Source organism: Eschscholzia californica, unplaced genomic scaffold, assembly GCF_041429995.1.
Source record: "Eschscholzia californica isolate CP2 unplaced genomic scaffold, dmEscCali1.0.p SCAF_4, whole genome shotgun sequence".
Classification (NCBI taxonomy): domain Eukaryota; kingdom Viridiplantae; phylum Streptophyta; class Magnoliopsida; order Ranunculales; family Papaveraceae; genus Eschscholzia; species Eschscholzia californica.
The window spans coordinates 39,198,887-39,270,975 of NW_028238461.1; the positions used below are offsets into that span (position 1 = coordinate 39,198,887).

The following is a 72,089-nucleotide window of genomic DNA, read 5'->3' on the forward strand; positions in this document are numbered from 1 at the left end:
CGATCTCATCCATATATTTCTCGGCCAATTCCTCTACATCACATTCTCTCTCTCTCTCTCTAAATCAGAAAGTTTCTTACTCTTAGAATAAAAATATCTTTGCCAACCGAGATTAATCTTTGTCTCTAAAATAAATGATGAATTTGAACCGAAATCCTTCTTCCAATCAGCACCTAAATCAAATTTCTAAAATATGTATCTCAATCTGTTCATCAATCTTTCCATCACTAAAATAAATCAATCTGACCCAATCAAGAACTTCCCAAAACCGAGCTCTTTCTCTCTACTGTCAAGAGAAAACCAGATTTCTCACTCAAGAATCATTTCTCCAAAACTTTCTCTGGAGACGAGAAAGAGAACAGGAAAGAATGAGATATTGTTCCCATTATTTGGGCAACTCCAGAGAAGATTTTGAATTCCAACAATTACCTTCCCTGTTTAAAGCTTTCTCAAATCTCTCCTAAATTCTCTCTAAACTTGTTACATATTTGTATTATATCCTTCCAAAATAAGGTCTTTGGTAAAGGGACCTGTCTCAACTTTATTGGGACACGATTAGTAAAAGGACATTAGTCCTTTTGGTAAGTAGACATTTTTCTCTTAAAAACAAATAAATCATCATATATTTACTTTCAAATGACAATATTAATATTACTTTAATATTTAAAACTAATCACAAAAAGATTAAATTTTTTAATAAAAAAAAATTTATTTTTGTATCGAAAAACACGGAACAAATCGTGAAATAAAATTTAACAGGAAAATTTCGGACGAAGTAATCGAAATATGTCCAAAATTTCGACTGATATGGTCGAAATATGCGCAAAATTTCGACCATTATTGTCGAAATATGAATATTGGTCGAAATTTTGGGCATATTTCGACCACAGTGGCCGAAATTCTGGCTACAAAAAAAAGTGATCACTGTAGCCGAAATGTAAGTTAAATCCACTTCCTGTTAATGAAATCATTAATCACATTACGTGAAGAATAAAAAGACTGATTGAATATTTTCACTAAAAAATAAATACAAACTCCTCAATAAATAATGGGAAAAATACAAATACGAAAAGAACAACAAATTCCTCGTAATTCTTTTGAATGGCCTTGGAGCTGGCTACGATGTTCGTCCAGTTTGAACAAAGAATCATGTACATGTGGAAAATGAGAAAAATGAAAAATATAAGTAAAGGAAAAGACAATATAAACATGGCAACAAATAACTCTAGTTCAATAAACTGGTCTAAGCCACATCAGTACCACATCAGTACCATACCAGAACCAATTGAATCCATGAGCCACATCAAATGTTCTGGTCGAAATGGTCTCGAACACGAGGAAGATATTGATAAAGAAAAAAATTATTGTCACAAGTTACCTCGAATCGCAAACATAAAACAATACCTTTTGGATTTGTAAACCTCCTGGATATTTTTTGTTTTAGGTATACTAAAACCAAAGAAAAGGAATATCACTAACTCTTTGATCGTGGATAGAAAATTGCATCTTTAAATTTTTGATTGTCATTCCTCAGCTAATTTCATACACAAATGGCATCATTGTGTATAACTTGTTAGTCAGTTTTTGCAGGTCTCACAGGCTCCTAAATATTGCTCAAATCTGTAAACCTGAGTGAACCCAAACAAACGATCTCAATATAATACTCTTAATGACCACAATTTTCTAACAAAATATATTTGAAACTCAGAACTAAATACGGACTATTATTGCTTGATTGACTCAAACAAATTATTGCTTGGTTGACCCAAACAAACCACTCTATCACATTAATAACATGTTATATTCTCCGCCGAAGGTTGTGTTAAAGATAGACTAAGATCTAAATCATAATAGTGAAATATTAACATATTCGTGATATAAAATTAAAAGAAGAATTTTAAGAAGAATGAAAACATAACCAACAGATTATCAAGCATACATGTCGTTCGTCTTGCCCCTAAATAGTTTGTCATGACACGCTTTGATTCGTCTTCTCAACAATTTTTTTGAGAAATAGCAAGACTCCGATCATTTTAAAATGAGAAACATTTTTGGTATGTCTTCTTCCCATTTTTGGATTTTTGTATGAGATGGCATATCTAAGATCTCATATTCTTTTAAAATGATAAACGTGCAATTATTTGAAATTTACTCTTCTGCAAGATCGAAGTTCTCAGAGTACTTGGATCACAAATGAAGTAGAGTCTATTGAACGCTCAAGGGTTTTATACAATTCAGTATGTTCTCTAAATTGCTTCACATCTTGTTCCGAAGTTCATGGGAACTGTATGGCTACATGTAGTTTTAGTAGTTTATGATGTGAATAATCATGCCAATGGAAGTGAAATAGTGTTACCATCTCCCTTTCATCAAATCTATATATTTTGTGCATTATTCGTATCCATGAATCTCAAAATACAACTGTGGATAATTCTCTCATACCTACAAGGAACAAAACAGTCAAAATATTTATGCTACAAAAGAGATTTAAGTATAAAAAGATTGACCGAGATAGTAGGAAATAGTAGAAATTTTACGAAAAAATACACTGTTGTGATCTTTGTAAAAAGTACCTAATTCTGTTGTTATTTTGGTTTGTCTTTCTTCTTCTAGAGACAACTGGTACCATGGGGAACATACATTTCTATGAAACACCATACATATTATAGCATGTACTCTCAAATTTTAAACTAATATAGTCAACTGCCAACCCATGGTTACAAAACATCTTCTAATTTCATCTGAATTTTTAATAACTATAACCATCTGCAGAAAAGAGTGGCCTCAAATTCATGTTCAATGGCTTGCTAGTTTTATGTGGAAGTGTTACTTGCATTAGAGTTTGACCAACACAGATCCAGGGCATCACTTCTGTGGCCATGAAAGTCTTGTATATGTGACTCTTTTATACTGAAAGAAGATGTCGCTGACTCTGTGCAGCTAACTCATTAGTGAACTCAATTCTTATTGGTCAAATTAAAAACATAATCGATTTTTCATAAAAAAAAAATCATGAAGAAATTTACTATGTAACACAATGTGAAGTTCACATTCAAATTTGTTCAAACACTTTTCTAAGAAAATATATTAGAGAAAAGTAGAAAACAATTTAACTAATTAACAAACTTAGGTCAAAGGATAATTGGAAATTGTTTACCTTTGAGAAGCCAACAGAACAAATAGAGAATGTTGATAGTTGCAGCCAACCTGAAATGTAAAAGAAGAATTACCACGAATTCCTTCGAGAATGGAAGAAGAAGAGTGGTGTCTATGTTTAAAATATATAACCATTTATGCTCACGACTCTTCAAAGTTGACTACATATGTAGACTAACAGGAACCTCAACTTTGCGTAACATATTTGCTCAACTTTAGAGAACATATATACTCTTATCCGAGCACCATTACAACACCTGCCAATAACTAAAACAGATTTTAGGTAAGGTTAGTTCAAAATATGAAATTTTCTCTTTAGTTATGAAGTAATCGTTTTTGCACTTCAGAGTATACACTTTTACTTCGATTTATACCAAATTGTTGTAGCTTTAATGAAATAGAGAACTGATCAGTGAGCATGACCCGTTACAAGGTAACCATCACTTCTATAAATGTTCAAATGAGAACCAAGATCCAGCCCCTAAAGTGATTGTGATAAGGTAGATTTCAGAAAATATTTGATAAAATCAACCTTAAATCAAATTGACCAGATAAGAATGAATCCGTAGTAGTTGGTCTTAATCTAGGTATTAGATTTTTGAAGAATGAACCAATTAGGTTTCAGAAGGTAGTAGATGAACCATGCACTGTTGATGTGAATACTACATTAGACATGGATGTGAAAACAAAATTATAACAAGTTAGCAGACAATTGTAAGGATAGAACCCCTTACCTCTTCCATTTTACTTAACTTGGATGATTCAAGTCCCGGACGATCACCCAACACATGTCGGATTTGAATAGAAGCAGGAGTACAGGACCACAGGATGCTTGTGTGAAGGCATGAAAGCATAAATTTTGATATACCAAACAAATAACAACGTCCCAATCTGTTACAACTATTGGTTTATAACCTTAAATCAAGAAGATGTCCATGAATAGCCACAACTCATTTGGTTTCAGTATAGATAGCCATGAGAAATTGCCGAAACATATAAATAGAGAGAGGGAGAGAACATATATTGGACTTACACAAATTATAATCCAACTTGGAATTGATTCTTCAACATGGCGAGTCCTTAAAACTAATCTTAAGAGCCATACAGTTGTTAAAAAATCCCCGTCCAAAGTTTTATCCTACAAGAACATTATCAAGAAAGTGATGAAAAAATAATGTCTAGTGACTCGAGTCAGAGACAAATTTTGCAAATAAAGTGCAAGGGTAAAACTGAATAAATTATTGAGCCAGAAGTTCGATTGGAATAACTCTATCCACACATAACTAATTGTGTACAAACAAAACATAATGGATATATACTTACTCAAAGATCACTTTAGTATTACCTCGTCATATATCAGCAAAAGAAACTAAAACCTGTCTCGATATTCAATTTGGAAACTTCGTCGACCATTGTTCATGAAAGTTTGTAAAATGGTGCAACTTCATTCATAAAAAATCGGTGGCAAACAAATATGCAGATCAACATTTATATTAGAAATCCATTTGTATTGCAATAGCAAGAAATTCATGTGGTAAAAACCTACCACATCAAAAATAGCATCAAATTTTATTTAGGGTAGGAAGAAAGAATAAAATAAGTTGAGTTCTTGAAAAAATATGACTTTTGAATTGATAGATGATTTTCATCGAACAACCTCACACAACAACTAAATTTCTGAAATACAAAATAAAATCGCACAAACAAAATAACGGGACCTAAGACGACATGAAATTCCTTCATCGACATGGGCAATGGGAGAGAGTAAGCAAACATAAAATGCGAGTCACAGTATGAAGGGAGAAGATTTACTTACTTCAGTGAATTAAGAAGAAAAATTGAAGACAAAAAATAACTTACTTTAAAGCATGGACCTTGGAAGTGATCGAGGACGAAGGGTGTAGGAGACGAAGCCGCTGAAAATCAAAAGGTAGATAGATTATTTCAGGCAATAAGTATGAACGAAAACATTAAGACATCAAGTACAAACTGAATGAAATCAACAAATTCAGAGGAAAATGTCAGAGCTAAATTAGTTTTACCTTGAAATTAAAATGTCTTACCTTGAAATTTATTTTTCTTTCAGGCAGAGATTATATTTCCGACAAATCCTTATTCTTTTTCAAACTATCTCTAAAGCAAAAAAAGGAAAAACACACAGGGAAGGAGAAGTAAACAACACAAGACGAAATATCCGTTTCCACTTCGTATGTTTTAAAACCATAATTCCTCCATTTATCATAGAGTGATGCAGGGCGCAGTAATCAACGATTGTGAACGAGGAGATCGCGGTGATAGATTCCTATCCATAGAATTTTACACAAATTTTCACAATGAGGGAACAGAAAGAAATACATGCAACTTCCATAAGTTGGTCTTGCTTTCAACATAAACAAAAGGAAAACTAATGAAAATTTCAAATTATCATAATAGATGATAAAAAAACCAATATGTAGGTGTAATTAGGGTCGATGTGAACTCACTTCTACAAAGTACACGAGCGAAGAAGAATCATACGTTGATCATTCCCAATATTTATAAACTATTGAAATGGCTAATTTGAAACCAATCTAAAATGATCTCGACTTGACTGTTCGATAATTTCGTCTTCCATTTCAAGAAACCTGTTCATTAGAAACTTCCAAAAACCACCAAATACACAAAAATATTTCAAAGAGATAGTGATTCAAATTAGGTTGCACAAATTAAATTGCTCAATGGACAAAGTGGTTTGAGTGAGAGGAGTTTAAGAGATTTAATGTAACAACAATCAGCCCCAATGAAGCAAGTAGGCGGCACATCTAAAACTCTTATACTACAGAAATTTTGGAGAGAGAAAGGGTTTTTACCTCTACCAGACTACCACCATTAGATAACTATCAAACCATTTTATACTACAGAAATTTTGGAGAGAGAAAAAGAAATAAATTAGGAATTGGGTTAGGGTTTCTACTTCTTCCACTTTGAAAAACTACCAAACAATCATTTGTAAAATAGAAATTTTAGAAAGAGGAAGAGGGTATAACAGAAATCTAAATGAAAATTTTAAATCTTTTCATACTCATATGAAGATCATCAATCATTTAAGCGAAAGAAATAAAGAGGAAATTTAAAATTTTCGATGTTGACCTTGAGAATTTTTGTGTGATTCTTTTTTTGCAGAAGATCTGGGCAAGTGATGGCTTTGGTTATTTCTTCTGCTATGAAGATTTGGGAAAGAAGAAGATTTCCTAACAACCAGAGACCTAAGAAAATTTTTTGGTTTTGATATTGATAAGGAAGAGATTTTATGCTTTAAGATTGTAACGCATCGGGCGCGAAGGGAGATGAGGGGTTTTGGCATTCGTTTCAGCTCATATGCAGAAAGCGCGGCAGTAGGTGGCGTTGGATTACATCAAAGATTAGGATCCACCTTAGATTAGAGGGTAGCCTCCTCCTCATTTACTTCATCCTAGTAAGATGTCCACATGGTTGTCCAAGTAAGCACAATGGTGCATTTATTTTGTCCTAATCATCAAAACCCACTCTGTTTTGTTATATAGATGTTCATCAACATTATACACTAATAGGATTAAATAATAAATGTGTTACATAGGAAAGAGAGAGATGGGAACAACTTAAATGTAAATAAGAATGAAGTGTTTATAAGTGATGGTTGATTTATACAATATGTTGTCTATAGGTGATCGTTGTTTTTAGGTTAAAAAAATGATTTTGTTTTAAGATATGTAGATCTAAGGAAGGACATGAAAATAAAAGAAAACTTCGATATTTGTATTACTTTAATCTTAGTTTTTATCCAAATAAACATTAATTTATTCGATTTAAATATCTAAAAATAATGTCTATTTTCTAATTGGTAAAGGGACCTCGAATCTTAAAATATGATATTCTGCCATGTCCCTATACTAAATCCCCAAAATAAGTATGAGATTGAGAAGATAAGGGAGAAAGAGAAAAGATGCGTGAATTGATGATGAATGCTGGCACTTAAAGGATAATTATTCAGTGCATCGCAAAAGAGTTACCATTGTTACAAAGCAACCCCAGATAGTCTCACGTGTGCTTGAAAAAGAATCAGCCGCTGGATCTTACTCGGAAACATCGATTTTATGATGCCCGCACATACCGAATCACCTCTTCGGGAAAAACCCTAGCGCCATCCAGAAGTCCCGATGTTATCCCGCGCATAACCATTTTCGTCCGATATCCGTGCTAGCTGTGCCCAACAATGTACAGAATATTTGATTTCGCCGTCAGATTTGCGCCACATGTTGATGAGTTAGTATATATTGACCTGGTCACTTGATTTTGACTCGATACTTTGACTTGCTCTAATTTGCTCCCCTAGACTCCGGTTTGACTTCTGTTTTCGCCTACGGATTCGTCTTGAACTCTATTTTTCAATCGAGTACTAAAATTTCTAGAACGTCCTAAACTCCAAATGACCAAAATGCCGTCAAATGTGTAGTTCTCTTGATTTTATATGTTTTCTGCGCTTAACCACGTAAAGACACCTGAAAAAGAAACAGTAGCAATTTATCAGAGTAACGGCTCGATATGGACTAACTAGCTCCAGTTAAGAGATTCATATGGGATATTTTCATGTCTCATCATGAGACAGTGCTGGTATGCGAAGCAGGGCTCTGAGGCAGACCTGATTTCTGAGACAGAGTTCGAATGCGGAGCTAGGCTTATGTTGGTTATTAGTCTTAGCATATCCATGTGTATTTCGGATTTAGAAAGAGATAGTCGATGAGTCGGTGGGATGAGGGTTTTTTAGTGGCTATATAAACTAAAACCATTGGACATATCCGTAGTCTAATTCTCACGACTCTCTTGTGTAACTTGTTTTACTTATCATAGTGGAAATCATCGTACCATTGTCGCCGTAGAGTAGGTGTCACCATCCTAACCACGTAAATCTCTCGTGTGATTGTTCTTTATTTCCTATTGATTCTGCTTGATTATTTGATTTCGGTCATATTAAACCCAATTGTCATAACGGACTGGTATCAGAGCTAAGGTTTGATGTTTCTGTGATGGCGAAATACCAAATGGAGAAGTTCGATAGAAGTAACGATTTTAATCTTGGGAAGATTAAGATGAGAGCAGTATTAGTTCAACAGGGTTTGCTGAAAACATTGAATGGGAAGGCTGCACTCGCTGAATCATTATCAGAAGCAGAAAAGGAAGATCTCATGGATAGAGCTCATGGACAGATTCCGTTGTGTTTGAGCAATGAGGTCCTTGCAGGAAGTCTTGCAGGAAGTAGCAACGAAAACTACAACCAGTGGGCTATGGAGTAAGCTGGAGGCAAGGTATACGACGAAATCTCTAACTAATCGTTTGTATCTAAAGAAGAAATTATTTAGTTTACAGATGTTAGAAGGGGAATCGTTGAAAGACCATATGGATGAACTCAACCGAGTATTCTTAGATTTGGCAAATATAGATGTCAAATTCGAAGATGAAGATAACGCAGTACAATTGCTTGCATCCCTGCTACAATTGTATAAAAGCTTTGTTGATTCTTTTATGTCTGGTAAAACAACTACAACCTTTGAGGATGTTAAAGAAGCATTGAACAATAAGGGGTTGAGACGATGATCAATGGAAGAAATCACGTTAGGAGATGGTTTAGTTGTAAGGGGAAGGACGCAGCATCTAGGCGATGGGAAGGGCCGGTCTAGGTCTAAATCGAAACCTAAGAAGTACAGATGTTTTAATTATAAGAAGGAGGGACACTTCAAGAAGAATTATCCTGAGCTTAGAAAGAAACCAGATAAGGCAACAATCGTTGAAGAAGAAGATGATGGTAGTGTCTTGGTGACCAGTGAAGGATGTGATAAAGCTATGGTTTTGGCAATCAATGCCTGCTTCTCTGAAGATAGGTGGATTTTGGATACTGGGTTGCACATTCCATGTATGTCCTCATAGGAATTGGTTTTCCATTTACAAGGCCATTAATGGCAGTAAGCTTTTAATGGGAACCAACGTTCCCTGTAAGGTGGTAGGAATGGGTACAATTTAGATCAAGATGCACGATGGTGTTGTGAGGACTATAACAAACATCAAACATGTTCTAGATTTGAAGATGAATATAATCTCTTTGGGAACTCTGGTTGATAATGGTTGCAAGTATACTGGTGAAGGTGGTGTGCTTCGGATTTCTAAGGGGGGTCTTACAGTTATGAAGGGATTGAAGAAGAATGATCTATATGTGCTACTGGGTAACACAGTTATCGGATATGTAGCTGTATCATCAACGACAAGGAAGTTGAGACTACCAAGCTATGGCACATGCAGCTATGGCATATGAGTGAAAGGGGATGGTTATACTAAGCAAGTGGGGGTTACTATGTGGACAAAAGGTTGGAAAACTGGAATTCTATGAACATTGCGTCTCCGAGAAGCAATGTCGGGTAAAGTTCAGTACATTTCATACTACCAAAGGAACTCTGGACTACATCCATTCAGATCTTTGGGGTCCCTCCCGGGTTAGCTCACATGGCAGGGGTAGATACATGTTAAACTTGATAGATGATTTTTCTAGGAAAGTATGGGTATACATACTGAAAAGCGAAAATGAAGCATTCGTCAAGTTTAAAAGGTTATGTGTTGACCAAGGGATTGTGAGACACCATACGGTCAGAAAGACACCACAGTAGAACGGTGTGGCAGAACGTATGAACAGAACTCAATCCCGTCGTAAGTGAGGCCGATGCCTTACACCCTAAACTAGGAAAGCAAAAGCGCGCCAAGCTTACCGTCTCAATCCCGGAATCTCCTCTGAGATCTTAATCGGTTACGGATCTTAAGTGTTTAAGCAAGTCTGGGCATCGAGAATCCCACGGAAGGAAACATCTCCCTAAAGATCTATCACCTCGGCAGGATATCTACGAAGGATCCTTAAACTTAGGAACTTCTCTTTACCCTAGATACGAGATAACTACAAGGAAAACCCTAACCACGAACAGTGGAAACTTCCCCCAAAGGGCGGATCATCGCCGCCTAATTTGGACCGTCTAAATCATAGTCGGTCTAACTAAGCATATAAAAGGGCCCCCCCCCCCCCCCCCCCCCGTCGTCCTCTACAAGAAACGAGCTATCTTCTTACCAAATAAGCTTACTTAACTCACGATCTCTCAAATAGATAGATCTCCCATCAATACAGAGTTCCCATAACTCGAATCTCATATTTTTTTATAGTTAACACTAGGTTGCCCAGACCTCAAGCCAAAACTCATAATGAACTAGATACACAAGAGAATTACCGTAATTCTCTTTCCCTTAGACTAACTGATTGTTTTTCTTGAAGATCAAGAACTCCACTTGTGCAGCTCCTCTACTTCTGACACCCGAGTAATCTACTTGATATTTCATTCTTTAGGTTAGCCAGAACCGAGTCCTAGACCCTTCTTGATCCTTCTTTAGAAGTGAAGATGAATAACTCATTCTTCTTTAGACTCAATAGGTAGCTTGGGAATTATTCTCCTTCTCTATCTTCTGCTTTATGTAGCCAGAGATAGAAAAGTTATGAGAATTCTCCACACTTATTTCTGCTATAATGAGGTCCTTTTATAAATACTTCTAAAGTTTGAGTCCTATTCGAAATATAATTCCTAAAAGGAACATAAATATATTTTATCTGAATTGTTAATCTGATCGGGGTTTTGATAGGCCTAAAATAGGTATATTCCCGCAAGTATACGGGGTCAAGTTATAGTATGTTAGTAAATTCGTGAATCGTCCCAAGGAATAGGTAGGTAACTTCGGATATTGAATGCGGGTTTAACCCAATAATCAAGATGTCAATAGCTAACTTAGACTAAAACACACACACACGCCATTTGATAATTGATTTGCAAGAAATAAGAAAATAAATAAAACTATCTAAACTATCTAAGTGAGAGGTAAGAGGATATCTAAGGTAATAAAATCCACCGCATAATTTCACTTTATAAAACAAACACTTAATTACTTAAATCTCTTTTGTATTTACTCGGGATCCAATATAATGAACTATTTGGATTCCGGATGATGTTCTAGATAAAACAATTTTATAATTACTAATTCTAATTGTCTTCCTTATAGAGATTCGAATCACTTAACTATTATTCATCATCTAAAAAGCATACTCCATCTAACAACTTAACGAAAGTATGAAATATCTAATTAAATGAAAATACTAAGAAATTAACATTCATTGACATTGTAAAATAAATGAAAATACTAAGAAATTAATGGAAAGAAATCACCAAGAATGTTCAAATTCCATATCTCCATGTATCTCCAATTTGTTCAAGATTTGCTCCATTTGTGCTCAAGAATTTTACTCCAAGAAATCCAAGTAATAGCTATTTTATTGCACCTAAATAAGAAAAAGAAGGAAAAGGAGGAAATTAGATGTAGAAAGAAGTTAGAAAGAAGAGATGAAGGGGGTAAAAATGATAGAAGAATATGGAAGAAAGAAGGAGAAGACTATTAATGGAAGAAAGAATAGTGGTAGATAAGTAGTAGTAGAGAAAGATGGAAAAAAAATGGAAAAGATGGATTTGGTAGTAGAGAAGAGAGAAAGAAATAGGTAAGAGGAGGATAGGTAAGAGGAGGTTGAGAGGGTTTTCAAGTCTAAGTTTTAATGGAGGAGCAAGTGCTATTAAATAGAGTTAGGGTTTTTGTTGAGGTTAAAATGGTAGAAGGTTGGAAATGGAGGGCTACTTTGGGAATTCTAGGGGTTTAAAATATAAAAAACCCTAAATCACACAAGTATGGTCGGCTGTGTTTAACAAATGTGAAAGGGAGGAGGACATGTGGCGGCTGGGTTAGGGTTTGGAAGTTCGGATGTTAAGGTGCACCGCGGCTAATGAGACGGAGTGCGGCAGCAAACAGGGAGCGTCGGATAAAGGAAAGCCCGCATCTGGATGGTCAAGATAAGGCCACGTGGTCGGAAGCACAGAAGCTAAGCAGCTTCGAGTGCACGGGATAAGCAATGAAGGACGGGATGCACAGGAGCTGTTGGATTTTGAAGACGCGGAGGGTAACGGCCACGATTAAAACGTGGGAGTGGGAGTACAGAAGCAAGTTACCGCGCGCCATACTAGATCAGGCTTATAAGGGCCATTTCGATGTTCAGCGGAAACACGGGAATTAGATATACCGTCCTCCAAAGCGCGCCATGATGAGACATGGAAATGTCCCATCTGAGTCTCTTAATTTAGACGAGTTAGTCTCTCTAGAGCAGTTACTCTCACGAATTACTCTCTTTTATGTTCAGGTACCTTTTTACAGAGTTATGCGTGTAAAACGGATAAAGTCGGAAAGAATACAGACTAGTGGCATTTTGGTCATTTGTTGATTCTGACTTCTTGGTCAAGATTAGTGTTCGGATGGAAAGTAGAGTCCAAGACGAGCCCGTAGGCGAAAGCAGAAGTCAGATCGGAGTCCGGATGACAAAGTTAGACCAGGTCAAAGTCACGGTCAAAACAAGTTGACCAGAAGTCAACAATGAGCATCCAAAGACACGTGGAGGAGATCTGTGACTCGGAATAGAATCACGCGGGATCTTGTCGGGCCGCGCGGTACAGAAATCGGGATGCAATTTGGTGTAAGATTCAGTGCATCGCAATGCAACTATCTCACGTACTCCCGATCCCGTCCAACATCCAGATCCGTACTTTCGGTAATCGGACGGCCAATGTTTTGTTCCACATTAAGTGGAATCATATTCTCTCTCTCTCTTATCAGTGCTAGAAACAGACCCGAGAGAGAGATATAGAAATGGAAGATTTTCGAGAGATTTTCTCTTCTCTCTCTCTCTCTAAAGCTATATGAAACAGAGAAAGAATTAGAGAGGAGGAGTTAACCGAATCGAAACAGAAAGAAGATAATACCGACATACCTGGAGAAGGATCGAAATCTTTAAAGATTGGGCGAGTGGTCTTACTTCTTTCTCTCTGATCCGAGAAACGGTTTTAGAGAGAGGGAAAAACCGAAGCTGGGCTAAGGTGGAACAAGTGATTTGAATTGATCTTTTGGGGGTCTATATAAGAACAAGGGCGGATCTACATGGAGGCTAACCCTGGCTGCAGTCAGGGTTAGTTTCCGAAAATCTACACTAGCAGGCCGTATTTGTTGAAGGAACAGCCAGGGTTAGTTTTCTAATATCTACAGTGGAAGGTAGCATTTGACAAAGAAAGATGATCGGCTCAGTTGGTGCTGTGGTTGAGTGTGCGCGGCTGAAGTCACGAGTTCGAGTCCCCCTGTCCCATTTCCCTCCTTTTTTTTCTTTGCTTTTTTGCCTTTCTTTCTTAGGTCATGCTAAGAGAGAAGTCTTAAAGGGGCTCATTGTAAATTTTAAAGGCGCATTTCTCAAATAAAGAATAATCTAAAGGAGACATACTAAATAAAATAATGAAAGTCTATTATGCTTCAAACCCAATCCTCTTTCACTTCATCTACAAAATCTATCGGGTTCAACGTCTTTATTTTCCAGTTTTTTCTTTTACAGCCTAGCCAGGGCTATATTTGAATCCTGGCTCCGCCCTTGTATAAGAAAGAAGATTACAGAAAGAGAGGGCATCATCAGTTTTATAGAGGAGAAAAACAGAGAAGGATGATCACGGTTTTTAAAAGAAGAAAACAGGGAAGAGAGAGAGAGAGAAAACCGAGAGCTTATGGGTTTCTGATTTTTGATTTTTCTTTTGTAACCTTTGTTTCTTAGTGAGAGAGAGAGAGAGATTACAGAGGAAGAGAGAAAGTGAGAGAGACATTAAGGTTCGGTTTTGAGATAAACTATTAGCTTCATCTTGTTATTTTGATTTTCTTTTATTTGTTTCTATTTTCTTGGTGAGAGAGATATAGAATCCATTAAGAGAGAGAGATTACAGAGAGTTCTAGTGGAAAGAGAGAAAGAAACAGAAAGTTAGAGAGAGAAATAGAGTTGGAGAAGATGAGAAAATAATTTTCTCAGAGAGGAAACCATTTTCGGGAAGACGAGAAAATCGTTTTCCCAGAGGGTGCGTTTGGCAGATTCCTGGAAAAACAGAAGGAAATCACTTCCTTAGGCTCTGTTTGGTGGGAAAATCGCAGAAAAGTTAAGTTTCTTTCTTCTTTTTCTTATATTACTTCAAATATTTATCGTTTCTAGCATGAGTAGCTAAGTCTTTTATATCTAGGGTTTCAGATGAAGTCATAATAATTATTTTCTCGATAATTTATTAAAGTTTTTACCATTTCAACGATAAAATCTTCCGGGTTTTTAGACCGTTCATGGACTAAAACCTGAGTTATATAAAGAACTCTCTAATTAGATCAAAATTAAATTGTCGTTAGAATTATTAGGAAGACGGATTCGAAAACCCTAGGTTCCCTTTTTCCTGAATACCGACTTATTTATTTATTTATTTTTGAGTTTTATATTTTATTTTTATTTTACCTCAATCAAACCATTTTTAAATCTCAATAGTTTTAAGGTTAGATTTTAGTTTAACTTAGTCTCTGAGGAACGAACCGGTCTTACCGGAACTATCACTTGACGCCCGTATACTTGCGGGTGGAGACCTTCTAGGGTAACCTTTTAGGCCCATCACGCCACGTGTCACGCAGAATCCCGCACGTCCGAATGTCTATCGAATGTGTCCCACCTGGTCAACAGCCTTTGACTCAGCTTTGACCTTGATTTATTCCTTCGTCCGGACTCCGATTTGACTTCCGTTTTCTCCTACGGACTCATCTCGACCTCTACTTTTCAACCACGTACTGACCTTGGCCAAATTACCAGAATGTCCTTAATTCCAAATGACCAAAATACCCTTCATGCATCCCTTTTCTCGTTTTTAACCGTTTTTCACACCTAACTCTGCAAAAAACACCTAATCAAGAAAATCAACCATTTTATTATAATAAAGACTCGAAACGAACTAACTCGACTAAATTAAACGACTTATATGGGACATTTTCATGACCCATCAGGTTTCCTCAAGTTATAAGTAGAAGTTACTATCATCATTCGATGGAATCAACTAAAGCCTAGTTAAAAGTCTAGTCAGTAGTCTTCGTTAGTTGACTTCCACTAGACCTGATATTGTATTTGAAGTGGGATTGATAAACTTATTCTTAGATAAATTGGGTCCAATCAAAATCTCATGAATGACAAAGAGATTGAAATGAAATTTTGCGAATCAAAAAAAAGTTGTCGACATTTTCACTAAGCCATTGAAGACAAATTCTTTTTTAGGTTGAAGATCATAATAGACGTCGTACCATTTGAGGTTAAAAGATTACTCCATAGGTCAGGTATAGAAATAGAAATCAACAGTCCTTGCTACCAGACACCAAAAAGATAAAAAGAAAAAAAAAAACAGATTATGAAACAAAAAATAGAACAATTACCACATTCAAACTCCATTATCTACAATATATAGAATTTCATTGCACTAATTGAAGTTATCGAACACCTTCAAATCACATCAGATCCATTACCAAAAGAGCTAGAATTTCAGGTCGGGAAGAAATATGGTTATTTCATCCAAAAAAATATAAATGAAACAGATTGTTTCTCCAAAAAAAAAAAGTGGTTTTTGTCAAATACAAGTAAACTAAATGTTAGAAATAGAGCAAATGTTAATTATTGGGACTCATAACTCATTTATCATTTGAACATCTCATTAATACTACTTTTCTTAGAATTTTCTCCTAGAGAAACTAATGAGACAAAGCTGTTCACATGAAGAATTATCTGAATAAATCCCAAATTCGAAAGGCGTTCACACTTTCCATTTTTTGGGTCATAACAATAGGGATTTTCGATATCAAGACCCACAGATAATACAAGTTGGCGACTTCTTGTGAGGGTCAATGGTTCGAAGATGAAGTCAGGGGAGAGAAGGATGTTTTTTGGTATGCTGAATTCCCTAACCCAACTCCAGTGGAGGTATTTGTTTTCTTTTAAGCCTTGATCTTTAGTATTAATATTAGTGTTGTTGTCCATCTTGTTCTTCTTAAGTAACCATAAGTCCATACTTTTTTTTTTTCTTTCGATCGTGCACAAACAACCATCCAATACAGAGAGTGTGCACCTAAGAGACTTGAACTTAGGGTGAGCAGGGAGGACATTGAATTCCTCATTCTTCAAATCAAACGCATAAATGGAACTACCATCATTACTATATTCTTCCACAAAGTGAAGAGCTCCATTTGCAAGTGTACCTAAGTTAGGAAGCAACAAGAAGGGAATTACACCTTTGTTTCTCCATTTGCCACTTCCAAGAGAGTATACCTCTACATGTGACTCTTTTTCGAAACGGTACCGTGTGATTCTAACAACTTTGTAATCATTAGTTGAAGGATGATAGCCGAACCCTGTAGCAATACTGTGAACTTCATTCTGAATGTTAAGTTTTGGTTCGTTCGGAAGATGAATGTATTCTCTAGTGATGGGATTACATATACTGATTCTAGAACCACTTACGTTTTTATCTTTTAAAATATATTTATTAAAACAAACCAAACCATTACATGAACCAATAATGAAACTTCTATTTGGGGAATAATTGATCATCTTTTTATATCCATTATAAGGATACCCACTAAACCAAAGTTGCTTTTCATTGATACTTGTTGATGAAAAGGACAAGCAAAGAAGATTCAAACCTGGCTCATCATTATGATGATTGAGGTGCATACTGATGAAGTTAGCATCAGTTAGAACAAGAAGATTTTGCCATGTTTTGCATACTACTCTGCACCGTATAACTGATTCCGCCGGTAAGCGAGAAAATATGTCGAGCATCAATTCTTCCGGGAGATAATTTTCCATTAATTATTTGGTGGGTGAAATCAGCTATCTCTTGCCCTACGGTATGTTAAATAAGTTTTAGGGTTTATTATGGCGAGGGGAATTAGCCGTGGATTGGTCTATAACGTTTAATAGGAGAGGAATATACAAAACCTAGCTAGTTCTAGGGTTTACATGGCAAAAGTTGAATTATCTCTACTTTTATAGAGGGAATGAGCCAATGGCCGGAGAGAAATTGGACCCAAGTCCACTGCGTGAAACAAACGAGATCAATAAAAAAGTTATTTGGGACAGGGTCATGAATAAATACTTGCCTTTAGGTTTAAGGGCATGACTTAATGATATAATAATATAGCAATTTCAAAAAAAAAAAAAGATAAATAAAATAATCTATTATATAAAACAGAAGGGAAAACGATGACTGGGACAAACATCCTTATTTAATTATGTATATTGTCTAGAAGTCCTTCTCAAAATTTAAAATATAGTCCTTCGTAAAGATAAAGTTACCTATTTAAAAAACAACAATCTTTTCCTTTATAGAAATAAAATAACTAATTTAAGAAAAAAAGAAACAAAATAAATCTCAAAGGTTAAAAAAAGAAATTAAAATCTCTCTCTCTCAATAAAATAATAATTAATTTAAGAGAAAAGAAATAAAAAATAATGTAAAAAAATAATAACTAATAAAAATCTATGTCTCTCAATGAAATATAATAATAAATTAGGGTATATCCCGTGCCCTAGGGCACAGACACTTGTATCAATCAAACGTTACGAAATTTGTTGTTATATTTTATTGAGAGAGAGAGAGATATTTTAATTTCTTTTTTTAACCCTTGAAATTTATATCGTTTCTAATTTTCTTAAATTAGTTATTTTATTTCTAAGAAGGAAACAATTATTGATTTTTATTAGTTAGTACTAATTTCAAGTGTCTGTACCTTAGGGTATATCCGGAGCCCTAGGGCACGGACACTTGAGAGACATTTTAATTAGTTATTATTTTATTGAGAAAGATATTTTTATTAGTTATTATTTTTTGTATTGTTCTTTTGTTTATTTTCTCTTAAATTAGTTATTATAGAGAGATTTTCATTTCTTTTTTTAACCCTTGAAATTTATTTTGTTTCTTTTTTTTCTTACATTAGAAAGAAAATTTAGGGAAAAGATTATTGGTTTTTAAATAGGTAACTTTATTTCTACGAAGGACCGTATTATAAATTTAGGGAATTCACTGAAAATAACTCATTTTTCTTTCTTAAATAAGCAAAAAAAAAACAACAACTCATTTTAGTGTTGCCAAACGACACCTTAGTATACACCTTAGTATACTCATTTAAGAAAATCTATTATATAAAACAGAAGGGAGAACAATGACTGGGACAAACATCCTTATTTAATTATGCATATTGTCTAGAAGCCCTTCTCAAAATTTAAAATATAGTCCTTCGTAGAAATAAAGTTACCTATTTAAAAAACAATAATCCTTTCCTTCTTAGAAATAAAATAACTAATTTAAGAAAAAAAGAAACAAAATAAATTTCAAAGGTTAAGGAAAGAAATTAAAATCTCTCTCTCTCTCTCTCTCCCTCTCTCAATAAAATAATAACTAATTTAAGAGAAAAGAAACAAAAAAATAATAACTAACAAAAATCTCTCTCTCTCTCTCTCTCAATAAAATATAAAATAAATTTCGTAACATTTGATTGATATAAGTGTCCGTGCCCTAGGGCACAGGATATACCCTAGTATAATAATATATTTAAAGGCTTAGGGTACCACCCCTTGGCAAGGAAACGTGAGAGAGATACTGGTTCACAATGAAATTGAGAGTAGGTCCAGTATGCTATTTTTTCTTTTTTTTTTGAGTGACGGTACAGTATGCTATTCTTTCAACAAAAAAAAAGACGGTACAGTATGCTATTGACTATGCAAAAAATTAACCAGTTTTGATCAAGTCAAGAAGTCAACCAAACGAAAAATAAATAAGGAGGTCAACCCACATCCCAGGGAGGCGAATCCAAAAGATCTTGGTCACCTAAACACAAAACTAGGAGCCCGGAACAACTCCCTTAGGCATCTTAAGCCCTGCCCTGACGCTAACAAAATCTAATTTAACCTTACTTAAGTCTCTGTTGTAGGTCTTGGAAGAGTAAAGGAAGTCTACAAGAAATCCGCTTGGTCCGTGAAGCCTGTCTTGCCGAAAGGCACGGGAAGGTGAACTCAAGTAACGGTTTACCCAACCTAATTCCTAACCTGACATGAGGTCTGTTAGAGAGAAAGAACTATCCAGTGAGAATGCACGGTCCATCCGCACCCTAAGGGCACCTTAAACAAAGACATGCCAAAAACCATTTTTCTGTATACAACCTGCGAATCGCCAAGGAGAACCTATCATATCCGAAATATATGCAATCAATGAAAGTTATCCTTTTAACGACCATGAAAGTATGGTTTCATCTAAGTCGGCGAGTCATGACTATCATTCAACCTTTTCTTATCTTCATTCTCTAACTTTATAACTCAACATTTAGAAAAATGACATTATCTAAACATCGAAAAATTTAACCTTTTAAACAAATATATCTATAATGAACTACACAAACATTGATTCCTAAATAATCATATCCCAACTATCGTCTATCAAATGTCAAGCATAAATCATTAAAGGAATTTATTCCTAAGCATGACATATCAAGTTATAAGTATAAACGATGAAGTTACTATCATCATTCGATGGAATCAACTAAAGCCTAGTTAAACAATAATGCGAATCGATGAGAATCATGAAGAAAAAAAAATAAACTAATTACTCATGCTCGAAATTCTATCTTCACTCTAGATGAGGATTTAGCTATTCATACTTTTCATAATCATATTTATTCAGAAAGTAGTAATATAATAACTAAGATTAAAAGAAAGGAAAGAGGTATATCACCAAATGATGAACTCCTTAATCTTGGTGATGATGAACATTAATGAGATTGTAAGCAGTTACATATTCCTCTTTGTTTAAGCTCCTTCTCTTACTTTCTTTCTACAAACACTCTCTCTTCTATTTCACTCTGTTTTTTGCTCTATAATCCTCTCTCTCTTTCTCTCTGTTTTATCTTATAGAAAAGAAGAAACAAAATAAAACCCAATAGTAAGCCATTTCTATATCTCTCAGCTCTTCTCTATATCTCACTATAACATCAAATTACAGGGAAAAAGTACAAGTGAAGACTCAAAAGCTTCTCTGTTCTTCTAGGATGATCCCTCTTTCTTCTTCTCTCTATACAGAAGGTATGTTCTTCTTTTTCTCTCTAAAAATGTATCCTTTAAGCTTTGAGAGAAAGAAGAAGAAACATCACAAAATTCTATTCTGATGGGTATTTTGCGAAAGGGTCGTAGATAAGGGAAAAGAAGATCATCTCCCATGTTGCTCTGTTCTGTTTTTATAAGGGAAAAGAAGGAGAAGAAGATAGTAATCTGATGGGGTATTTTGCGAAAGGGTCGTAGATAAGTACCGCGTTTTGAGAAAGGGGCATGACCGTTTATTATTTTGCAAAGGGGTGGTGGACTAGGATTGACCAGTTAAGTTTTAACACCGTTAAATATTAACACCGTTAACTCTAACTACATTACTTAAAAAGTTATGGTTATATTTAAGTAAAGTTGCCTAATCTGACATTTTTTTACACGTATATATCTTCTTCTGTTCATCTTCGATCTTCCTTTTTTTTTTTATTTCTCCAACCTTTGATTTCCATTGAATAATAAAGAGGTGTTACGGATTGATCTTGCTTAACTCTTGATTTTCTTTCTTCAAAAAAGTCAGCATCTTTCTTGGCCGAAATCACTAAGTACGTAAGAGTTTTTTGCTTTGTATTTTAGGATTTTTTTTACTTTGTATTTTAGGGTTTATTACTTTGTATCTTAGAGTTTTTACTTTGATTTTCACTGTATTTTAGGGTTTTTTTTTACTTTGTGTTTTACGGTTTATTACTTTGTTTTAGGGTTTATGTCAGATTAGGCAACTTTACTTAAATATAACCACAACTTATTAAGTAATGTAGTTAGTACTAACGGTGTTAATATTTAACGGTGTCAAAACTTAACGGCGTTAAAATTTAACTGGTCAATCATAGTCCACGACCCCTTTGCAAAATAATAAACAGTCATGCCCCTTTCGCAAAACACGGTACTTATCTACGACCCTTTCGCAAAATATCCCTAATCTGATTCCCATTTTCTCTCTCTCTAAATCAGAAAGTATCTTACTCTTAGAATAAAAATATCTTTGCCAGCCGAGATTAATCTTTGTCTCTAAAATAAGTGATGAATCTGAACCGAAATCCTTCTTCCAATCAGCACCTAAATCAAATTTCTGAAATATGTATCTCAATCTGTTCATCAATCTTTCCATCACTAAAAGAAATCAATCTGACCCAATCAAGAACTTCCCAAAACCGAGCTCTCTCTCTGCTGTCAAGAGAAAACCAGATTTCTCACTCAAGAATCATCTCTCTATAACTTTCTCTGGAGACGAGAAAGAGAATAGGAAAGAATGAGATATTGTTCCCATTATTTGGGCAACTCCAGAGAAGATTTTGAATTCCAACAATTACCTTCTCTGTTTAAAGCTTTCTCAAATCTCTCCTAAATTCTCTCTAAATTTGTTACCCTCTATTTGTATTGTATCCTTCCAAAATAAGGTTTTTGGTAAAGGGACCTGACTCAACTTTATTGGGACACGATTAGTAAAGGGACATTAGTCCTTTTGGTAAGTAGATATTTTTCTCTTAAAAACAAATAAATCATCATATATTTACTTTCAAATGACATATTAATATCTATTATATAAAACAGAAGGGAAAACGATGACTGGGACAAACATCCTTTTTTAATAAAGGATATTGTCTAGAAGCCCTTATCAAAATTTATAATATAGTCCTTCGTAGAAATAAAGTTACCTATTTAAAAAAACAATAATCGTTTCCTTCTTAGAAATAAAATAACGAATTTAATAAAAAAAGAAACAAAATAAATTTCAAGGGTTAAAAAAAGAAATTAAAATACTCTCTCACTCAATAAAATAATTACTAATTTAAGAGAGAATAATACAAAAAAATAATAACTAATAAAAATCTCTCTCTCTCAATAAAATATCATTTAAGAAAAAAAGAAACAAAATAAATTTCAATGGTTAAAAAAAGAAATTAAAATCTCTCTCACTCAATAAAATAATAACTAATTTAAGAGAGACTAAACAAAAGAATAATACAAAAAAATTATAACTAATAAAAATAACTCTCTCTCAATAAAATATCAATATCTATTATATAAAACAGAAGGGAAAACGATGACTGGGACAAACATCCTTTTCTAATAAAGCATATTGTCTAGAAGCCCTTCTAGAAATTTAAAATATAGTCCTTCGTAGAAATAAAGTTACCTATTTAAAAACACGATAATCCTTTCCTTCTTAGAAATAAAATAACTAATTTAAGAAAAAAAGAAACAAAATAAATTTCAAGGGTTACAAATAGAAATTAAAATCTCTCTCTGTCTCAATAAAATAATAGTAACTAATTTAAGAGAAAAGAAAAAAAAATAATACATAAAAATAAAAATCTCTCTCTCCAATAAAAACAAAATAATAACTAATAAATTTCGAGGGATGTTAGATAACAATAAATTTCGTAACATTAGATTGATACAAGTGTCCGTGCCTTGGGGCACGGGATATACCCTAGAAACTAATAAAAATCTCTCTATCTCTCAATAAAATATAACAATAAATTTCGTAACATTTAACAATAAATTTAACAAAAAATAATACAAAAAAAATAGTAACTTATAAAAATCTCTCTCTCAATAAAATTTAACAATAAATTTCGTAACACAAGTGTCAGTGCCCTGGGGCACGAGATATACCCTATTAACTAAAAAAATCTCTCTCTCTCTCTCAATAAAATATAACAATAAATTTCGTAACATTTGATTGATACAAGTATCCGTGCCCTAGGGCACGGGATATACCCTAGTTACTTTAATATTTAAAATTAATCACAAAAAGATAAAATATTTTAACAGAAAAAATTTATTTTTTTATCGAAAATCACAGAACAAATGGTGAAATAAAATTTAACAGGAAAATTTCGGACGAAGTAATCGAAATATGTCCAAAATTTCGACTGATATGGTCGAAATATGCGCAAAATTTCGACCATTATTGTCGAAATATGAATATTGGTCGAAATTTTGGGCATATTTCAACCACGAAGGTCGAAATATTAAACATATTTCGACCACAGTGGCCGAAATTCTGGCTACAAAAAAAAAAGTGATCACGGTAGCTGAAATGTTTACTTTTTGAGAGAAATGTTCATCAACATTATACACTAATAGGATTAAATAACAAATGTGTTACATAGGAAAGAGAGAGATGGGAACAACTTAAATGTAAATAAGAATGTAGTGTTTATAAGTGATAGTTGATTTATACAATATGTTGTCTATAGGTGATCGTTGTTTCTAGGTTAAAAAAATGATTTTGTTTTAAGATATGTAGATCTAAGGAAGGACATGAAAATAAAAGAAAACTTCGATATTTGTATTAGTTTAATCTTAGTTTTTATCCAAATAAACATTAATTTATTCGATTTAAATATCTAAAAATAATGTCTATTTTCTAATTGGTAAAAGGACCTCGAATCTTAAAATATGATATTCTGCCATGTCCCTATACTAAATCCCCAAAATAAGTATGAGATTGAGAAGATAAGGGAGAAAGAGAAAAGACGCGTGAATTGATGATGAATGCTGGCACTTAAAGGATAATTATTCAGTGCATCGCAAAAGAGTTACCATTGTTACAAAGCAACCCCAGATAGTGTAACGTGTGCTTGAAAACGAATCAGCCGCTGGATGTTACTCGGAAACATCGATTTTATGATGCCTGCACATACCGAATCACCTATTCGAAAAAAACCCTAGCGTCATCCAGAAGTCCCGATGTTGTCTCGCGCATAACCATTCTCGTCCGATATCCGTGCTAACTGCGCGCAACAATGTACAGAATATTAGATTTCGCCGTCAGATTTGCGCCACATGTTGATGAGTTGGTATATATTGACCTGGTCACTTGATTTTGACTCGATACTTAGACTTGCTCTAATTTGCTCCCCCAGACTCCGGTTTGACTTCTGTTTTCGCCTATGGATTCGTCTTGAACTCTATTTTTCAATCGAGTACTAAAATTTCCAGAACGTCCTAAATTCCAAATGACCAAAATACCGTCAAATGTGTATTTCTCCTGATTTTATATGTTTTTTGCGCTTAACCCCGTAAAGACCCTGAAAAAGAAACAGTAGCAATTTATCAGAGTAACGGCTCGATATGGACTAACTAGCTCCAGTTAAGAGATTCATATGAGATATTTTCATGTCTCATCATGAGACAGTGCTGGTATGCGAAGCAGGGCTCTGAGGCAGAGCTGATTTCTGAGACAGAGTTCGAATGCGGAGCTAGGCTTATGTTGGTCATTAGTCTTAGCATATCCATGTGTATTTCGGATTTAGAAAGAGAGAGTCGGTGAGGCGGTGGGATGAGGGTTTTTTAGTGGCTATATAAACTAAAACCATTGGACATATCCGTAGTCTAATTCTCACGACTCTCTTGTGTAACTTGTTTTACTTATCATAGTGGAAATCATTGTGCCGTTGTCGCCGTAGAGTAGGTGTCACCAACCTAACCACGTAAATCTCTTGTGTGATTGTTCTTTATTTCTTATTGCTTCTGCTTGATTACTTGATTTCGGTCATATTAAACCCAATTGTCATAACAGACTGGTATCAGAGCTAAGGTTTGATGTTTCTGTGATGGCGAAATACCAAATGGAGAAGTTCGATAGAAGTAACGATTTTAATCTTGGGAAGATTAAGATGAGAGCAGTATTAGTTCAACAGGGTTTGCTGAAAACGTTGAATGGGAAGGCTGCACTCGCTGAATCATTATCAGAAGCAAAAAAGGAAGATCTCATGGAGAGAGCTCATGGACAGATTCTGTTGTGTTTGAGCAATGAGGTCTTGCGGGAAGTAGCAACGAAAACTACAACCGGTGGGCTATGGAGTAAACTGGAGGCCAGATATACGACGAAATCTCTAACTAATCGTTTGTATCTAAAGAAGAAATTATTTAGTTTACAGATGTTAGAAGGGGAATCGTTGAAAGACCATACGGATGAACTCAACCGAGTATTCTTAGATTTGGCAAATATAGATGTCAAATTCGAAGATGAAGATAACGCAGTACTATTGCTTGCATCTCTGCTACAATTGTATAAAAGCTTTGTTGATTCTTTTATGTCTGGTAAAACAACTACAACCTTTGAGGATGTTAAAGAAGCATTGAACAATAAGGGGTTGAGACGAAGATCAATGGAAGAAAGCACGTCAAGAGATGGTTTGGTTGTGGGGGGAAGGACGCAGCATCTAGGCGATGGGAAGGGCCGGTATGGGTCTAAATCGAAACCTAAGAAGTACAGATGCTTTAATTATAAGAAGGAGGGACACTTCAAGAAGAATTATCCTGAGCTTAGAAAGAAACCAGATGAGGCAACAATCATCGAAGAAGAAGATGATGGTACTGTCTTGGCGACCAGTGAAGAATGTGCTGAAGCTATGGTTTTGACAATCAATGCCTGCTTCTCTGAAGATAGGTGGATTTTGGATACTGGGTTGCACATTCCATGTATGTCCTCATAGGGATTGGTTTTCCACTTACAAAGCCATTAATGGCAGTAAGCTTTTAATGGGAAACAACGTTCCCTGTAAGGTGGTTGGAATGGGTACAATTTAGATCAAGATGCACGATGATGTTGTGAGGACTATAACAGACATCAGACATGTTCCAAATTTGAAGATGAATATAATCTCTTTGGGAACTCTGGATGATAATGGTTGCAAGTATACTGGTGAAGGTGGTGTGCTTCGGATTTCTAAGGGGGGTCTTACAGTTATGAAGGGGTTGAAGAAGAATGATCTATATGTGCTACTAGGTAACACAGTTATCGAATATGTAGCTGTATCATCAACAGACAAGGAAGTTGAGACTACCAAGCTATGGCACACGCAGCTAGGGAATATGAGTGAAAGGGCATATGAGTGAAAGGGGTTACTATGTGGACAGAAGGTTGGAAAACTGGAATTTTATGAACATTGCGTCTCCGAGAAGCAATGTCGGTTAAAGTTCAGTACAGTTCATACTACCAAAGAAACTTTGGACTACATCCATTCAGATCTTTGGGGTCCCTCCCGGGTTAGCTCACATTGCGGAGGTAGATACATGTTAACCTTGATAGATGATTTTTCTAGGAAGGTATGGGTATACATACTGAAAAGCGAAAATGAAGCATTCGTCAAGTTTAAAAGGTTATGTGTTGACCAAGGGATTGTGAGACACCATACGGTCAGAACGACACCACAGTAGAATGGTGTGGCAGAACGTATGAACATAACTCAATCCCGTCGTAAGTGAGGCTGATGCCTTACACCCTAAAATAGGAAGGCAAAAGCACGCCAAGCTTACCGTCTCAATCCCGGAATCTCCTCTGAGATCTTAGTCGGTTACGGATCTTAAGTGTTTAAGCAAGTCTGGCCTTCGAGAATCTCACGGAAGGAAACATCTCCCTGAAGATCTATCACCTCGGCAGGATATCTACGAAGGATCCTTAAACTTAGGAACTTCTCTTTACCCTAGATACGAGATAAGTACAAGGGAAACCCTAACCACGAACAGTGGAAACTTCCCCCAAAGGGCGGATCATCGCCGCCTAATCTGGACCGTCTAAATCACAGTCGGTCTAACTAAGCATATAAAAGGGCCCCCATCGTCCTTTACAAGACACGAGCTTTCTTCTTACCAAATAAGCTTACTTAACTCACGATCTCTCAAATAAATAGATCTCCCATCAATACAGAGTTCCCATAACTCGACCCCAGAAGGATCAATCAATATTCATGTTTTTACTGCAAAGAGAAACCTGACTGTCTTGAGTGTCGAAGTGGTTTTCGAACCCTTTGCAGGTTTTCCCCCCAGGAATTAGGAGCTGGATCAGGAGCTGGAGCAGGAACAGAAGCAAGGCCAGGAGCGGGAACAAGAAACCGGAGCTGGAACGAAGGAGTCAAAGCCGGAATCCAGAAACACAACCCACTTAACAAAACTTTAACCTTAATGGACGATGTCAAGCATTCAAGTCCCTTATTTTCATGATAATAACGGAAAGGCCATTTTTTTAAATAAAAAATATCCTCCTAACAATTAGTAAGGCAAAAAACTAAGTAGTTGAGGAGGATAAGTGGGAGAAAAGTACAAATCGAATTAGTTCGACCATGAGAAAAGTCATGAGGAAAGTACAGGTCGAATAAGTTTGATCAAGAGCAACAAAACTGGTGAGAACGGTTAATAACGGTTCCTAAAAGAAGAGGAATAAAGGTAAAGTTAGATGAACTTTAAATACCTACCGCACAAAACGAATAAGATTCACAAAAGAACTCTCAAGGAGTTGAAAGTTTCTCAAATAGAAATATCTCAAGGAGTTGAGAATATTCTACTTGTTGCTCACAACCCTTTAAGGTCATAATAGCTTATCAAACTAGTTCAGAAGATTGAAATCTTATTGTTAAAAGATAAAAGCCCTAGACCTGCGTAGAGACGGAAACCAACTCTGAAAATTGGCTGAGAGCCAACGAATAAAAATGGAATCCACATCTCTTCAAGAAAACTGAGAAGTAGTTTTGAAACTCATTGGACTCATTGGACATAAAAGTAGTTTTCCAAACAAGAAAACTGAGAAGGATCGAAATAAGGTGTTCCAAAAGTTAAACGATAATCTCTTGCATTCACCGTTAGAAACTTAAGTCCATACTAACAAGTGAAAGTTAGAAACCATCTTCCTTAGTGGAAGAAGATGTGTACATGACCCAAAGGTTATCGCCTCTAGAAGTTAGTAAAATATGCATGTTTCGGAAATCCACTAGTGGATTGAAGCAAGCTAGTAAGAGTTAGAATTTTCTATTCAACTAAGTAATCAAAAGGGTGTTTTATTACTAAGGATTGAAGAAAATCTTGATACTAGAGATTTCAAGAAGGTAAGTGGGAGTGACACGTTTTCTTGGTCAGGTATGCAGATAACATATTAAGATTGAGAACAACATCGAGATGATGAGAACTGACTCAATAAAGGACCACACACAAGGATGAAATGCTATTAGGCATCAAAGATCTATGAGAATAGATTGAAAGGATAATAGGATTAAATCAAGAAACTTAATGCTAAGATTCTTCAAAAAGTCCAATGCGAAAAACTCTAAGAGAGAAATTCGAACCAAGTCTCACGGCATAGAGCTAAAGCAAGAATCAGAGTCTAGTAGGCCCTCATGAGCAAGCACGCATGAGAAAGATGTTTTATGCCACGAGCATAAGATCATTCATGTGGGGCATGATTTAGCATTCGCCCGAGGCATCTCAGATACCGGGAGTGTAGTGAGACGCCTGAAACACCACTGAATAACATCCTAAAAGGGTTTGGAATGAGTTATTAGTGAAATGTTATTGCAAACTTCTAGACATGGAAGGAAAAGTTGGTCGGAAGGTGTTCCGAGGCGGGAACCATTGCAAACTCTACAAACGAAAGAATAGAATTAAAGCTCTAGGAGCATTAAGAACTAGGAAAAGAAACATTAGAAATTATCAAACAAAATTGAAGTAAGCGACCTTCGATTAAGTCATAACAAGCAAAGTTTAATCGGATTAGATCCATAGAAAACTAAATTGTCACCTAAGACAAAGTATGGACGGAATCATACAAAGAGTCTAAGGCATAAGGTATATTCTCTATTCAAGCTAAAAGAAATATTGATGGACGATGACACGTGGATGGTAAAAGGGGTGTATAAGATCCATAATCATGAACTTGCAGAAATTTGAACTGGCCAAGAATATGCCAATAGGTTGAAATCCGAAGAAAAAACTATTGTGAAAGAACTACTCAAGATTAGTATAAACACAACCAATTATTACTCTAATATGTGGTAGATTTAATGGTAACAACTCGGTAAGCATGCTTACCATTTACAATGAAAGAATACGAAGTCGATGTAGACAACAAAAAGGAAGAACCCCTAGGCAAGTATTGATGAATTAAGTTGATTGTGTAATAAACAATGAGAGTTGCTAAAGACACCCGGTGGAATTGTTGTTCACATCGGGTGTCTGTTAGCACTTAGTACGGTCTGGATTAGGGAGTTCTTCTTTGAATTCTTCTTCTTATTCGAATTCTCCTTCTTTGAATCATCATCAATATTTTATCATGGAAATAACCATGGTGCATAACTAAAACGACGATCCAAGCCGAGGCATCTGAGCCTACTTCCGTAACTTCGAGCCATTTCTATTCTCTAAGATAGCCACTTGCTATCTAAGAGAGCGGAGGACAAATTGTATTTGTCAAAAATGGCATATGGACTTTAGATCAACAAAGACTGTATGTGGGCCTCATTTCTTGCAACCGTTCGAATACAACATATGGGTAGTCCTGCTGAGTTAGCCTAACGAGGAAGCCCACCAATAGCTCCTCGTCTAACAAGTCTAATATACCTAACAGACGTTTGACATTTTTTCTTCAGACCATTTAAATCTGGGATAGGGTAGATAGTAGTAGAGAAAAAAGAAGTTAGACATGTAAATTACTCCTGATGGATTTAGGTGTCGTTTGGCAACAAGAAGTAAAAGTACTTCTACTACAAGTAGAAGTAGAAGTACTATTGCTTTTAAAAAGTAAAAAAAATAACATAAAGTTAATATAGCAAAGGCCAGCGCTTTGGGGAAAGCAAAATAGTTTCCGGGGTTTGAAGATTTGGTCAATTTTGTTTGACATTTTTATTTTGGGGAAAGCAAAATAGCTTCTGCACCTCAGCTCTCTCTCTCTCCACCTCACTTTCTCTCTCTCCACCTCACTTTCTCTCTCTCCCCACCTCACTTTCTCTCTCCTCCTCATCATCTCTCTCCCCACCGCTCTCTGTCTTCTCCGACAGGTCGCCAGTTCCGGCCGGCGACCATGAATAAAAAATTCACTCTCTCTCTCTCTCTCTAAAAACTCCGGCAGGAAAATTTTCATGGTCGGCGACCTTGTCGAAGAAGAGAGAGAGGTGAGGTGGAGAGAGAGTGAGGTGAGGTGGAGTATATTTTTTTATTTCCCCTTAAAATTTATTTCTTCGGAAAATTTCTAAAATTCTACATATTCCCTTTAAAATTTCACACCCCGGAAAATATTTAGCATTCCCCAAAGCGCTGGCCTATAGCAAAATACTTGCTTATAAATCAAAAAGACAAAAAGTTAGATTGGCAACAACGTATATATTTTTGGGTAACTTTTTCACAAAATACTTTATTCTTCTTATCATTCTTTCTTCTACATAAAATGAATTCACATTTATAATGAGACATAATTATCATTCCGAATATATAAAAGTAAAATTCTTATGAACAAAAAAACCGAAGAATAATAGTAGATAATAAAGTAGAGATAGATGTTATTTCTACAAATAATGAAATGTTGAAGAAATAAATAAAGAGTAAACAACTCTATTCGCAAAGAAAAATGTTGTTATTCAATTACTAGATATATAATTCACTTTCACATTACAGGCATTTAAAACCATGTAAATATAGTTTTATCAATAAAGGTAATCGATAATGTGCAACCATACTGTGACATATCATATATTTTGTCGCACATATCTCTCCTCCCTTCATGAGTTACTCCGAAAGACATCGAATTTTGAGCTTCAATTTCCTCGCTTTCTTTCGAAACAACAAAGTCTCCACTTTCATAAATCCTGAAATGTTGTCCTTCAACTCATGTTTTCTAATAAAGTTAAGTAATGCATACGGTGCTATATTACGATACTTCTCTGCTCTCCGAAGACTAAAACGTGGCATCATCTTTAAAATTGGGAAACGAGTTTTCCATACTCCAAGGCATCTTTCAATTACATCGTATGGAAATAAAATTGAACAAGTTATCTCTTTATTCCTTTGTTGATCACTCATACAAAATACATCTTTATAAAGAAGAACTAAAGAAGGAACAAGAAACAAATTAGACATAAAAAGGCTTTGGATTATCATTTTCTAGTATTTTACTAAGGTGCTGTTTGTTTTTCTTTTTATGTCTGAATCTGAATTGGCTGGATCTGAAAAGTCTGAACTGAATTGGCTGAATCTGAATTGGCTGAGTTATTTTAGAAGTTAGATGTTTGTTTTCGAAATCTGAATTAGTGGATCTGAGTTATAATTTTGACATATATACCCCTACTTGATATTTTACACAAACAAGTCCTAACCCTCCACCCTTCTCTAAAATAAAAAGAAAACCCTAACCCTAAACTTTTTATCCTCTCTCTCTTCAAGTCTCCAACAGCAAGTCTCCAACAGCCTCCTCTCTCAACCTATCTCTTTCAAACATTTTTTCCGGCGAGAAAGTCCGACAATAGAAGTCCGGCGAGGTTTAGACTCTCTCAATCCCTTTCTCTTTTCGTCCCTCTTTCTCTCTCCAACAGATCCGGCGTTGTGTGGTGCGATTTGTGTTCATGTGGTGGTGGCGGTTTGTGTTCATGTGGTGGTGGCGGTTTGTGTTCATGTGGTGGTGCGATTTGTGTGGTTGTGGTGATCTAGGTTGTGTGGTTGCGGTTGTGGTCGTCTAGGTTTTGTGGTTGTGGTGGTGGTTTCGGTGGTGGTGGTGGTTGTGTGGTTGTGCTGATTTCGGTGATGGTGGTTGTGTGGTTGTGGTGGTGGTGGTCTAGGTTGTGTGGTTGTGGTGGTGGTGGTCTAGGTTGTGTGGTGGTGGTGGTGGTCTAGGTTGTGTGGTGGTGGTGGTGGTCTAGGTTGTGTGGTGGTGCTGATTTCGGTTGTGGTGGTGCTGATTTCAGTTGTGGTGGAGCTGATTTTGGTGGTGGTGGTTCCGGTGGTGGTAGTGGTTCCGGTGGTGGTGGTGGTGGTGTTGCTAAATAAAATAATGACTGAGAATAGTAAAAGTTATGGGGCTATAATTGACATTTAGCACATTTCAGCATTAGAGATTTGTTTTCAGACTTGTTTTGAAGTCTGAAAAATATGAGCTCCTTTTCAGTCAATTCAGACAATTGACCCAATTCAGACGATCAAGGTCCAAACAAGCAGGCAGCAGGAGGATCAAGGAAGAATCATATTAGCACTTACCTTTTTATAGCTTCATCACCATTACTGCTAGTACTAGTAGGACATCTGCCAACACCAAATAAGGAGGAGGACAATCTGGCAATGATGGTGTTATAGTAGTAATCCCTTCTTTATTGCCAGTACTACTTACTTATGAAGAAAGTGGAGATGGTTTACAATTTTTAACGCAAGAAGACGAGAGGAGGCCAATGTGGAGTTGTTGAACAAAAAAAAAGAGACCAAGATTTTGTCAGGAACAAAACGAAAATTGGGTGCAAAGATAAGAGAAAAAAAAAGACATGACAATGGTGGATAATACTTACTTGTGAATGATAACCCCTTTATCTAATGATTGCTTTTAGTAGTCAGTTACTGCAAATTTCATTTTGATGGTGGTGCATCCATGAGTTATTTAGGAGTGAAGAGATGGCAGCTTTTCTTTGAGGAAGGAAGAGTAATTAGGTGAACAAACCCTAATAAACCTCCCCCAAATGTAAACTTCCCTCCAAAACTCGAAGTTTTTTTGGCCCTTCCCTCCATGTAAAATGACTTCAACTTCAAGTCAAAAGTTCAAAAATAAACTAAAAAAATGTAAGTTTTTGACTTAATTTAAGGCGAACATCTTTCCATTGCCAAACTAACTTTTCTATTTTTTTTTCTTATATAAATTAAAGAGTAACTTATTTTAGCGTTCCCAAACGATACCTTACTTTTCATTGAATGTTATCTTTGGGTTCTAAACCCATTGACCCTCTTATTTTGGACCTAGAACCTATCCACCCTTTTTATTTTACTACCATTCACCCTTTTCTTTAAGCTGAGTCAAATAATTAGTGTTCATTGGACATGTTTGTAATTGCGATTGTGGGTTATTGTTTTTCTTATAAATAGTTTGACGTTGTATATCCAATGATCAAATAAATCGGCCCCCTTTTATTCTTTCTTTGTAGACTTCCTGTGAAGTCCTTTGATTTTGAGGTCCGAAGCGAGGCTTTGCTCGTTTGCCCTTCAGGGCCAGCCATGTACACTTGTTATCGGCTATGTTATGTAGAAAGTACATATGTCGGTAAACTAATAAGGGATTCGGGCTCAACCTATTAGTGGGTTATTGACCAATGAAGAACGTCACTATTGAGAACCCTGGGAGAATGCCCCACCACTCTCCCAGGCAAATTCGGGTTGGGGTGGCCAGGGTACAGCGGGAGAGTAGCCGGACATAAGCTCATTTTCCTTGTAAATATATCATGACTTTGAAACATGAAATGATGAAAAAACATGCAAATCTTAATGACTTCAACATAAACTTCCTGAACATATAGTACGAATAAGACTTGCAATTAAAAGATTACTCCATATGATTAGGTATGGAAATCATATATAACAACATTCCTTGCTACAAGTCCCAGACACCAAAAGAAAGAAAAAAAAAAACAGATTATGAAAAAAAAAATAGAAAAGTATATCATTTCATTGCACTAATTGAAGTTATCTGACACCTTCAAATCGCAGCAGATGCATTACCTCAAGCTAGAATTTCAGGCCAGGAAGAAAAATGGTTATTTCATTAAAAAAAAATTAATGAAACAGTTTGTTTCCCCAAAAAACTAAATGTTGGAAATAGAGCAATTGATAATTATTGAGAATCATTAATTATTTAAACATCTCAGTAATATAGAGAAAAATATTCTTTCTTCTTTTTGAAGTATTAACTACTACTTCTTTATCATCATTAATCATGGAGGTTTCTCCTAGAGAAACTAATGAGACAAAGCTGTTCACATGAAGAATTATCTTATCAAATATCAAATTCGAAAGGCGTTCACACTTTCCATCTTTTGGGTCACAACGATAGATATTTTTGAGAGCATAACCTACAGAGAGTATAAGTTGGCCACTTCTTGTGAGGGCCAATGGTTGAAAGATGGAGTGGGAGAGAATGGTGTTTTTTGGTATGCTGAATTCCCTAATCCAACTCCAGTTGAGGTATTTGTTTTCTTGTAAGCCTTGATCTCTAGTAGTAATATTAGTGTTGTTGTCCATTTTGTTCTTCTTAAATAACCATAAGTCAATACTATTTTCTTTTTCTTCGGTCGCGCACAACCAACCATCCAATAGAGAGAGTGAGGATATAAAAGACTCAAACTTAGGATTAGTAGGGAGGATATTGAATTCTTCATTCTTCAAATCAAACGCATAAATGGAACGACCATCATTAGAATAGTCCTGAAAGTGAAGAGCTCCATTCGCAAGTGTACCTAAGCTAGTAAGCAACAAGAAGGGGATTACACCTTTGTTTCTCCATTTGCCACTTCCAAGAGAGTATACCTCTACATGTGACTGTTCTTCGAAAAGGTACCGTGTGATTGTAACAACTTTGTATTCATTAGTTGAAGGATGGTAGCCGAACCCTGTAGCAATACTGTGAACTTCATTCTGAATGTTAAGTTTTGGTCCGTTCGGAAGATGAATGTATTCTCTAGTCATAGGATTACATATACTGATTCTAGAACCACTTAAGTTTTTATCTTATAAAAAATATTCATTAAAACAAACCAAACCATTACATGAACCAACAATGAAACTACCCATTGGGACAATTACATAATTGTTTATCTTTTTATATCCATTATAAGGATACCCAGTAAAGCAAAATTGGTATTTTGTGTTACTACTTGATGAATTAGACAAAAAAAGAAGATTCAAACCTGGCTCACTGTCTACATCATTGTGACTAGAATGGCTATGGTTACCATGAAGTTGATGATTGAGGTGCATACTGATGAAGTTAGTATCAGTAAGAATAAGAAGATTTCGCCATGTTTTGGATACTACTCTGCACCGTATAATTGATTCCGCCGGTAAGCGAGAAAATATGTCAAGCATCAATTCTTGTGGGAGAAAGTTTTCCATTAATTATTTGGTGATTTGAATCACCTTTTGCTTACCCTTCAATGTATAGCTAGCTGTAGGGTATGTATTATTGAAGTATATTGAAGAAAAGGAAGATATCTCCCCAAGATAGAAAGAAATACATAATATAGCAATTGTAATTTTAATTGTTTCCTCTTTGTAATATTTCCTTATTTATTATTTCTCTACAAACCCTATTGTAATCTCTATAAATATGTACCCAAGTCTATCAATGAAAACACCTTTGATAATTATATCTCTTGTTCCTCCTTCAACTTAATATGGTATTAGAGCAAAGTTGATATTTCTGGGATTTCTACTCGATAATAATTATTTCGTTTATTCGGGTTTTATTCATTCTAAGGAGCTCTACGGATTCTTATTATCGTTATACTTTGATCATCCCAACTTCATCTTCAAAGGTCAGTTACTAACACAATTTTTCTGAATTTTTTCAAATTTTTTTCGATTTTTTTATTTTTTATTTTTTAAACCTATTTTTAGGTTAGGAATAGTTCTGTTCCAGAATTAGGTTAAAATTAATCCTGTTCCGATTCAGATTAGAATTTTTCCGTTCTGGTTTATCTAAAAACAGAACAGACCTAATCCGGTACATCTTTACTCCGGAATAGAGAAAACCTGGTATACTTGTATACCAGAATAGACTTAACCTGGTATTTTCCAATACCAGTGTATAAACTAAACCCGGAACACAACAAACTCTGTTCCCGATCGGAACCAAAAAATCACTTTTGGTTCCCGACACCAACTTCATCTTCTCCGGTGACTACTTCTAGGGTTTTTTCGTTTTTTTTTTTTCGCCGGAATTAGGTTACAGACGAAGGAAAGCAAAGTCTCCGACGTCTTACCGCGAAGGGTTTTCCCTCATCTAAACCGAGATATTATTTCCCCCGACGTTTCTCTCTCTACACCATTAAAACTTGATCAGAAACCCTAGTTTTTTCTTGATCGGATTTTTTAAAAATTACAACCCACCATCTCGGTTTCCAGCCATCTCTTTTTGCGAAAACCTGCCCCTTCGATCACCACACAAAAGCCCCCTTTTTTTTTTACTCGGAACCCTAAATTTTTGGCCAGAAATCAACCTCCCTGTTCCTTGATCGGAACCCTAATTTTGGCCGGCGAGATTTCATCGGAACCCTAATTTTGGCCGACGATAACTGACGCAACTGAGTCAAACCAATTTGACTCAACCCTATTGCTTTGACCCGTGACTTTACTTCTGTTGACTTGACTACAGTCAGCCGACCTTGACCGACCCAGATTTGACTTTGACTGACCCAGACTTTTGACTTTCTTTTTGTAACACCTCACGTTTGTGACGCTTTTTTTTTCCCCACAGTACATAAACTGTTTGGCTTATTTGTGACAGCATCTACTGTCATATTAACTTCCCAACACTTCTGTTAAGTTGTGACATTCTGGGCTGTCCCTTTTATTTCCTAACACTTCTGTTTGGACTATTTGAGACAGCACCTACTTCCTTTTTTCTTTCCGACACTTCTGTTAGTTTTGCAAATTTTGAACCGTCCCTTATATATTATTGTGACGTTGATTTTAAAATAGATTATTTTCTTCTATTCTTTACAGAACAATGACTTCTGGACAATCTGCCAACATCAGTGATCTGAACTCGAATTCAGATGACACTCCACCGATGACAGACACTACTCCTCCTCTTCAACAAATATGTGAGGCTTATTATGTGCATCCTTCGGACAATGCCACTTCTGTTGGTGTTAATCCCGTTCTTACCGGTCCAGACTATGCTGAATGGGCTCACAGTATGCACGATGCTCTTATCATTAAAAATAAGCAAGGTTTTATCGATGGGTCGCTCCCTAAACCGACGGATCCTGCGCAACTTCATGCATGGACCCGTTGTGACACCATGGTGGCTGCTTGGATATCCAATTCTGTCAGCGAGGAAATCCGACGTAGCACGAGACGTTCGGCTTCTGCTTTTGATCTTTGGAAGAATTTGAAGGAGCGTTTTGCTACGTCTCACGCTACCTACATTTATCAGCTGAAGAAAAAGATTTCTGCCCTTACTCAGGAGCACCAGACTATTTCAGCTTATTATTCTCAGTTGAAGTCTTATTGGGACGAATTGGATGCTATCATTCCACCCACTTCATGTGCTTGCCCTGTTGGCAAAACAACTATTGAATATCATCTTACCTCGCGTACGATTGAATTTCTCATGGGTCTTCATGAACGTTATTCTGCGACTTGCAATAACATACTTCTCATGGAACCACTACCTTCTCTGGCCAAGGTATATAATTTGGTCATTCAAGAAGAGCAGAAAAATAAGATCAATGCTCCTTTTGACTTTCACGCTTTCAACGCTAAGATCACGGCTGCTAACAAGTTGAAAGAAAGTGATTTACCTCGCCCGAAAAAGAAGCGAATTCGTCCTTATTGTACTAAGTCCAACCTTCATGGACACATTGCTGACACTTGTAACAGAGATGTAATGTGCACTCTGTGACGCCCCGTGTCCCAAAATAGACACGACCACGCCCCGGCAATTCACAGACGAGACAAAAAATCCGGCAGAGTCTCCTCTGTAAATCGAACCGGTCGCACCTGTAAACCTGTCATGCAAATCATACATTCGCATATACAAGAAAAATAAACTAAAGCGGAAGCTAAACAAACTCAACTCAGTTTCGGGTCGAAACCCGAATCACATAACAAAATATAAAAGCCTCTTACACATCGATACAACTTATAAACAACTCTAAGTGTTATATATATACATATTCGAGTTCAGTTCTGCAATAACTACATAACTTTAAAATAATGGAAAGCCAATAAACGAAAACCAAAGAAAATGACGCAACACCTCTAGCCTCGTCAAACAAGATCACCGGCTGGAATACAACTCCACCTCGAGGCTACGACAAAACACCTGCACACTAACAACTAGTAGGGGGTCAGAATACTCAGCGACACGAGTTATTCTGGTAGAAGACTAATCCAAAACCCATCACGTTTTCAAAGGTTCATTTAATAAGTTGTAAACATCATGACAAAACGAGTTATCAAACCAGTTACCATATATACTATATACAAAACCATTTTCCTTAATCTAGCAAGCAATAGCAGTGATTAGCTGCCCACGCATGGTGCGCTCCCAATAAGAGGAGAGTTCCTCAGGAGAACCTAGAGTGCGTTAGATAGTACCAGCCCATTTATGGCACTAGCTAATGCACTACGTCTCCTCGAGAAAGAGACTTACCCCTAGTCGATAAGCCCCTCTCCCACTAAGGGACTCCGCAATCATTGAAGAGTTTACCTCATGATACATATATACCTTAAGTATCTAAATACGTTTTCGATCACCGAGTTCGAATAAGAGAGCCGTCCCCCAATACCCATGGAAGGACCTGAACCTCATTCTCTTCGGTACCCTGTCATGCATCTAATGCAAGCTTTCAAAATCCATTTACTTTCGTATATCAAAACCATATTACATTCGATTCATTATCTTATCAAACACGGAAGTGGAACAACCAAGAGTCATATCGCCACAAAGCAGAGGGATTCCCAATCAATGTCACCTCCCAGACGAGCGGTCAGGAGTACGTCCCTGAGCCTCGAACTGGAGGCACGAGCACCAATGGCCAGCAAGTGAAGCACTCTACTCCCACATGTCTCATGACTAGTGTCGTCCACCTCACCGGTCTCACACGGATCACAACCGTGTCCACATGTCATCCTACCCTCAATGGCTACGTGCCCGTAGGTTGACATAATCCACAGTCGGGTACATACAAGAAAATCTCAGTAGTTCACAATCATCGTAAAATCAGTTCGAAAACATTTCTCATATCGCATCAAAACATTTCAAGCATATTTCAGTTCATCACATAAATCGAGTTTCATGCTACCTAAACTCTAGTTATAATGGCGCATATATAACTATAGAATCTAGCATATTCATTATCTATAAAACCATGCTGGATAAAGGATTCAGAACCCCTACCTGGCGGTACTTCTGCTCCGCCGAAACCGTAGCATCATCGTCAACGATAAGCTCCGGCTCCCCCCCTCTACCAATCCATAAATAAAAGAGATAAACATTAGGTTCTTCGATAAGAACCTTCATACGACAAAAACAATAATTAAAAGAAAACGATGAAATCTTTAAAACAATAGCAAAACCGCTAACTCACGAAGACTTCAACTATAACCGAATATCGATCCATCGTCTAACTTCATAGCCATGTCCAATTCAAGTCGATGAAATAGTGTTGAAAACTTACTTATATCATTACCATTTAGTTACTAAAGGTCTCGGCCAAATTCCAAGTTAGTCATCTTCGAAATTTGCAAAATTCATACAACAACAAAACTGAATTTTCTCAACAGCGCACTGTTCGGTAAAACAGTCATAATTGTCTCGTAGTTATTTCGTTTCAACCCAATTTTATATCTTTGGAAAGCTTATATCATTTCTAAAGTTTTCCTCTAAAGGGGTCTCCTCTAATTTCAATTAGGACATCTCCGAAAATCACAAAACATACGCAACAGCGCATTAGTTTCACTGATCGTACGCTGCGTATTAAATTGCTCATATTTCCCTCATCCGAACTCCAATAAAGTCGTACCATACCTTTCTGGAATCGTATCGAGACAAGATACAATAATGGAGAAGACTCAACTAACATTTGAAACATCTATGATTAGATAACTACTAAAAACAGTAAGCAGTTTTCATGTTTGGTAAACTGCGCGCTGCTCGGTAAAACAGTCATAACTCCTTCGTCCATTATCGAAAAGACTTGTACCTTACCATTCTGGAAAGCTAACATCCTAATCTACCACTTTCGTGTTTTATGAAAGTACGTACGAGCAACATATCAATCCCAGATTGGCTCGGACAGTAGGTTTAATTCAGTCCCTCGAGTTGTCGTTCGATCGATCGACAAATTATATAAAATAATCTCTCTAAAGTTGTTCATATACTAAAATTAATCAATTCCCAATCATATAAACCCTAAAACAACATGAATCATCAAAATCCCCAATTTTCATAAACCTTAAACCCTAGAATTAAGAATTTTGACATCAAAACATCTAATTCATTGGTTTCTTACCTTGATTCGATTGAATTCTAGTTAGATAGCTTTCCCTTGATCAATCCTTCACAAACTTCTACAAATTCGAAGCAACAAGACTCCATTAAAATCAAACAAAGCTAAAATTCTGTCTAGAGAGAGAAATAGGATCTTACTTACCAAAATTCCACAAACCCTAGCTTGAATCAACTCATTGAAGTTGAATTCAACAAAAAATCAGATTTCCCCTTGAAATCAACTTGAAATCTCCATAGAAATCAAATTTTCTTTCACCCAAACCCTAACCCTCAATTTCTGTCGAGCAAAAGAGGGATAAAAGGTCTGATTTTTCTTCTCTTATCCATTCCCACGTATTTACAGTTAGGTCCCTGTGTTTGTCCCAATTGCAAAATACCCCCTAAATTGTCCTCTTTGCTGATTTGGTCCCTCTTTCGACTTGACCTAAATGTCAAATAGTCCCTAAACCAACCTTTTAAAACACGGGATGTTACACACTCATTGCAAACGTCTCGGTCATTCTGTTGATCGATGTTATCTCCTACATGGTCGCCCCCCTCGTCCAGGTGGTGCCCGTAGCACTTCTCAGGGTTCCAGCTCTTCTCCAGCTCCAACTCTTACCAGAGAAGACTATGACCGCATTATGGCAGTTATCAATGCACAAACTCCTTCCAGTTCTGCTATGATGTCAAGTACTTCCCTATCTCACCCTTCTGTTTGGATTGTTGATAGTGGTGCTTCAAACCATGTTTGCTTCTCTCTAGATGCTTTTAGCTCTTATGCTTTAGCACCACCATCTTGTTATGTTCAAATTCCTGATGGAGCGACTTACTTAGTCAAATACATTGACAGAGTCGTCTTTTCCGACTCTCTCTCTATTGACCAAGTTTATTACATTCCTAATTTCAAATTTAATTTGATGTCTGTAAATCAGACTTGTAAATCTTTGAAATCTGGTATTTATTTTGATTCAACTCATTGCCTTTTTCAGACGATCTCAAATCATCAGGAGATTGGTCGGGCTGATGCTATTGATGGACTCTACATTCTCCGTAGGAATTTTACTGCACTTGCTTTGAATAAGTCAATCGACGTCTGGCACCGTCGACCTGGACATCCTAATTTAGGACGTTTACGTACTTTATCAGAACGTTTCCCGTTTATTTCCTTTAATAAGTCGCATGAATGCGTTGTATGCCCTATGGCAAAACAATCTAAGTTGGTTTTTAATAAAAGTAGTAGTTTTAGTACTTTTGCTTTTCAACTTATTCATGCTGATATTTGGGGACCCTTTCCGGTTCCATCTTTAACCAACAAGCGTTATGTGACGTCCCGTGTCCCAAAATAGACACGACCACGCCCCGGCAATTCACAGACGAGACTAAAATCCGGCAGAGTCTCCTCTGTAAATCGAACCGGTCGCACCTGTAAACCTGTCATGCAAACCATACATTCGCATAAACAAGAATAAACTATTAAGCGGAAGCTAAACAAACTCAACTCAGTTTCGGGTCGAAACCCGAACCACAAACGTACAAACGCCTCATAAAACGCCGATACAGCTTATATACAACTCTAAGTTTTACGTATATACATATTAGAGTTTGGTTTCTGCAATAAATACATAACTTGAAAATAACGAAAAACCAAATAAAACGACATAACCCTGCTAGCCTCGTCAGACAAGATCACCGGCTGGAATACACACTCCGCCTCGAGGCTACAACCAAGAACCTGCACACTAACAACTGGTAGGGGGTCAGAATACTCACCGACACGAGTTATTCTGGTAGAAGACCAATCCAAAACCCATCACGTTTTCAAAAGTTCATTAAATAAGTTGTAAACATCATGACAAAACGAGTTATCAAACCAGTTACCATATATATTATATAGAAAACCAATTTTCTTAATCTAGCAAGCAATAGCAGTGATTAGCTGCCCACCCATGGTGCGCTCCCAATAAGAGGAGAGTTCCTCAGGAGAGCCTAGAGTGCGTTAGATAGTACCAGTCCATTTATGGCACTAGCTAATGCACTACGTCTCCTCGAGAAAGAGACTTACCCCTAGCCGGTAAGTCCCTCTCCCACTAAGGGACTCCGCAATCATTGAAGAGTTTACCTCATGATACATATATACCTTAAGTATCTAAATACGTTTTAGATCACCGAGTTCGAATAAGAGAGCCGTCCCCCAATACCCATGGAAGGACCTGAACCTCATTCTCTTCGGTACCCTGACATGCATCTAATGCAATCTTTCAAAATCAGTTTCATCCATTTATCAAAACCAATATTCATATTCAATTCATTATCTTATCAAACATGGAAGTGGAACAACCAAGAGTCATATCGCCACAAAGCAGAGGGATCCCAATCAATGTCACCTCCCAGGCGAGCGGTCAGGGTGTACGGCCCTGAGCCTCGAGCTGGAGGCACGAGCACCAATGGCCAGCAAGTGAAGCACTCTACTCCCACAGGTCTCATGACTAGTGTCGCCCACCTCACCGGTCTCACACGGGTCACAACCGTGTCCACATGTCATCCTACCCTCAATGGCTACGTGCCCGTAGGTTGACATAATCCGCAGTCGGGTACATACAAGAAAATTCCAGTAGTTCACAATAATCGTAAAATCAGTTCGAAACCATTTCTCATATCGCATCAACACATTTCAAGCATATTTCAGTTCATCACATAAATCAAGTTTCATGCTACCTAAACTCTAGTTATAATGTCGCATATATAACTATAGAATCTAGCATATTTCATTATCTATAAAACCATGCTGGATAAAGGATTCAGAACCCCTACCTCAGTCCTTGCATCACCAAAGACTCCCGCCTACCAGACGACCCAATTCCTCCTCATTCGCTAACTCTGGGATAAGGAAGAATAACCAAAAATCGAAAAGAAACATTAGGTTCTTATACTAAGAACCTTCGTAAATAAAAAGAATCATTAAAACAACACCATGAAAACTTAAAAGCAAATTCGCTAACTTCGGAAGACTTCAAGTATCTATCGAATCGATCTCTAACTTCGTACCTATGTCTCCTGAATATCGGAAATGCCTACGAACCAATCAACAAACTTCCCATAAATTCTATTTAGCATTTCAGAGTCTTCATAGGCTGACAAATCATATACTGAACCCCATAGAATAAATCTATAACTGGAATTGTCCATTTATATGAAATATGACAAAATTCGGGTAACTATCTCTATTCCAATTTATTCCAAAAACTAGTCCAAATATGACATTCGAGCCGTAAAATAATTCGGCAGCACCCCGTCTATATATGGTCACCCCAAAATAGTCCATAACATTCTAAACATGATCCTGAACATAAATCATTAGAAGAAATCGAATAATAATCGTCTAAATAGCTCCGAATTTCGATCCCAAATGAAATTAGTACAACTATACAGTATACGAAATAGCTATCCCAAAACCACCAAATTCGGACGATATTCAAAATTCTGAACGGATAGATATGTAGAATAAGTTGATTGGAATTACCTGGAACAAATTTTGTTGAATTCCGACCATTTACCGCGAAGAAATCGAACCAACAAGATCCAAAATCCATTAGATTAACTAGTCGGCTATTTCATTGCTCTGGTTCTGTTCTACAATGGATTAAAAGAAAACCTCAATTTGAGTTTTAAATGAAATATGTGAAGTGGGGTCCACATAAAGATTTAAAGAAAATTAAATTAATTCTCCAACCAACACATCATCCCACTCCATGCACGGTCAAAGGAAGAAACCGGTTTGGATTCACTTTAAGGCAAATGGGATGCCACATGTCGTTCCATGAGATGGTTGATTATTTAATTTCTTTTAAGTCCTTCCTTTACATGTACTTCATAAATACGTCCCTCCATAGTCCATACATATACCAACTAATTCAACCTCCATTAATTACCATCCGACCCTCAATTTGACCTTTTTTTTAATTGCCAAATAGCCCCTCTTCTAACCGTAGTCATTTATTTCTTCAACCGAAAAACATGGGATGTTACAATCCTCCCCCCTTAAAGAAATTTCGTCATCGAAATTTGGATCAACTCGCTTCTTTTTGCCCTGTCCTTTCGACCAACTCTGAATTTGATAGATACTGTCCATTTTCGAAAATCATAAACTCACTGTATCTAACAAAATTCAATCCGGATAAACTCTATAAACAAACTAGATTCAATCCTTCATGTCCCGAATTCTTCTACATAACTACAGGACCCAAGAATATTCAATAACAATAACGATCCTTCATATGAAGAGATAAAGAAAAATGAAGACCTCTATAATCTATATATAAGAATAAGTTCTCGTTGATCCCATATCTTCAAAGAAAATACCATTCTCGATAATATAAGAAAATACCGTTGTCTATAATATAATAAAATAAAGAATGAAGACCTCCATAATCTATCTATATGTTGTCGTTGATCCCACATCCTCAGAAAATATCGTTCTCAATAATATAAGAAAATACTGTTGACTCGATAAAATAAGAAAATAAAGAATGAAGACATCTATAATAAATTCAAATCAACATTGGCGGTGACACTATAATCTCAAGAAAAATATAGTTGTTGTCGATAAGATGATAAAATGAAAATAGAAGACCGCTATAATATCTATACAAGTCGTAGATAAACTAATCATCGAAAAATTCTACAATAACTTAAGAACCCCCGATATTCTAATACCCAACCCCAACGCAATCCATATAACCTCTAATATCAAAACATTCCGTCAACCCAATAAAATCCAGACCCACACTTATTTGTAATCAAACTGAAACAATACACACTCGAAACAACTTGATCAAAGTAAATCTCAACTATCTCTGAATGATCTGATCGAAGCTCATAAATGAAGGAATGTGTATAACTACCATGAGGTCTACAATACCAAGCTGACTCATCTCCTCATCTACTATTGTATAAGATACTTCCACAACATCGATATGTCGATTTGCCCAACATTTACCTCTGAAACCTCTTAACCCTTGACTCTCTTCCCATAACATCTTGTACAACATTGCAAGAAATCTACAACAATCTTAAACCATCCGTCGAGTCTTCCTTTAGCGAGTAAAACAAATCAAGAAACGAAAATCAAAAGAAACAAATACATATATAGCATCTTTTATTCTTGGTCGTTTTTTTTTTCTTGAAGCTTTTAGACACCTAATCTTGTCCAATTTTATCTTTCCCTAAGTCTAGAGCAGTCAATGCTCTAAACTATACACGACTTATCGGCCACCAGAACTAACTGCTCTGATATAGGTCACCAGAACTAACTGCTCTGATACCAACTGTGACGTCCCGTGTCCCAAAATAGACACGACCACGCCCCGGCAATTCACAGACGAGACTAAAATCCGGCAGAGTCTCCTCTGTAAATCGAACCGGTCGCACCTGTAAACCTGTCATGCAAACCATACATTCGCATAAACAAGAATAAACTATTAAGCGGAAGCTAAACAAACTCAACTCAGTTTCGGGTCGAAACCCGAACCACAAACGTACAAACGCCTCATAAAACGCCGATACAACTTATATACAACTCTAAGTTTTACGTATATACATATTAGAGTTTGGTTTCTGCAATAAATACATAACTTGAAAATAACGAAAAACCAAATAAAACGACATAACCCTGCTAGCCTCGTCAGACAAGATCACCGGCTGGAATACACACTCCGCCTCGAGGCTACAACCAAGAACCTGCACACTAACAACTGGTAGGGGGTCAGAATACTCACCGACACGAGTTATTCTGGTAGAAGACCAATCCAAAACCCATCACGTTTTCAAAAGTTCATTAAATAAGTTGTAAACATCATGACAAAACGAGTTATCAAACCAGTTACCATATATATTATATAGAAAACCAATTTTCTTAATCTAGCAAGCAATAGCAGTGATTAGCTGCCCACCCATGGTGCGCTCCCAATAAGAGGAGAGTTCCTCAGGAGAGCCTAGAGTGCGTTAGATAGTACCAGTCCATTTATGGCACTAGCTAATGCACTACGTCTCCTCGAGAAAGAGACTTACCCCTAGCCGGTAAGTCCCTCTCCCACTAAGGGACTCCGCAATCATTGAAGAGTTTACCTCATGATACATATATACCTTAAGTATCTAAATACGTTTTAGATCACCGAGTTCGAATAAGAGAGCCGTCCCCCAATACCCATGGAAGGACCTGAACCTCATTCTCTTCGGTACCCTGACATGCATCTAATGCAATCTTTCAAAATCAGTTTCATCCATTTATCAAAACCAATATTCATATTCAATTCATTATCTTATCAAACATGGAAGTGGAACAACCAAGAGTCATATCGCCACAAAGCAGAGGGATCCCAATCAATGTCACCTCCCAGGCGAGCGGTCAGGGTGTACGGCCCTGAGCCTCGAGCTGGAGGCACGAGCACCAATGGCCAGCAAGTGAAGCACTCTACTCCCACAGGTCTCATGACTAGTGTCGCCCACCTCACCGGTCTCACACGGGTCACAACCGTGTCCACATGTCATCCTACCCTCAATGGCTACGTGCCCGTAGGTTGACATAATCCGCAGTCGGGTACATACAAGAAAATTCCAGTAGTTCACAATAATCGTAAAATCAGTTCGAAACCATTTCTCATATCGCATCAACACATTTCAAGCATATTTCAGTTCATCACATAAATCAAGTTTCATGCTACCTAAACTCTAGTTATAATGTCGCATATATAACTATAGAATCTAGCATATTTCATTATCTATAAAACCATGCTGGATAAAGGATTCAGAACCCCTACCTCAGTCCTTGCATCACCAAAGACTCCCGCCTACCAGACGACCCAATTCCTCCTCATTCGCTAACTCTGGGATAAGGAAGAATAACCAAAAATCGAAAAGAAACATTAGGTTCTTATACTAAGAACCTTCGTAAATAAAAAGAATCATTAAAACAACACCATGAAAACTTAAAAGCAAATTCGCTAACTTCGGAAGACTTCAAGTATCTATCGAATCGATCTCTAACTTCGTACCTATGTCTCCTGAATATCGGAAATGCCTACGAACCAATCAACAAACTTCCCATAAATTCTATTTAGCATTTCAGAGTCTTCATAGGCTGACAAATCATATACTGAACCCCATAGAATAAATCTATAACTGGAATTGTCCATTTATATGAAATATGACAAAATTCGGGTAACTATCTCTATTCCAATTTATTCCAAAAACTAGTCCAAATATGACATTCGAGCCGTAAAATAATTCGGCAGCACCCCGTCTATATATGGTCACCCCAAAATAGTCCATAACATTCTAAACATGATCCTGAACATAAATCATTAGAAGAAATCGAATAATAATCGTCTAAATAGCTCCGAATTTCGATCCCAAATGAAATTAGTACAACTATACAGTATACGAAATAGCTATCCCAAAACCACCAAATTCGGACGATATTCAAAATTCTGAACGGATAGATATGTAGAATAAGTTGATTGGAATTACCTGGAACAAATTTTGTTGAATTCCGACCATTTACCGCGAAGAAATCGAACCAACAAGATCCAAAATCCATTAGATTAACTAGTCGGCTATTTCATTGCTCTGGTTCTGTTCTACAATGGATTAAAAGAAAACCTCAATTTGAGTTTTAAATGAAACTAGGTTCCCTCCCCGTCCTACGGACGGGGAAGATCCCTCTTGGCTAACACCTTTGAGAAGAGAAATAAATTTAAATTACAACATAATTACATTAACAAAAAAATAACTGTGTGTTTAAGGAGGAGAGAGAGAGAGAAACCGTGTGTTTGTTTAAAGAGGAGAGAGAGAGAGAAACCGTGTGTTTAAAGAGGAGGGAGGGAAAACTGTATTTATGGAAGAAATATAACTAACAGAAAAGATTTGATAAAAAAAATTTGGGAGATTTAATTTTGAGTAAAATTAGGAAGATATGGGAGAGTAGGTTGGATGTAATTCGTGGGAGAAAAAAAAATAGGGAGAGAAATATGTGGGTAGTTATTCTAACCAATTTTGACTGATTTACATAGATACCCTTCTTTTTTTAGTGTATTTACATAAAAAGATTTTATATTATCCGTCAGATGTGTTCCCAATCAAATCTCTAAAATAAAATGGACGGTCAGACTTATCTCCTGGATAACCGACTGAGCTGTTTTAATATAATAGATATGTGAAGTGGGGTCCACATAAAGATTTAAAGAAAATTAAATTAATTCTCCAACCAACACATCATCCCACTCCATGCACGGTCAAAGGAAGAAACCGGTTTGGATTCACTTTAAGGCAAATGGGATGCCACATGTCGTTCCATGAGATGGTTGATTATTTAATTTCTTTTAAGTCCTTCCTTTACATGTACTTCATAAATACGTCCCTCCATAGTCCATACATATACCAACTAATTCAACCTCCATTAATTACCATCCGACCCTCAATTTGACCTTTTTTTTAATTGCCAAATAGCCCCTCTTCTAACCGTAGTCATTTATTTCTTCAACCGAAAAACATGGGATGTTACAATCCTCCCCCCTTAAAGAAATTTCGTCATCGAAATTTGGATCAACTCGCTTCTTTTTGCCCTGTCCTTTCGACCAACTCTGAATTTGATAGATACTGTCCATTTTCGAAAATCATAAACTCACTGTATCTAACAAAATTCAATCCGGATAAACTCTATAAACAAACTAGATTCAATCCTTCATGTCCCGAATTCTTCTACATAACTACAGGACCCAAGAATATTCAATAACAATAACGATCCTTCATATGAAGAGATAAAGAAAAATGAAGACCTCTATAATCTATATATAAGAATAAGTTCTCGTTGATCCCATATCTTCAAAGAAAATACCATTCTCGATAATATAAGAAAATACCGTTGTCTATAATATAATAAAATAAAGAATGAAGACCTCCATAATCTATCTATATGTTGTCGTTGATCCCACATCCTCAGAAAATATCGTTCTCAATAATATAAGAAAATACTGTTGACTCGATAAAATAAGAAAATAAAGAATGAAGACATCTATAATAAATTCAAATCAACATTGGCGGTGACACTATAATCTCAAGAAAAATATAGTTGTTGTCGATAAGATGATAAAATGAAAATAGAAGACCGCTATAATATCTATACAAGTCGTAGATAAACTAATCATCGAAAAATTCTACAATAACTTAAGAACCCCCGATATTCTAATACCCAACCCCAACGCAATCCATATAACCTCTAATATCAAAACATTCCGTCAACCCAATAAAATCCAGACCCACACTTATTTGTAATCAAACTGAAACAATACACACTCGAAACAACTTGATCAAAGTAAATCTCAACTATCTCTGAATGATCTGATCGAAGCTCATAAATGAAGGAATGTGTATAACTACCATGAGGTCTACAATACCAAGCTGACTCATCTCCTCATCTACTATTGTCTAAGATACTTCCACAACATCGATATGTCGATTTGCCCAACATTTACCTCTGAAACCTCTTAACCCTTGACTCTCTTCCCATAACATCTTGTACAACATTGCAAGAAATCTACAACAATCTTAAACCATCCGTCGAGTCTTCCTTTAGCGAGTAAAACAAATCAAGAAACGAAAATCAAAAGAAACAAATACATATATAGCATCTTTTATTCTTGGTCGTTTTTTTTTTCTTGAAGCTTTTAGACACCTAATCTTGTCCAATTTTATCTTTCCCTAAGTCTAGAGCAGTCAATGCTCTAAACTATACACGACTTATCGGCCACCAGAACTAACTGCTCTGATATAGGTCACCAGAACTAACTGCTCTGATACCAACTGTGACGTCCCGTGTCCCAAAATAGACACGACCACGCCCCGGCAATTCACAGACGAGACTAAAATCCGGCAGAGTCTCCTCTGTAAATCGAACCGGTCGCACCTGTAAACCTGTCATGCAAACCATACATTCGCATAAACAAGAATAAACTATTAAGCGGAAGCTAAACAAACTCAACTCAGTTTCGGGTCGAAACCCGAACCACAAACGTACAAACGCCTCATAAAACGCCGATACAACTTATATACAACTCTAAGTTTTACGTATATACATATTAGAGTTTGGTTTCTGCAATAAATACATAACTTGAAAATAACGAAAAACCAAATAAAACGACATAACCCTGCTAGCCTCGTCAGACAAGATCACCGGCTGGAATACACACTCCGCCTCGAGGCTACAACCAAGAACCTGCACACTAACAACTGGTAGGGGGTCAGAATACTCACCGACACGAGTTATTCTGGTAGAAGACCAATCCAAAACCCATCACGTTTTCAAAAGTTCATTAAATAAGTTGTAAACATCATGACAAAACGAGTTATCAAACCAGTTACCATATATATTATATAGAAAACCAATTTTCTTAATCTAGCAAGCAATAGCAGTGATTAGCTGCCCACCCATGGTGCGCTCCCAATAAGAGGAGAGTTCCTCAGGAGAGCCTAGAGTGCGTTAGATAGTACCAGTCCATTTATGGCACTAGCTAATGCACTACGTCTCCTCGAGAAAGAGACTTACCCCTAGCCGGTAAGTCCCTCTCCCACTAAGGGACTCCGCAATCATTGAAGAGTTTACCTCATGATACATATATACCTTAAGTATCTAAATACGTTTTAGATCACCGAGTTCGAATAAGAGAGCCGTCCCCCAATACCCATGGAAGGACCTGAACCTCATTCTCTTCGGTACCCTGACATGCATCTAATGCAATCTTTCAAAATCAGTTTCATCCATTTATCAAAACCAATATTCATATTCAATTCATTATCTTATCAAACATGGAAGTGGAACAACCAAGAGTCATATCGCCACAAAGCAGAGGGATCCCAATCAATGTCACCTCCCAGGCGAGCGGTCAGGGTGTACGGCCCTGAGCCTCGAGCTGGAGGCACGAGCACCAATGGCCAGCAAGTGAAGCACTCTACTCCCACAGGTCTCATGACTAGTGTCGCCCACCTCACCGGTCTCACACGGGTCACAACCGTGTCCACATGTCATCCTACCCTCAATGGCTACGTGCCCGTAGGTTGACATAATCCGCAGTCGGGTACATACAAGAAAATTCCAGTAGTTCACAATAATCGTAAAATCAGTTCGAAACCATTTCTCATATCGCATCAACACATTTCAAGCATATTTCAGTTCATCACATAAATCAAGTTTCATGCTACCTAAACTCTAGTTATAATGTCGCATATATAACTATAGAATCTAGCATATTTCATTATCTATAAAACCATGCTGGATAAAGGATTCAGAACCCCTACCTCAGTCCTTGCATCACCAAAGACTCCCGCCTACCAGACGACCCAATTCCTCCTCATTCGCTAACTCTGGGATAAGGAAGAATAACCAAAAATCGAAAAGAAACATTAGGTTCTTATACTAAGAACCTTCGTAAATAAAAAGAATCATTAAAACAACACCATGAAAACTTAAAAGCAAATTCGCTAACTTCGGAAGACTTCAAGTATCTATCGAATCGATCTCTAACTTCGTACCTATGTCTCCTGAATATCGGAAATGCCTACGAACCAATCAACAAACTTCCCATAAATTCTATTTAGCATTTCAGAGTCTTCATAGGCTGACAAATCATATACTGAACCCCATAGAATAAATCTATAACTGGAATTGTCCATTTATATGAAATATGACAAAATTCGGGTAACTATCTCTATTCCAATTTATTCCAAAAACTAGTCCAAATATGACATTCGAGCCGTAAAATAATTCGGCAGCACCCCGTCTATATATGGTCACCCCAAAATAGTCCATAACATTCTAAACATGATCCTGAACATAAATCATTAGAAGAAATCGAATAATAATCGTCTAAATAGCTCCGAATTTCGATCCCAAATGAAATTAGTACAACTATACAGTATACGAAATAGCTATCCCAAAACCACCAAATTCGGACGATATTCAAAATTCTGAACGGATAGATATGTAGAATAAGTTGATTGGAATTACCTGGAACAAATTTTGTTGAATTCCGACCATTTACCGCGAAGAAATCGAACCAACAAGATCCAAAATCCATTAGATTAACTAGTCGGCTATTTCATTGCTCTGGTTCTGTTCTACAATGGATTAAAAGAAAACCTCAATTTGAGTTTTAAATGAAATATGTGAAGTGGGGTCCACATAAAGATTTAAAGAAAATTAAATTAATTCTCCAACCAACACATCATCCCACTCCATGCACGGTCAAAGGAAGAAACCGGTTTGGATTCACTTTAAGGCAAATGGGATGCCACATGTCGTTCCATGAGATGGTTGATTATTTAATTTCTTTTAAGTCCTTCCTTTACATGTACTTCATAAATACGTCCCTCCATAGTCCATACATATACCAACTAATTCAACCTCCATTAATTACCATCCGACCCTCAATTTGACCTTTTTTTTAATTGCCAAATAGCCCCTCTTCTAACCGTAGTCATTTATTTCTTCAACCGAAAAACATGGGATGTTACAATCCTCCCCCCTTAAAGAAATTTCGTCATCGAAATTTGGATCAACTCGCTTCTTTTTGCCCTGTCCTTTCGACCAACTCTGAATTTGATAGATACTGTCCATTTTCGAAAATCATAAACTCACTGTATCTAACAAAATTCAATCCGGATAAACTCTATAAACAAACTAGATTCAATCCTTCATGTCCCGAATTCTTCTACATAACTACAGGACCCAAGAATATTCAATAACAATAACGATCCTTCATATGAAGAGATAAAGAAAAATGAAGACCTCTATAATCTATATATAAGAATAAGTTCTCGTTGATCCCATATCTTCAAAGAAAATACCATTCTCGATAATATAAGAAAATACCGTTGTCTATAATATAATAAAATAAAGAATGAAGACCTCCATAATCTATCTATATGTTGTCGTTGATCCCACATCCTCAGAAAATATCGTTCTCAATAATATAAGAAAATACTGTTGACTCGATAAAATAAGAAAATAAAGAATGAAGACATCTATAATAAATTCAAATCAACATTGGCGGTGACACTATAATCTCAAGAAAAATATAGTTGTTGTCGATAAGATGATAAAATGAAAATAGAAGACCGCTATAATATCTATACAAGTCGTAGATAAACTAATCATCGAAAAATTCTACAATAACTTAAGAACCCCCGATATTCTAATACCCAACCCCAACGCAATCCATATAACCTCTAATATCAAAACATTCCGTCAACCCAATAAAATCCAGACCCACACTTATTTGTAATCAAACTGAAACAATACACACTCGAAACAACTTGATCAAAGTAAATCTCAACTATCTCTGAATGATCTGATCGAAGCTCATAAATGAAGGAATGTGTATAACTACCATGAGGTCTACAATACCAAGCTGACTCATCTCCTCATCTACTATTGTCTAAGATACTTCCACAACATCGATATGTCGATTTGCCCAACATTTACCTCTGAAACCTCTTAACCCTTGACTCTCTTCCCATAACATCTTGTACAACATTGCAAGAAATCTACAACAATCTTAAACCATCCGTCGAGTCTTCCTTTAGCGAGTAAAACAAATCAAGAAACGAAAATCAAAAGAAACAAATACATATATAGCATCTTTTATTCTTGGTCGTTTTTTTTTTCTTGAAGCTTTTAGACACCTAATCTTGTCCAATTTTATCTTTCCCTAAGTCTAGAGCAGTCAATGCTCTAAACTATACACGACTTATCGGCCACCAGAACTAACTGCTCTGATATAGGTCACCAGAACTAACTGCTCTGATACCAACTGTGACGTCCCGTGTCCCAAAATAGACACGACCACGCCCCGGCAATTCACAGACGAGACTAAAATCCGGCAGAGTCTCCTCTGTAAATCGAACCGGTCGCACCTGTAAACCTGTCATGCAAACCATACATTCGCATAAACAAGAATAAACTATTAAGCGGAAGCTAAACAAACTCAACTCAGTTTCGGGTCGAAACCCGAACCACAAACGTACAAACGCCTCATAAAACGCCGATACAACTTATATACAACTCTAAGTTTTACGTATATACATATTAGAGTTTGGTTTCTGCAATAAATACATAACTTGAAAATAACGAAAAACCAAATAAAACGACATAACCCTGCTAGCCTCGTCAGACAAGATCACCGGCTGGAATACACACTCCGCCTCGAGGCTACAACCAAGAACCTGCACACTAACAACTGGTAGGGGGTCAGAATACTCACCGACACGAGTTATTCTGGTAGAAGACCAATCCAAAACCCATCACGTTTTCAAAAGTTCATTAAATAAGTTGTAAACATCATGACAAAACGAGTTATCAAACCAGTTACCATATATATTATATAGAAAACCAATTTTCTTAATCTAGCAAGCAATAGCAGTGATTAGCTGCCCACCCATGGTGCGCTCCCAATAAGAGGAGAGTTCCTCAGGAGAGCCTAGAGTGCGTTAGATAGTACCAGTCCATTTATGGCACTAGCTAATGCACTACGTCTCCTCGAGAAAGAGACTTACCCCTAGCCGGTAAGTCCCTCTCCCACTAAGGGACTCCGCAATCATTGAAGAGTTTACCTCATGATACATATATACCTTAAGTATCTAAATACGTTTTAGATCACCGAGTTCGAATAAGAGAGCCGTCCCCCAATACCCATGGAAGGACCTGAACCTCATTCTCTTCGGTACCCTGACATGCATCTAATGCAATCTTTCAAAATCAGTTTCATCCATTTATCAAAACCAATATTCATATTCAATTCATTATCTTATCAAACATGGAAGTGGAACAACCAAGAGTCATATCGCCACAAAGCAGAGGGATCCCAATCAATGTCACCTCCCAGGCGAGCGGTCAGGGTGTACGGCCCTGAGCCTCGAGCTGGAGGCACGAGCACCAATGGCCAGCAAGTGAAGCACTCTACTCCCACAGGTCTCATGACTAGTGTCGCCCACCTCACCGGTCTCACACGGGTCACAACCGTGTCCACATGTCATCCTACCCTCAATGGCTACGTGCCCGTAGGTTGACATAATCCGCAGTCGGGTACATACAAGAAAATTCCAGTAGTTCACAATAATCGTAAAATCAGTTCGAAACCATTTCTCATATCGCATCAACACATTTCAAGCATATTTCAGTTCATCACATAAATCAAGTTTCATGCTACCTAAACTCTAGTTATAATGTCGCATATATAACTATAGAATCTAGCATATTTCATTATCTATAAAACCATGCTGGATAAAGGATTCAGAACCCCTACCTCAGTCCTTGCATCACCAAAGACTCCCGCCTACCAGACGACCCAATTCCTCCTCATTCGCTAACTCTGGGATAAGGAAGAATAACCAAAAATCGAAAAGAAACATTAGGTTCTTATACTAAGAACCTTCGTAAATAAAAAGAATCATTAAAACAACACCATGAAAACTTAAAAGCAAATTCGCTAACTTCGGAAGACTTCAAGTATCTATCGAATCGATCTCTAACTTCGTACCTATGTCTCCTGAATATCGGAAATGCCTACGAACCAATCAACAAACTTCCCATAAATTCTATTTAGCATTTCAGAGTCTTCATAGGCTGACAAATCATATACTGAACCCCATAGAATAAATCTATAACTGGAATTGTCCATTTATATGAAATATGACAAAATTCGGGTAACTATCTCTATTCCAATTTATTCCAAAAACTAGTCCAAATATGACATTCGAGCCGTAAAATAATTCGGCAGCACCCCGTCTATATATGGTCACCCCAAAATAGTCCATAACATTCTAAACATGATCCTGAACATAAATCATTAGAAGAAATCGAATAATAATCGTCTAAATAGCTCCGAATTTCGATCCCAAATGAAATTAGTACAACTATACAGTATACGAAATAGCTATCCCAAAACCACCAAATTCGGACGATATTCAAAATTCTGAACGGATAGATATGTAGAATAAGTTGATTGGAATTACCTGGAACAAATTTTGTTGAATTCCGACCATTTACCGCGAAGAAATCGAACCAACAAGATCCAAAATCCATTAGATTAACTAGTCGGCTATTTCATTGCTCTGGTTCTGTTCTACAATGGATTAAAAGAAAACCTCAATTTGAGTTTTAAATGAAATATGTGAAGTGGGGTCCACATAAAGATTTAAAGAAAATTAAATTAATTCTCCAACCAACACATCATCCCACTCCATGCACGGTCAAAGGAAGAAACCGGTTTGGATTCACTTTAAGGCAAATGGGATGCCACATGTCGTTCCATGAGATGGTTGATTATTTAATTTCTTTTAAGTCCTTCCTTTACATGTACTTCATAAATACGTCCCTCTATACATATACCAACTAATTCAACCTCCATTAACTACCATCCGACCCTCAATTTGACCTTTTTTTTAATTGCCAAATAGCCCCTCTTCTAACCGTAGTCATTTATTTCTTCAACCGAAAAACATGGGATGTTACACGTTATTTCCTCACACTTGTTGATGACTTCTTCAGATTTACTTGGACATTCCTTATGCAAACCAAGTCTGAGACTAAAACACATTTAAACTTCTTTTTTCAGTTTGTTTCTAAACAATATCATAAGAAGATTAAATCTATACCCTCGAGTCCTGAAAATACATTTTCAAACCCGATTGAAACATTTCGTTCTAATAATGGAGCCGAGTTCTTATCCAATGATCTCCAAACTTGGTTCCATTCTCATGGAATTCTCCATCAACGCAGTTGCATCTCCACACCCGAACAAAATGGTGTCGTCGAACGTAAACATCGTCATTTACTCGATGTTGCTCGCGCTTTGCGTTCAAGCACATCTCCCTTTAAAATTTTGGGGTGAATGTTTAAAAACGGCAACCTATTTAATCAATAGAATGCCGACTCCAATACTTTCATACAAATCTCCTTATGAAATGTTATATGATTCTCCACCGGACTACTTAGCTCTCCGAGTTTTCGGTTGTTTATGTTTTGCAACCAATACCAACATCCAAAATAAGTTCGATCATCGAGCTAAACCTGGAATATTTGTTGGTTATCCGCCTGGGAAGAAAGGATACACCATTTACGATTTAGAGACACACAATCTCTATGATTCCCGGAACGTGCGTTTTTTTGAGGATAAGTTCCCTTTCGCTGAACGTCAATCGACATTCTCTGAACCTACCTCCTTCACTCCGCTTTCATCGGACGCCTATTACTCCAGTCCCATCGACGATACCCACTCGCCTCATCCGGACTTGTATACTCTCCCGTCTTTGGTCGACGACCATTCACACTCTTCCACTGACGCGACCCCCATCCCACCTATTGTGTTAGACTCCTCATCTTCCGCTGCTTCTTCCTCGGAGGAATCTCCCGAGCTTCCTTCTGACTCTGTTATTCCCTCGCAAGGTATTTCCCCTCTGCAAGGTGCTTCTCCTTCGAAAGAACCTTCACCTTCGAATTCTGACACCACCCCGATTTCAGCTACTTCTCCCGAAGAACCTTTACCTTCTTCTCGACCAGTCCGTACAACGAGACGTCCTGCCCATCTGGCTGACTATCTTTGTTCTTGTACTACTGCACCTACGACTTCCACCAAATATCCCTTAACTGACTATGTCAGTTTTAAAAAATTCACCCCTTCCCATCGAGCATTTCTTAGTTCCGTTGTCAATACGGAAGAACCCACATCCTATTCCGCCGCCAAGGCTTTTCCAGAATGGCGTGCTGCAATGGATAAGGAAATTCAAGCTCTTGAACAAAATCAAACTTGGTCATTAACTCCATTACCCCCGGGAAAGAAACCAATTGGTTGTAAATGGGTGTACAAAATCAAATACCGCTCTGACGGATCAATTGAACGTCATAAAGCGCGACTCGTTGCCAAGGGTTATACCCAAGTAGAAGGCATCGATTATCATGATACTTTCGCCCCAGTCGCCAAATTGGTCACTGTTCGTGCACTTCTTTCCGTTGCTGCCATTAAAGATTGGCCCCTCCATCAGTTGGATGTGAATAATGCTTTTCTCCAAGGTGACTTGGATGAAGAAGTCTACATGACTATTCCACCTGGGTTTTCCAGGACTGGTGACCACAAAGTATGTCGCTTGCACAAATCCCTTTACGGATTAAAACAAGCTTCTCGACAGTGGTTTGCCAAATTTTCTACTGGCTTACAAGCTGAAGGTTTTAAACAGTCATCTTCTGATCATTCACTGTTTTGTTTTTTTGATGGTCCGACTGCCATTTACGTCTTAGTTTACGTAGATGACATCATTATCACCGGCAATAATGCCTCGGAAATTTCATCTCTTCAATTACGTCTCGAGAAACGTTTTTCTCTTAAAAACCTTGGACGACTTCAATACTTTCTTGGAATCGAAGTATCTCGTTCCCCAAAAGGCATTTTCCTTTGTCAACGCAAATACACGTTGGACATTCTTCGCGACTCGGGTCTCCTCGGAGCTAAACCAAGTCTTTTTCCTATGGAACAACACTTAAAGTTATTACCTACTGATGGTACGCCATTAGACGATCCAACTTCGTTTCGGCGTCTTATTGGTCGACTTTTATATGTCACGGTGACTCGTCCTGACATTTCATTTTCTGTGAATTACCTTAGTCAATTCATGCAAAATCCCCACTCCAATCATATGGATGCGGCTACTCGAGTTGCTCGTTATTTGAAAGGCACCATGAATCATGGCCTCCTTCTCTCTTCGTCCAGCACTCTAACTATTTCTGGTTTTACCGACTCTGATTGGGCTAGTTGTCCCATCACCCGTCGCTCGACCACCGGCTACTTCACTATGCTTGGTTCAAGTCCGTTGTCTTGGAAGTCCAAGAAACAACCGACTGTTTCCCGATCCTCGGCTGAGGCAGAATATCGGGCTCTAGCTACACTCACTGCGGAACTGTAGTGGCTGAAATATTTGTTTCAAGACCTTTGTGTCTCAATTCCAGAACCCTTTCAGGTCTTCTGTGACAATATGGCGGCTATGCACATTGCCGCCAATCCTGTCTTTCACGAACGAACAAAGCATATCGAGATCGATTGCCATTTCATTCGGGAGAAAATTGAATCTGGTCTTATTAAGACGACTCACCTTCGCTCGCCGATCAGATAGCTGACATCTTTACGAAACCACTTGGTTCAGATCCATTTCATCGGTTACTCTCCAAGTTGGGCTTGATTCAGATTCCTTCCCCTGCTCCAACTTGCGGGGGGGTATTGAAGTATATTGAAGAAAATGAAGATATCTAGAAGATATCTCCCCAAGATAGAAAGAAATACATAATATAGCAATTGTAATTTTAATTGTTTCCTCTTTGTAATATTTCCTTATTTATTATTTCTCTACAAACCCTATTGTGATCTCTATAAATATGTACCCAAGTCTATCAATGAAAACACCTTTGATAATTATATCTCTTGTTCCTCCTTCAACTTAATATGTATGATAAGTTTTAGGGTTTAGAGTTTATTATGATAGCACCAATACTTTTGGGAGAAGATCCGCCATTATCTGGTGAGAGGAATTAGGTGTTGCTTGCGCTATAACGTCTAGCTAGCTTTAGGGTTTATATGGGCATATGGCAAAGGTGGAATTTAATTATGGTGGCCAATACGTGGACAGCTGTTTTTTTTATATGAACAACTCGGGTCCGGTGCGAGTCAATTATGCTTGACTTAGTTGACTTTAATTTAATAAGGGGACAACTCCATAAAGTCTTAAATACTAACAGTTACTAACTTGTGGACCATTAACAAAATAATAGTTCAAAATTGAAAACCTAAGTTGTCTTCTTCTTCATCATCTTCTTCTTCCTTCTTCTTAGTCTTATTCGTATGCTTGTACTGCTACTAAAAGTAAACTATAGTTTCTACCACTTCTTTTTGTTTTTTATCAAGCCTTAGATGAATGAAGAAGATAAAACTCATCAATCTCCACTTCCCTTATTTTTTTTACCACTTCTTTTTGTTTTTTATCAAGCCTTAGATGAATGAAGAAGATAAAACTCATCAATCTCCACTTCCCTTATTTTTTTTAGTAAACTATAGTTTCTACCACTTCTCTTTGTTTTTTAGTGAACTATAGTTTCTACTACTTCCCTTTGTTTTTTATCAAATCCTAGATGGGTGATGGAGACCATCTTCCTGTTAGGCCTCACGGCCATGGTGATAGTGGGCCTCACGGTCAAGAAGCTATATTAGCGTAGTTTCTATAATTAAGTATTTAGGGTTTCCATAATTATGAGTCTTAGCAATCAAGGAAAGTATTATTAGTAGTTATCTTATTTCCTTATTTGAGTCTATCTAGGAAAGTACAATCTCTATATAAGAGAAGTCTAGTCTGTCTTTGTTAACCAGATCAGAGAATATTATCAACCAAGTTTATTATTAATCAAGTTTATTGTTTATCGTTATTTTATCAGTTTTATTTCGTTAGTTTAGTTTATTAATAATGGTGGATTTCATTACTTTTACGCTTCCGCAACAATCTACATCAGCTGGTATTCAGAGCTTTAAGAATCTGGGAACAGATAATTTTTTTTTAAATACTTCTCATCTTGAATGTTGGAATAATCTTCCGCATTTAGGTTGGGATCCTTTAAGAGATGCACAACAACTCTATGTTGATCGAAAAGATCAAAACAAAATTAATGTCGATTCCAAAATTCCTATGTTTGATTATCAATATCATATAGATTTTCGGATTCAACAGATGGAAGATTGGTTTATAAACCAAGAGGTTCGTGATGAAGATAAGGTTTTTATTCTTGAACAACACTTGTCTACAAGAGTGTATGAAAAATACAATGAGATGCAATGGAGACTCGTTAATGAAGGAAAATCGTTCGTAGATGATTGGAATAAAGTGAAAAGTATTTTTCGATATGCTTTTCTCCCTTTACATGAATACTTATCTTTTATAGAATCTCAAATCCAATCGAACAAATTATTATCCGAAATTCCTTCGACTACCATGGTCAATATTATTGAAGGAGAGGTTTTTGATAAAAAAAAACCCTAGTTTTTCAATAATGGAGGAAGAAAATTTCGATGAGACAGATCAAGAAGAAGAAATTCAACTGACTAACACAAGCTCGAATAAGTTGTTTGATCCATATATGATTCCGGGAGACGAATTAGTTGTGTCCAATCATAAAATAATTTCTCCTCTATTGATTTCTTCATGGCTTTCAACTTCAAAGAATCATACAAACGAATCTTCATGGCCATCCATTGTTTTTCCAAGAACAAGACAGGTTGTATATGTGACCTCTTTCGTCAAACTAAAAGACGACGGGCGATGTCGCAATTTACTAGACGTATCTATGTTGGTATTGCTTTTGCGAGTATCTTGGCAATATATGTTTCACATTATAATTGGTGATATTGTCAATATTTTTCTTCTTCGGATTTTCGGCAATTTTCGTGAAAAGTGGGAACTAAGGATTGCCTTCAAACTCGTCGCCGAAGTTACCTTCAACATCGCTGATATATATCCTCATTACTTGGACGATCCGCTTTATGACAACACCAACTTGGGGGCAAGTTGTTCCGCAGTGGGGGAGTATGATGGAGACCATCTTCATATTGGGCCTCACGGCCATGGTGATAGTGGGCCTCACGGTCAAGAAGCTACATTAGCGTAGTTTCTATAATTAAGTATTTAGGGTTTCCATAATTATGAGTCTCAGCAATCAAGGAAAGTATTATTAGTAGTTATCTTATTTCCTTATTTGAGTCTATCTAGGAAAGTACAATCTCTATATAACAAAAGTCTAGTTTGTCTTTGTTAACCAGATCAGAGAATATTATCAACCAAGTTTATTATTAATCAAGTTTATTGTTTATCGTTATTTTATCAGTTTTATTTCGTTAGTTTAGTTTATTAATAATGGTGGATTTCTTTACTTTTACGCTTCCGCAACAATCTACATCAATGGGTTTTAATCAAACCCTACATTGATGGGTTTTGAAAGAATACAAAACGATTTCAAGGCAAAAAATCGAAGTGAAGAAGAAATTCCCAGAATTTCGTGGGAAATCTACGAAAATATGCTAGATTTTCGTGGCAAGTTTCCTTCTGTCTTGCCAAATTTTCGTAGGAAATCTATGAAATTGGCAAGTCAGATTTTTTTTTTTTTTTTTTACAAAAACTCAGAAATTAAGATCTCTCGTGTTTTATCGATTTTCCACGAAGCACGAGCAACTCTACTTGTTTGTAAAAAAATATAGGGTTTTGAAATTTTTGATTTCTAGGTTTTAAAAGTTAACGAGTTTTAGGGTTTTTAGATCTGATCTTTCTGGTTAGGAATATCCTTCAACAATTCCCTTGCCTTTGTTTGATGTCATAATCTTCTCCCAAAAAATTCTCTCTCTAGAAGTTGGGTTGATGATGAAGATGAAGTATTAGAAGAAGACCAAACTTACTTAGGGTTTATGAGAAAAGAGGGAGGTGTTAAAATAATACATCTAATTCTAAGAGGACTTGAGTGAAAATAATAGAGAGTTGCCCCTTAGAAACTGGTGTCCATATAAAAAAATTAATTATTTTGGTTGTCCACATAAGATAGTTGTCCATATAAGAAAAACGGTTGTCCACGTATTGGCCACCTTAATTATCTCGTGCTCCAATGGGGCATAGCTGGTGACGTGGTTTGTAATATTAGAGTGGAATGCTACGACTTTCTGAAGAGAGTTACTGAAACCCCCCACTTTTACTAGTAATTACTGAAACCCCCCACTTTCGTTAGATTTAACGGAAAATATTGGTTAGTACTTGTCTATTTACTTAACTGCCCTTAGTGTTTGGTTAGTGCAATTTCGAGTTGTCTCTCTCTCTAAAGATTGTCAAACCAGGTAATACATCTCTCTCTCTCTCTCTCTCTCTCTCTCTCTCTCTCTCTCTCTCTCGTACTGATCGAACTACCCTTTAATCGAATTAGGGTTCTTCGAATTGGGGGTGAAGTCAATACACAGTTTTTGCAATTTCGAGTTGTCTCTCTGTCTCTCTCTAAAGATTGTCCATTGGAACTACAGTTATTCGAGTGAGGAATCTTCGAATTAGTGGTGTACTCCATTAGAACTTTTTCGATTTCGAGCTAGGATTCTTGGAATTAGGGATTTGTCCAACTAGGTTTCCATTTTTGTCCGAAATTGACCATCAATTTGTTCGAGTAATTACTAAAATTGCAGTGACTTAATTTGTTTGCAATTTACCATTAATTTGTTTCAGTAATTAATAAATTGCAGTGACTTAATTTGTTTCAGTAATTACTAATAAAAGGTGGCGGTTTTGGTAAACGCATTACCAAAAGGTGTGGTAAAACGTGAAAGGGCAAAAAAGTAATATTGAAACTATCGAAGTTAAATCTAACGAAAGTGGGGGGTTTCAGTAATTACTAATAAAAGTGGGGGGTTTCCATAAACGCATTATCAAAAGTGGGGGATTTCAGTAATTCTCCCTTTCTGAATCAGCCCCTCCAAATACCCGATATTAAAAAGAAGGCATTTTTATAATTGTATGGGCAAATATCCGCCCCACGAGGTGCCTGTAGAATAAGGGAACAACCGCTTTGTATGGGTAAAACCCGCGAGGCTAAATAAGGAGGCCCGATTACGGCCCAAGTCGCTACTCCGGTCACCGAATCCATACCCGTTTGGCGCTAAGCGTATCTGACACGTGTCACGCGACAGCCACCTGCCAGTACTAGGCAGTCTTACGGCCAGAGGGTTATTGCGCAATCCATAACCGCACTAGTGGTAAATATTCCGTATCTGCCACTTAAAGACGGGTGTTACCGGCCAGTAGCCTACCGCACACGCGGTAACATCTTGGCCGTCCCTCGAGAAATTCGAATATTCATCTGACGGTCAGATGCTCTAGCCCTTAACGTATCTCCCAAGAGTAATGTCACGAAATAAATACGTCGGTTACTAGCTAGCTGGTTGTCATCAAGGCAATCCCTCTCCACCACTATAAATACGAGAAGCAAGACTCAGACAAGGGCATCCAATACTCGACTGCAATACTCGAGTAATCCATCTTCACTACCATTCCCTTCGATAAGTCTCTCAAAGAGCTCTTCACTCTTCCAAAGTCTCTGACTTATCGTCTTAGAAGTTGGGAGATAAGAGCTTGGTAGTCCTGAATTGAACAGTAATTGGCTAGTCGTATCGACACCATTACCACCACCACCTTATCGCAGAAGAAAGCTCTCAGGTCTCATATTCCTCTCATCCAGCAGTAACTAGCTGGCCGTAATACCCTTTCGCAGTAACTAGCTGGTCGTATCACCATCCTAATACGGCTACCTCCTCACCGCATCACTCAAATAGCGATAAGACGCTAGACGTATCATCATCATCCATCCAACGATTCTCACCGTCCGATCCACTTACGACCAGCACCTTATCGCAAGTTCACTTACGACTAGCAAGTTAACGACAATATATCATCACCATCACTCTCTTAATTACAGTAAGTATATCATTACCGTGGGGATCTGTTCCGACAACTCCACGAGCCGTGACACCTAAGCACTCCGACGACGGTTACCTCCCTATCGCCCACTTTCACTTTATTTATATTTGATCGAGTATCTGACTTGACCGTCGGAGCCCCCTTAGGCCGGCACCATCCCGGTGTCCCAGAGGCTTCACCATCTCTTCTCTCTTTTTGTGTGCAGGTTCTTTTCGACACGTAGCCGGTCCCCGAAGCATCCGACCCGACCCGACAGGACTTCTTACCGTCGACCCGTTGACTGTCAGACTTTCCGACCCGTAGACATTTTACCGTCTACAATTTGGCGCTAGAAGGAGGGGGCCAGCCACTAACTACCGAAAAGACAAGTACCATGGAAGGAGACATGTCCAACGCTTCTGTGGATTTCTCATCACAACTTGCTGCACTCACTGCCCAGATGCAAGAAAACACCGAAAGATTGAGAGCTTTGGAGGAGGAAAACACTATTGTCCGAGCAGAGAACATGCTACTGCAAGAAAGAATTACCGAGTTGGTGGTTCCAAGAAGACAAAGTTTAGGGGACAATCGACCACCTCCCAGCGGTTCTGAAGTAGGAGGACCATCTAATCGCCCAACACCCCCTCACAACACTACTGCAGGCTTTACCACCAGCCAAGTAGGGACAGGATCCGCAAGTGCTCCATTCATAGCTCCAACACATACCTTTCAACAAACTCTCACTCCACAACAGACCATGGCTGCTCCTCTTTACTCATCTTCTACTATTGCTATGCCTACTATCTTCCCTATGCCTACTCAACCCACCATGGCTTCTAATCCCATATTGTTTTCACATACAGGTACCCCTTTAGAGCAAGCTTTAGCAAAGAGGCTAGCTGAAATGGAGGCCCTGATCACTAGAATTCCAGGAGTCCCGACCCTCTTCAAGAAGAGTCTTCCTCAAAGCTATGCCGATTCTCCGTTCGTCGATGCAATTGCTCTGGTAGAGATGCCCAGAAAGTTCACTTTTCCCAACATGAAGATGTATGACGGCACCTCTGATCCGGACGATCACATAGCTTCTTACAAACAGAGGATGTTTACTGCTGCGATTCCAAGGGACTTGCGGGAAGCGTGTATGTGCAAGAGTTTTGGGTCTAGTCTGATTGGCCCAGCTCTGCAATGGTACACCAACCTCCCCCATAACTCAATTGCTTCATTTGCCCAGCTCACAGACACCTTTGTCGAGCAATTTGCAAGCAGTAAGAAGCTCGAGAAACTCTCTGGTGATCTCTACCGAATCCAACAACGAAGGGGTGAACCACTCAGAGAGTATGTGGGAAGATTTAATCGGGAGAAGGTGTCAATTCCTTACTGCAACCAGGAGACAGCAGTTGATGCATTCAGGAAAGGTTTACTGCCAGATAGGGAGTTGTACAAAGAACTCACCAAGTTCAATTGCACAACAATGGAGGATGTCCTTTCCAGAGCCTGGGTTGAAATTAGGTGGGAAGAAGACGAAGCCCACAGGAACAGATACTATTCACAAGAAGATAGGTCAAGAGACTGTCACTCAAGAAGATACGAACGACTGTCAGAAGCCAGGAGCAATGATCCGTACCCAACCAGACGACCAATTCCAAGGGAGAACAGGAGGCCATTCAACCCTCCACCTAATCGTCAAAACGAGAAACCGCAAGGACCCATCCGTACCAAGATTCCAGAATACAACCTCAACATTGAACCAAGTGAGGTGATTGCTGTAATGAAGGGGATGGGTAACACGGTAAGGTGGCCAGGGAAGACAAAGACGCCAAGCGACAAGAGGGATACTTCCAAGTGGTGTGAATTCCACTCGGACCATGGGCACACTACTGCAGATTGCATTGCCCTCAGGCTTGAAGTTGCTGAGCTCCTAAAGAGGGGTCACCTCACCGACTTACTGACAGATAAAGGCAAGAAAACCATGTCCCAAGCAGATGCCCGACCCAAAGAGCCAGAGGAGCCGATTCCAACATTGACTTGCAACATGATCATAGGAGGCTCGGAAGTGAGTGGAGTAAGCCACTCGGCAGCCAAAAGAAGTGCACGAATCACAGCCAATCCAACTGCCCACTCGACAGAGGCGTCGACCCTAACTTTCACCAACTAAACCATCAGCTTCGTTGACAACGAAGTCTCAGGGCTCGTCAACCCTCATCATGACGCTCTTGTTCTCTCTCTCACTATTGCAAATGTGTTAGTTAAACGCATACTAATTGATAACGGATCCTCCACTAATGTCTTATTTCTTCTTGCCTTGCTAGGAATGGGACTAGAAGAATCAAACATTTGTCGATGTTCTACTGTCCTTATAGGATTTAGTGGAGAACAGAAGTATACCTTGGGAGAAATCGTGTTACCGGTATATGCAGGAGGAATTAACCTTAACACCACTTTTGTGGTACTGGACTGCCCATTGGCTTATAACATGATCCTTGGAAGACCTTGGATCCATGAGATGAGGGCAGTACCATCAACATACCACCAAGTATTGAGGTTTCCAACACCTTGGGGAGTACGGGAAATCAAAGGAGACCAAGGAGCTTCCAGGAACTGCTACAAGAACACGATGAAGGCTCCCAAGAAGCCCTTGTAGCAATTACAGAACAAAGTGCCCCTTAACTCGAACCTTAACCAACCAAACATGGAGGAGTTAGACGAAGTCCAAATTAACCCCAACATCCCAGAGCACAAAGTCCAAATTGGAGCACAGCTAGCTCCTACTCTCAGAGAAAAACTCATTGAATTCCTAACCGATAACTCTGATTGTTTTGCTTGGTCTCATGCAGATATGACAGGAATAGATCCCTCTATAATAGTTCATGAATTACAGGTAAACCCTTCAGACAGAAAAGAAGAAAATTCGCACCAGAACGCAACAAGGTGATCAACGAGGAGATCCAGAAGCTACTTGACATCGTATCTGTAAGGGAAGTGCACTATCCAGATTGGCTCGCTAATGTGGTGGTCGTTAAAAAGAAGAATGGTAAGTGGCGGGTATGTATTGACTTTACAGACTTGAACAAAGCATGCCCGAAGGATTCCTTCCCACTACCTCACATCGACATGCTAGTAGACGCCACAGCCGGACATGAACTCTTGAGCTTCATGGATGCATTCTCGGGATACAATCAGATCCTTATGCATCCAAACGACCAGGAGAAAACCGCCTTCGTCACGGAGAGAGGTATATTCTGTTACAAAGTTGCCTTTTGGACTAAAAAATGCAGGTGCCACCTACTAGAGGCTCGTAAACAAAATGTTCGCCAACATGCTAGGCGACACTATGGAGGTCTACATCGATGATATGTTGGTCAAGTCCTTAGTAGCAGAACAACACTTGGAACACCTCAAACAAGCATTTGAGGTACTCAGGAGGTATAATGTGAAACTAAACCCTGCTAAGTGTTCTTTTGGTGTGTCCTCTGGAAAATTTTTAGGGTATATGGTGACTCAAAGGGGAATCAAAGCTAACCCAGATCAGATCAATTCGGTGATGGGTATTCCTTCCCCGAAATGCATCAAGGACGTCTAGAAGCTTGCAGGTAGAGTGGCGGCACTTAGCCGATTCATTTCTAAATCTTTCGAGAGATGCTATCTGTTCTTCACCACTCTGCGAAAGGGGAAAAATTTCGAGTGGTCACCCACATGTGAAGAAGCTCTACAACAGCTGAAGAGATACCTCACTTCTCCACCTTTGCTCTCCAAACCAAAAGATGGAGAGAAATTGTTCATATACATTGCTGTTTCAGAGACAGCGGTAAGTGCAGTACTCGCTCGTGAGGAAGACGGTAAGCAGCTGCCTGTCTACTACACAAGCAAGTCATTACTCGATGCTGAAACTCGATACAGCCAACTAGAGAAGCTAGCCCTCACCCTTGTTACTGCAACCAGGAAGCTGAGACCTTACTTTCAATGCCACCCAATTGTGGTGGTTACAACTTTCCCAATGAAGAATATTCTTCACAAACCAAAGCTGTCTGGGAGATTGACCAAATGGGCAGTGGAGTTAAGCGAACATGACATCAGCTACCAGCCAAGGACAGCGATCAAATCTCAGGTACTAGCTGATTTTATTGCTGACTTTACACTTAACACCTTAGTGCAGGCACAAGGAGAATTGCTCCATCTACAGGAACATAGCCAACTCAAATGGACCTTATCAGTAGATGGTTCCAACAACATGAATGGAGTAGGACTTGGTGTTGTTCTCACTTCCTCAGAAGGTGACCTAATCCAACAGGCAATAAGATGTGGGTTCAAAGCCACCAACAATGAAACAGAGTACGAGGCCTTAATCGCAGGAATGAACCTGGCAAAGGAGATGGGAGTCTAGAAACTTGCGATAAAATCAGACTCCCAACTCGTAGTTAACCAGCTACAAGGAACCTACCAGGCCAAAGACGTGAAGATGGCAGCCTATGTGTCGCATGTAAAAGAACTACAAAGTCAGTTCACCGAGGTTAGTTTTGAACAGGTACCCAGGCTCGAGAATGGGCGCGCTGATGCCTTGGCCAATTTAGGGTCATCAATTCCAACCAAGGATGCACAAACAATCCCCTTAACGCTACTTCAATGGCCGGCAGTATGGAAAACAAAGCCTTCAGAGGTAGCGGTTACAGCTGCAGAAGAGACCTGGATGACACCAATAATCAGGTACTTAACTAACGATGAGTTGCCACAGGATCGAAATGAAGCTAGAAGGCTCAAAGTCAAAGCTGCAAGGTTTTGCATCATGGACGACTAGCTCCTTAAGAGATCATACTCTGGGCCTTACTTGAAATGCATCACCCAAGAGGAATCCAAGTATGTCCTCAAGGAATTACATGAGGGGGAATGCGGTAACCACTCTGGCGGTCACAGCCTGGCCAACAGAGCACTGACTGCAGGTTACTACTGGCCGACTATGAGAGCAGACTCTACTGACTATGCTAGACGTTGCGACAGCTGCCAGAGATTCGCCCAAACTTCCCACCTCCCTCCAGAGAAGTTAAGTTCAATTCTATCCCCATGGCCTTTCATGAAATGGGGGATGGATATAGTAGGCAAACTACCAACGGCCCCAGGCCAGAGAGTCTACATGCTTGCTGTCACAGACTACTTCACCAAGTGGGTGGAAGCCGAAGCCTACCACCAAATCAGAGACCGCGAGGTAAAAAGTTTTGTTTGGAAACATGTCATTTGCAGGTTTGGAGTTCCCAAGGAGATTGTAACAGACAATGGTTCACAGTTTATCAGTTTTGATTTCCAAGACTTCTGCAAGGAGTGGGGAATCAAACTAAGTTTTTCGACTCCTAGATACCCTCAATCTAATGGGCAAGCAGAATCGTCAAACAAAACGATAATGAACTCACTGAAAAAACGACTCAAGAAAGCTAAAGGGGCATGGGCAGATGAACTACCAGGAGTGTTGTGGTCATACAAAACCACTTCAAAGACCCCAACTGGGGAAACCCCATTCTCCCTTGCATACGGTTGTGAGGCGGTAATACCAGCTGAAACAGGAGTTCCCTCTGCCCGATACCAGTGGACCACAGAAGAGAGCAATTGGGAACTACTTAACCATAACCTGGATACAGTAGACGAGGTAAGGGACATGGCGGCAATCAGGAATGCCGCATACCAACAGAAAGCAGCCAAACATTACAACAAGAACGTCAGGGTTCGTACATTCAAAGTTGGCGACTGGGTTCTGAGGAAAGTATTTCAAAATACTAAGGAAACAGGAGCTGGCAAGTTAGCCCCTACTTGGGAAGGCCCATACCTCATTACCAAGGTAGTGGGACAAGGAGCTTACAAACTTCAATCAAAAGATGTCCTAAACATAGGCAATAGCTGGAATGCCATTCACTTACGAAGGTACTACTTCTAACCTTGAAACTTCTCCTATTTTGCCTTTTTTTCCAAAAGATCACCTACTGACTTGGGAGTCGGAGGGTTGTTGGCTACGCCAACAACCACCCCTCAGTATCTACGTATGATGACAGGAACTGTCTCCAAGACACAACAAAGTAGCAAAAACAATAAGAGGCTGGACGTCAGAGTCGAAGTCCAAACCACCAGATGAGTTCCGCACTTCGACTGGGGGGCATGAGGATACTATAAGAAGACTATGAAGAAACTCAAGAACAATACGGGTTAAACAACCCTCACCTGTCCAACAGGCAACTAAAATCACCAGGCACCTAAGTTGAATGACGAACATGTCTTCATTTGACAACAACGAGTTCAACGTACTGTTCATCAAAATTAATTTAAAAGGAACAAAGTCCTGCACTTATTCCTCAAGTTCAATGTAATGTTCTTTAAATCTAAGTTATCACTTCCAATGTAAACAAAAATCTAGAAATAAAATCTCAAGTATTTATCCAGTACTTACTTGTGTGCAAATTTTATCAATATCGATGCCATCTAATTACTTGTCTGAAGAGGAACAGTAGGTCGCTAGACGATTCGTAACCCATCCAAGATGGGACAACAAGCTGCTAGCCGTCACCTGAACACAGTAAGGTGTTGGTCGTATCCCGTATAGAAGTAGGATTCGTAATCCATTCAAGTTGGGACAACAAGCTGCTAGCCGTCACCTGAACACAGTAAGGTGCTGGCCGAGCTGCTAGTCATCACCTGAACACAGCAAGGCGCTGGCCGTATCCCGTATGTAAGCTAGGATTCATAATCCATTAGGACGACAGTAAGTTGCTAGCCGTCACCTGAACACAGTAAGGTGCTAGCCGTCACCTGAACACAGTAAGGTGCTGGCCGTATCACTTGTATAAGTGAGGATTGGTAATCCATCCAAGATGAGACAGTAAGTTGTTGGCCGACATCTAAACGCAATAAGGCGCTAGTCGTCTTCCGTACATAAGTTGGTATCACAACCACTCAACTAAGAAGAAAAACAAGTACATAACCATAGCAATATATCCTTAAAGGAAGAGTCTCAAAGAAATCCAGTGGGTTCACCTGAACCATCAAAATACAAGAAGTCAACTCTACAAACAACATATATCCGACGCGTGTCGTCCGAACAAAAGGGCTGAGCGCCTAACGACACACGACGACGACTGCATATAGTTCGTCACTAAGGAAAAAAAATCAACAACACACATAATATTCTAAGCAAGTCAAGACAAAGGAAAGCACTAATGAGGCGAACCACCTCCAGTTGCGTCATCGCCCCTCATCACCTCGTCCATATCTATCGTCATCTCTCCCGCCCGCTGCTCCGCCAAGAGCTCCTCGTGACGAACCCGCCAGGCCTCTATGTTA

General features: G+C 37.8%; 2 protein-coding genes and 5 long non-coding RNA genes across 14 annotated transcripts; 1 reads left to right on the forward strand and 6 right to left on the reverse strand.

Moving 5' to 3' along the window:
• Positions 1 to 1,111: 1,111 nt before the first annotated feature.
• Positions 1,112 to 6,221, reverse strand: LOC147544586 (uncharacterized). 6 transcript variants are annotated; one of them, XR_015239599.1, is made up of 8 exons: positions 5,640 to 6,221; positions 5,220 to 5,458; positions 5,017 to 5,072; positions 4,190 to 4,294; positions 3,891 to 4,056; positions 3,289 to 3,637; positions 3,158 to 3,207; positions 1,679 to 2,442 (listed from the first exon to the last, which is right to left on the reverse strand). It is a non-coding gene; the product is annotated as an uncharacterized LOC147544586 (long non-coding RNA). The 6 variants fall into 6 exon arrangements; XR_015239597.1 differs by having other exon boundaries at positions 3,289 to 3,423; positions 3,519 to 3,637; positions 3,891 to 4,294; XR_015239600.1 differs by lacking the exon at positions 1,679 to 2,442 and adding an exon at positions 1,112 to 1,628 and having other exon boundaries at positions 3,891 to 4,294.
• Positions 6,222 to 15,719: 9,498 nt separating this feature from the next.
• Positions 15,720 to 17,122, reverse strand: LOC147544587 (F-box protein At3g07870-like). The gene has a single exon (XM_086635941.1). The coding sequence runs from the start codon at positions 16,973 to 16,975 to the stop codon at positions 15,809 to 15,811; it is 1,167 nt and encodes a 388-aa protein (XP_086492067.1). The 5' UTR covers positions 16,976 to 17,122; the 3' UTR covers positions 15,720 to 15,808.
• Positions 17,123 to 36,725: 19,603 nt separating this feature from the next.
• Positions 36,726 to 37,625, forward strand: LOC147544588 (uncharacterized). The gene has a single exon (XM_086635735.1). The coding sequence runs from the start codon at positions 36,726 to 36,728 to the stop codon at positions 37,623 to 37,625; it is 900 nt and encodes a 299-aa protein (XP_086491861.1).
• Positions 37,626 to 37,786: 161 nt separating this feature from the next.
• On the reverse strand, positions 37,787 to 40,707 carry LOC147544589 (uncharacterized). The gene is made up of 4 exons (XR_015223569.1): positions 40,381 to 40,707; positions 40,240 to 40,297; positions 39,126 to 39,192; positions 37,787 to 38,062 (listed from the first exon to the last, which is right to left on the reverse strand). It is a non-coding gene; the product is annotated as an uncharacterized LOC147544589 (long non-coding RNA).
• A 998-nt stretch (positions 40,708 to 41,705) lies between these two features.
• Positions 41,706 to 44,103, reverse strand: LOC147544590 (uncharacterized). The gene is made up of 3 exons (XR_015223571.1): positions 43,741 to 44,103; positions 43,032 to 43,097; positions 41,706 to 41,966 (listed from the first exon to the last, which is right to left on the reverse strand). It is a non-coding gene; the product is annotated as an uncharacterized LOC147544590 (long non-coding RNA).
• A 1,327-nt stretch (positions 44,104 to 45,430) lies between these two features.
• On the reverse strand, positions 45,431 to 47,881 carry LOC147544591 (uncharacterized). The gene is made up of 3 exons (XR_015223570.1): positions 47,745 to 47,881; positions 47,036 to 47,101; positions 45,431 to 45,970 (listed from the first exon to the last, which is right to left on the reverse strand). It is a non-coding gene; the product is annotated as an uncharacterized LOC147544591 (long non-coding RNA).
• Positions 47,882 to 49,263: 1,382 nt separating this feature from the next.
• LOC147544592 (uncharacterized) lies at positions 49,264 to 56,620 on the reverse strand. 3 transcript variants are annotated; one of them, XR_015223572.1, is made up of 5 exons: positions 56,280 to 56,620; positions 55,571 to 55,636; positions 52,276 to 54,505; positions 51,567 to 51,632; positions 49,264 to 50,501 (listed from the first exon to the last, which is right to left on the reverse strand). It is a non-coding gene; the product is annotated as an uncharacterized LOC147544592 (long non-coding RNA). The 3 variants fall into 3 exon arrangements; XR_015223573.1 differs by lacking the exon at positions 56,280 to 56,620 and adding an exon at positions 55,805 to 56,217; XR_015223574.1 differs by lacking the exon at positions 56,280 to 56,620 and adding an exon at positions 55,759 to 55,839.
• Positions 56,621 to 72,089: the final 15,469 nt, after the last annotated feature.

Coding starts and splice junctions, on each gene's coding strand:
- LOC147544588 (XM_086635735.1), top strand. CDS start 36,726: ATGACTTCTGGACAATCTGCCAACATCAGTGATCTGAACTCGAATTCA.
- LOC147544587 (XM_086635941.1), bottom strand. CDS start 16,975: ATGGAAAATTATCTCCCGGAAGAATTGATGCTCGACATATTTTCTCGC.